The sequence below is a fragment of the Ambystoma mexicanum genome, chromosome 4p, assembly GCF_040938575.1.
Source record: "Ambystoma mexicanum isolate Mex_15411 chromosome 4p, UKY_AmexF1_1, whole genome shotgun sequence".
NCBI classification, from domain to species: Eukaryota; Metazoa; Chordata; class Amphibia; order Caudata; family Ambystomatidae; genus Ambystoma; species Ambystoma mexicanum.
This window is the reverse complement of record NC_090927.1, coordinates 1,081,034,544-1,081,106,632: the sequence shown is the minus strand read 5'-3', so window position 1 is coordinate 1,081,106,632 and position 72,089 is coordinate 1,081,034,544.

Sequence of the window (72,089 nt, the reverse complement as noted above, 5' to 3'; positions counted from 1 at the left end):
ATTGAAGTAGAACCCCCCAGGCGGACTACAACCCACTCTCGAGAAGTATCTTACTTATCACCAGACACAACATACATGAGATCCAGGGACGTACACCCTCCCTTTTTTGGAGGTAAGCAGCAAGTCTTGACTTAGATATGTTACAAAGTGATGGAGGCTAGAATCCGTTGATACTAAGGTCTTTTATTGTCTCACCCTTACATCACAGTACAAAATCTGGGCACTACAGTACAAAAGCTGGACACTAGGATTCCTGCCCCAGGACACCTAGATTATTGACTTCCTGAACTAGGATCAACCAAATGTGACTGAGAATCTCTTATGAAGCAGCCCACTGCATATCGAGAGGTATGTCGCTCATCCTCTGACGATTGTTCTTTTCAATGATATACTGAGTCCATGCATTCATGAACTTCTGGGACATTTACAGGTGTTGCACCATTGTAAAGATAGTAGACCGTGATCCTCAGACAGAATTAAAGTGGGGCACCCATGCCAGGTATGGTCATTTTTAGCTATTTAAGCTTACAAAGAAATCTACTAATGTATTAAATTCAGAGATACAATCTAAGATGATTATCATTTGTTTTAGAATCTGCAGACATCAGAATTCTGGATCAAAGAATTTTATGAATAGACCTACAAATAACCACTCCTGACGAAGGAAATTCTATTTCCGAAACGCGTTGAGTTTTTATTAGCAATTAACTCTGAATACAGGACATCAATATGAAACTAATATTGTAACCTTGGATTATCAAGTTGATTGTTTTCTTTTGCTCCTTATTATTGAATTGCATTAAAAGTATATTCTAATTTCAAATCTGTGTTTAATTGAATTGACCTAGAAGAGTTTGCTTGTGAGAAAAAAAGCCCTTTCATAGTTGATTGAGTTCTTTTATACCCACTACTTTTGATTTTTCAAATAAGAGTGTCAGAACATCTTATCATTAAAGTACTATTTATTTTCCACATAGGAATGCGATTTACCTGTTGTTTGTCATTGTACAATCTCCCGAGTGTGCAGGGGACGCGAGTGATTCACAGATCGCAGACACTTCCCTTTCTTTTGTTATTTTTTGACAAAGAACCATTTTCAATAATCTAATCAAGGAATCAGTGGGCACGCCCACTGGAAGTGGTGGTGGCAAAAACTTTGTTTCAAGAATTCGAATGCCGTCCTCTTGAGGGATATTCGTATATATTGCAGAGATGTCGCATGTGACCAGCAAACCCACTACAGGATGGAACTGTGTTCCTTCCACAAAATTAATGGTGGAGGTAGTATGCTTTAAATATGAGCGAGTCTCTAGAACCAATGGTTGCAACAACACATCCAGGAATTTCCCACGTGGCTCCAGAACGGACCCACACAGCCTCACAATTTGACTTCCTGGAGGATATGTAGGATCTTTGTGGATCTTAGGTAGGATGTACATTAGGGGGCTTCTGACATCCTGAGGGGTGATAAATATGGCTTCTTTGTCCATAAAGTAACCTGCCTCAGTGCCCTCTGTGCACAATTCTTGAAGTTGGGCCATTAAGGAGTCTGTAGGGTCTGTTCTAGTCTGTTGACAATAGTCGGTATTAACAATCAGTACCCTAACAATATTTTTGTAAAATTCTGTGTCCACCACAACAACACCTCCTCCTTTATCAGCTAGTTTGACTACCAGCGATGAATTCTTATAATGCTTGAAATTCTTGCTTGTTCATATTCGTGTGGAAATACTTTGAATCATTCATTCGCATTTCATATAGATCTTTAAGGATCCTTTTTTTTTCAAACACTATGATCTCTGGGGGAACTTCTTGATCGGTTGTAGTGCACGTGGATATAGGTTTGAAATGTGCTTGGGCATGATCTTTTAAGCCTTCCCTGTCCATAAAGAAAGCTGCCAGTCTGACTTTGCAAAATAAAACAGCGTAATTCTAATTCAGTTATGTCCAAGCTCACTTTTTGGGAGTGGAGAAAACTAAGTCCTTTAGAGAGAACACCAGTATGGGACTCAGTCAGGGCACAAGAGGACAAATTGAAAATAGGGAGATTGCTCACGGATACTTGCCCTGCCGTGTGTTCACTCTGTTCTGATCATCTCAGGGCAGTTGGTTCAGATGGACTCGGGAGGGGGGAGGCCGACCGCTCGATTGGCCTTGCTCTAAAAAAGGCCTAGTAGGAACTTCCTGCTTGTCTTGATTGATGGGATGTTCAGATTCTTCGTTGGATGAACTCAAAGTGACTGAAAAAGTCACCCACTTCTGGCGGGGACCCTCTTGATATCTTGATTGTTCACAAAAGTTGAAATTGAAAAGAGGTGGTTGGTAGCCTGGTACTAAGTAGGGGTACACCTTTTCCTTTGAAAAGTAGAAAATATACTCTTTGAGTTTGGTTAATTTCTTCCTCAGATAGAAATTCTTAAATGTATCAATTTCTTTATGAATTGCTTCTTAGTAGCACCCGCATTCGCTGGACTAGCTGCAAAAGAGCAACCCATTTGATGTGTTTTTCTAGTCGAACTGCTGTATTGATGGTATGGCGCATGAGGTCACGGCTGTATTTTTTTGCAATTTGGGAATAACCTACTTTGTACTCATCTGTAACCGCAAGGGAATGATGTTTGGTTTGAGGTATTCTTTTAAGAGGTGACCATGAAGCTCAGTTCTAAAGGATTTCCTTTTAATCCGCAGAAGTCGTTCTGCAGACATTGATGGTCCCAATTCACAAGTACTAGGTATAGTGTCAAAGATTGACGGGCCACTAATGGACTACAAAATCTGGACTTCAGTATACCTTAAAGGATAGTTCCGGGACTTTTTTTTTATTGTCCCTACGGTTCGGCCATGTGTTTTTAAGCATAAATCGGTAGATCGTAGAAAACTTTCCTATGGACCTTACCCGACTTTTCGTCCATTAACGCACTCGAAATCAGCCGCCATTTTCTGATAATCCTATCATTTCCCCCCATCGCCCTGGCTCACCTGCTTTTGCGGCACTAAATCAAATCCCCCGCCCCTGAAACAGACTTTATCAAAACATTCATATTCCCCGCCTCTATCCGTGACGTGACTGTGCTGCGTAGGCAAACGCGCCCAGGCGTCTTCTACGCGACTCCACACAGAACCCGGAAACCAACACAGATTAGCTCACAACACAGCGCGCCACAATTCGGAATATGAAACTGTACTTTTAAATCAAACCGCAAGATTGTAAATTTGGTAAAGTACATTTATTTGACATCAAATGTTTAGAGAATATTCAGCGATTTGCATTTTTATTTGCTCACGTTCCAAACAGTTCGTTTTGAGGCACGCAATGTTCCTTTGCTGTACACAGGGTCTTAGATCATCTCACAATGCAGCGCCACAATTCGGAATATGAAACTGTGGTTTAAAAGCAAACGGCAAGATTGTCCATTTGGCAAAGTACATTTATTGGACATCAAATGTTTCGAGAATATTCAGCGATTTGCATTTTTCTTTGCTCTCGATCCAAAATAGTTTGTCTTGAGGCAAGCGATGTTCGTGTGCAGTACACAGGGTGTTGGTTTACGATAAAATAAGCTCTTCGGTCGCACTGATAATCGCATGGCTGTTCCAACAACGAGGCACTAGGCCACCACAACGGTCTGTATGTTGCATCTAGCTGTTAGTACCGCGTAAGGGCATACTTGTACTTGGCGATCGTCCCATAAAATGGTCAGGGTGGTAACGTTGTTCACGCGGAGAAGCAACTGGCGGTTATAAAAGCCATCCGCCGGTGTCTGGTACTCGTGACACATACAATAATGAAGGATGTACCTGTTTTAAAAACATAAAAAATGAAATTAGTCTCACCATCAGATCTTTATTAAAATTATTCATTTTATATATTAGGTCGGGAAATTATTTCATAGCTAGGACAGTGCAACTGGGTATTATACGTCAATGGGGGGGCTGTAGGATACTGAGACAGTCCCCCAGTGCAGGGGTTGACAGGGAGGCAGTGCAGGTGGAGAGTGGAAGGGCCCAGGACCGAGGTCGCAGACAGTGGACCAGTTGTAGCAGGGGAGAGGGAGAGAGAAAGCAGAAGCAAAGAGGAAGGTTTTGAGGTGCTTCCGTAAAAGGAGATTGTTCTCCTCAAGATAGTGCGCGGTACAAAACAATATGCCACATAGAACGAACAAGTACAACTTAACCCGTCTTTAAAGCCACTGTATAGTAATTAAATTGCGGTATAAACTCATCTAAAGAGTTACTTACATTATATTTGCATTTTCCATTGTGTCTGTGCGTAGGGCAGCCCCGAAATACCACTCCTTCTATGCCGACGTTATTTCTTCTAATGAACGAACATTAAATGGCTTTCGTTTCTGAAATTATATTCATTATAGTTTCTTACGTTATTGCCCCACACCCCCAAAAAGAAGTCTTTCGGGATGGTCCCGGCCTGTCAAGGTCAAATAACAATAGAACCTTATACTGAGTCGTGGGCCATTCCGGCACCCGAGAAAAAAATCAAAGCAGCTGACCTTCACTTTGAACGAGCACACATTCCTAGTTAGCTACATTCAGTGTAAGGCCATCTCACAGGACTCACAGAGCAATCACTTTTATTTACACAATACATAGCTACACATATTCAATGGGCCTGCGACATGAGGAGACTCGAGAGAACAGACAATCAAATTACAATCATTTAAACCGTGATGTGTATTTCTCAATGAGCTCTTCTTTAGGTGGACATGGAACAGAGGCAATGTTGGGTGGCAATGCAGTTGTCCCCTGCACAGGTTAGTTCACAACTCCATGTATGTGCCTATCTAGGACATCAACAATAAGTCTCTCAATAAAGTCATATTGCATATCCTCAAACACTGGTTTGATAACCCATTGTTTACTTCTTTTAGTGAAGGCCTTATTGTAGCGAAGCGTCCCTAAAGTTCCGGTCGTCCTACTTTGTTGACGGCCAACATTATGGTTATGTGCCAAGACCGCTAGAAGAGTCCGATTTATCATGCCCTCCATGCCAAAATGCAATCGTTTTGGCCTGTACTTTAGGCACATATTGTGGAACACCTCCAAATCTCCTGTGTGGCAGAATTCCGTGAGTCCCCTCAAATCTCTTGTTATAGTTTTATCAAATACAATCTTTTCAATGGCTTTGTGAGTGGGTGATGAAGGAATCAACCACTTCTTCTTCCGTGCCTCCTCTGTGGACAAATGGCCATGTTCACAATTGTGGAAATGTTGGTTTGTGGTCCAGCAGTGAACGTTGCTACAGTGTAGCATTACTGACCGCCATTTTTCCAGTAGAATTTCCAACGACCCTCCACATGTTTTTGAGCTCCACCAAAGATGGTTGCTGATTGACTTGGACCACTGTGAAATACCTTGCATATCTTTTTTTTTACCTGCAGCCGACATTTTTTTATTGATTGTTTTTGCAAGATGCCAAACGTCAAATTGGTGATTTATATTTTTGTACTCTTCTCTCATTGTCTTGGCAATTGAAACGTGTCTGTCCGTGGCTATCAGGTCGATCACCATTCCCCGCGATTGTAGTTCTTGCAATGATGCTACAAAGCCAACTTTCTCCATGGCCACTGAGGATGTGCTTTGTGACACCTGCACGACCACCGAACTCACAATTTTCTTACTTTCCATGTCCTGAAAGTGGTAGGTGCAGTACTTGGCTGAAAATCCTGGGCTGTCGCACTGTCCATCACCGGCTAGCCTGAACCGTTTGCCCGCGAATGTACTATCAATAGACATTTTTTCCATTCTCCAAGCTTCGCTAATGGCTGGAAATAGATAATCGGTTTGGTATTTGTAGAACTGAGTTTTCGCAATGAAATGGATTCCCACAAACTGAAAGAAAGACTCTAACTTTTTAAAACTTGAACCACTAAAAAGTGCAGCCGCTGCACAAAGTAGATTGCCTGCTGGCAGTTGCCCCAGCATGGGTTGTGCAGACCATGAGAAAGGATGATATTTTGTACAGGTGGCATGTATTTTAAGGTTAGTGCCTCGAATTGCACGAGTCACATTAATCAATGGCTCCCCACATACTTCCCCACCAACCGAATGCCCACATTTCATCCGAATAATAATATCAATCAAACAACTATCGAATACAATGAATTTGGCCTCTTTCCTTATACTGTCACTCTGCATCCCAGCTGGTTCGGCCTGTAACGTTGAGGACATGTCACTCACATGAAAGGTAGAATCTCTGATATCGTCTTCCGCTATGTTCAGTGATATTGATGGTGTTTCATTGTCGTCCACTTCATTCTCTTCCATTGCAACATCTGTTCCTTCTCCGGCGATGGGTGAATAAAACAATTTCTTCAACTTTCTCGCGGTCTTAGTTTTTGCGGGTGTGGATTCTGTGAATTGATCTCCGACTGCATCCGAACTACCAGGAGGACATTCACTATCAATGGCTGGTGGTGGTATAGCTCTGTTGTCAATCACTTCATATTCTTCCCATTGGCACGATGCATCTCCAGTCTCAAGTCCCTGCCAAAAGGTTTGACAAGCAACATCTCTCGTTCGCTTCACTGTCTGTGTAGATCTAGTTCGTACACCCACTCGCAACTAGAGGACAGATTGGAAAAGGGATGTTCAGTTTAAACACAACTTACAGTATTGAACTATTAACAGTGAAAAACAACATAATATAGTGACCAGGACACTAACCTTCTTTTGCTTTCTTTTCTTTGAAACTTTCTTGCCTCGAACTTCAACATCGGGACGCTGTTGCTCCGACTCGTGTGTGCATGTCTCCACTTCCTCTTGCGCTGCAACGACTATATTTTCATGATAAGCACATCCATCACGCACTGACGCTCCATCGACTCACTGAAACATAGAACTTTCATTAGTATGTATAATAATATTGAAAACACAAAATGTACTTGGGGACCAATACCCACGTACATCTCAATAGCAAAACACGAATGAACGCTTTGTGTAGAACATTCAAACGACAATTATTCACGCATTGTTGATCTAGTTAGATGGAACTGTCAAGATCCATACCTCGGGCTCCTCATAGACTTCCATTGATGATATTATTGAAGATGATGCTTCAGTAACTCCCTGAAACACAGTAATTGCATTAGTATGGTTTTCTATTTTGTTAAAAAGAACATACACTTTGTGCAGGCGTCAACGGCTCATCTAAATAGACCTGCACAAATGATCAGTTAAATAATGGATATCTAAATATGATTCGATTTGCTCGATTGTTGGAAGTGTCACCACCCAGAGATCTGCATCAACTACTAGGGGTGATGTTCTTGTAGAAGAAGCTCCGTCATCTCCCTGAAACATAGTACTTGCGTTAATAAAGAAGGAAGTATAGCGGATGTAATCACGTCATATGATTTCGCTTGATCGAACTGTCAGTATCCATACCTCGAAATGCATAAGAACATCAAGGGACGATGTAACTGCGGTGCACACTTCTGCAAGCTGTTGCGCCGACCCGTAACTGCATGCTCCCCCTTCTTCTTGGACTAATGCTCCATCGACTCCCTGAAACATAGGACTTTCATCAGTAATGAACACAATATTGAAAAAAGAAGACACATAGGAGGGCGACGACAGAAGGACATATCAATGGCTAAAAAACGAAAGAAACATTGTGTGTAACAATCACGCTACAAGAATGCAAGATCTGATGATCTCCATCGATGGAACTGTCCGGAAACGTACCTCAAGCATCTGAGTGACATCAACGGTTGTCGTCAATGCATTGGACTCCTCAGCATCTCCCTGAAAGACAGTACTTGCATTATTTTGGATAACAATAATTATAACTGAAAACAAAGACTAGAGGACGAGTACAAGGGTGTACCATTAGGTAAAATAATCACACGATAAATTAAAACTATTGATTTACATGCCTAAAACAAGTCAGTGGCAGAATAGCTAAGTAAGATTACCCGATAGGCGCTTGAAGTGGCTGATGACTGCAATAACGACACGGATGGAGAATCTTCCGCCTTCATATTGAGTGGATACATAAATGGGGAAATTATTGTTAGCTAATGCTACACACTACCGCAAGGCCGAGAGATAAATACGTTAACTTGACTCACCAGTGGAGGGATGTGGACGAATAGAGTGGGAATAGCGGTTGAGAGCAATTTTCGCTTCGCTCGCGGTGTGTTCTTCTTTATTAGCAATGATGTGGAGTACATGTCAGAGGTAAAGTGCCTGCTGCAGATGCGGTATCGATCACCCCTCTTGTCCGCAAAGACTTCTAGGACTCTACTTTCAAGCTCAGACGGTGGATATCCGCAATATCGGACCCATTCTCTTATCTGATCTATTGTCTTAGGGAAAACATGCATTATAGTACCTTCAGATTTACTATGAGTCTTCGAAGGGCAACCGCCAATGGAACAGGCATGCATTGTGGAAAGTTCTGAAAAGTAAAGATCAACAATTCTCTATGAATACCAATGTGTTAAAAAATTAAATGACACATAAAAGGTTCAATGCAAGGTTCTTTTTGGTTCTTGGAACTATACACGTTATTCACATGCGGATAAGTATTTGAATAACTTTAAAAAAATAGAAAAATAATTTCACTAAACTCAGAACATGTGACTAGTTCCTTGCATGTACTGTCTTGAACGAAAAGAAATTGGACGCAAAATGATTATGGTACATGGCCTTACCTTGACGAACAAACAGTTAGATGCAGGGATCAGAGTAGTTTCTTGTCGTAGAACAGGGAGCAGTTCACAGGTTGCAAACTGACGAGTTTCCTCGAAGTGGTCACGGAAGTTCACAGAGACGAAGAGCAGATAACCAGCACCTTCACGGGTTGACTAGCAAAGCGCAAAGAAGTTCTCATTAGAAATATGAAGTGGGTTATAAAGAATTCGAAACAGGGGTGTGTTTGTGAATGAATGACGTGTATATGTCGTGGCATTATGCGGTTTGCAGGGGGCCGTCCAGCGTGAGGGGGGATGCTTGGCAGGAGACACGGGGTCTGGAGGTAGACATGGGAACAACAACCCATGCTATATAGACCACTTTGAAGTGTACATGGTCTTTGGCACCTCTTGGCCTTTATCGCTCCCTGACAGCTCCACTTGCCAGCACAAGTACCCCGGTGCGAACTGCCTTTGATAGGGCGGGGGGTGGATTGGGGCGGTGGTCGTGCAGACAAGACACAGGAAGACTCGTGAATGGAGACACACTTATGTGGTTTGCAGGGGGCCGTCCAGCGTGAGGGGGGATGCTTGGCAGGAGACACGGGGTCTGGAGGTAGACATGGGAACAACAACCCATGCTATATAGACCACTTTGAAGTGTACATGGTCTTTGGCACCTCTTGGCCTTTATCGCTCCCTGACAGCTCCACTTGCCAGCACAAGTACCCCGGTGCGAACTGCCTTTGATAGGGCGGGGGGTGGATTGGGGCGGTGGTCGTGCAGACAAGACACAGGAAGACTTGTGAATGGAGACACACTTATGTGGATTGCAGGGGGCCGTCCAGCGTGAGGGGGGATGCTTGGCAGGAGACACAGGGTCTGGAGGTAGACATGGGAACAACAACCCATGCTCTATAGACCACTTTGAAGTGTACATGGTCTTTGGCACCTCCTTGGCCTTTATCGCTCCCTGACAGCTACACTTGCCAGCGCAAGTACCCCGGTGCGAACTGCCTTTGATAGGGCGGGGGGTGGATTGGGGCGGTGGTCATGCAGACAAGACTCGTTTGCCGCAGGGCCTCACCAAGGAGAGGCCATCTAACTGCATGTAAGAGGCAGGCTGCAGGATCTAGTACATGGAAGGCAGGGGGGTGAGTTTATAAATACCTCACCCTCCCAGGAGAATATATGGGTGCAGTTCACCCTGGAGACCCTGGATGCCTAGGCAGTTAGTCAGCAGCAGGCTGGCCTGTGGTGGCAAGGCGGCACGGGCCAGAGGGGGTCATCTCTGTACCCGGTGCCCAAAAGGATGATTTATTATGATCAACCATATTGATTATTTACCTATAACCATGTTTTGTATCAATAAAATCCAACGGCCTTTTATTGCCAACGCTTGAACAAAGTGGTGTGGTAAGTATTTTTGGGGGAGGAGGCAAGGCCGGGAGGCTTGATGCCAACCCGCAAAATAACATATGTATGTCTGCTGCATATGGGTTCAACGGTTATGTGGATTGAAGGTGGGCGGCCAGCGTGAGGGAGGATGCTGGCCGGAGACATGTGGTGTGACAAGACAAGGCACAGGAAGACTATTCAATGGAGACACACTAGATTCATTTAAAAAATCCAAACAACCATTGTTAAAATATATGTTGGGTTTTATTTTAGATCTTAATTTCAATTGAACATAAATAATAAACATTACACATTGTAAAGTTCCGGTTGCAGCACATCCAGGGAAAATCCGCGGTATTGTCCACTGTCGCTGGGGAAATGTTGTCTAATGGCAAGTACCGCACAGGCAGGTATTACTCTCCGAACGCGGTGTCCGAGCCTCCTGTGAAGCCACCAAGTGAAGCAACGATAGGCCACCAGCCTGTACCACCTGTGAAAATGAAAGATGCAAACTGTATTAAAATGACAAAAATTTCTAATCACTGTCGATTCAGGTAAAAAATGTCATTCTGCTTTGAAAACAATTCTATCTAGAAAATGCACAATATGGAACCAATTTACATGCGTTCGAATGATATGTAGATGTAATTTTATATGTGGGAGACGACCATGAAATAGTAGTGGCATCACTGACATCACAACTAGAGTATACTTACTCGTTACTCGGATTACGCGGACGAACAGTGCCGCGAAGTTCGTGCATAAGCACCATCATCATCCTTAACACGGTCCGTGAGAGGCAGGCTTCCCTGAACTCTGGCAGCTCGGTGATGCATTGCGGACTTGGCTCGCCTTCCGAAATGTAGGACAAGCACCCGGAATTTTCACGGCAGCAGCAGTTCTCCTCCTCAGTTGGCATTAGCTCGCACCGATTGCACGTGCACCAGGTGGAGACGCCGTCCATGCGACATGGTCCAGGCTCTTCATTCGTTGACTGGTCCTCCCAACTGCCGTCCGAATCCCCATCGTTTTCGCGTGCTTGCCTTTCCAGTAGTTCTTCCTCGGTGTACTCGGGCTCGTACATATACGGCATTATTGTAGCCATTGTGTGGTAAAGAAAGTAAAATAATTTACAGAGATGGTACAGGTGTTCACAAGGCCTGGAAGCGGCGAAGGTAGCTGACCAGAGCACAGAAACGAGTCACAGAATACTCAAAGTAACACAGATAGAGTAATGGAATCGAAAATCTGCTGCTGTGTGTTGTGAAACGGTGTGTTTATACTTATTGAGGAAAGAGGCGTCCTGCCATTTCCATGGCAACACTTCATTAGCTGAGGCGCAGCGATTGTTGACACGAAACGTGCTTTGGCGTTGGGAAATGGGCGGTACGCGTCTGCTGATGTCAGGCTCAGGGGCGGGGGATTTGATTTAGTGCCGCAAAAGCAGGTGAGCCAGGGCGATGGGGGGAAATGATAGGATTATCAGAAAATGGCGGCTGATTTCGAGTGCGTTAATGGACGAAAAGTCGGGTAAGGTCCATAGGAAAGTTTTCTACGATCTACCGATTTATGCTTAAAAACACATGGCCGAACCGTAGGGACAATAAAAAAAAAGTCCCAGAACTATCCTTTAATATATCATGTTCCGCCATAGGGGAAGGGACACCGGGAGACACGAACAAGGGAAGGTGATCGTAGGAAGAAATTATTAAAGAGCAGTTTGTTAACACTTTTTTCAAGCACCTCTGCAGCCATGGGCTGGTCAAAGCATACAACAAAACAATGACAGGTAACCCACCAAAATTAATTAAAAGAGAGAGCCTACCAGTGGGATCAAGCACAAACTATACAAGAAAAAAGAACCCTCTTGGGTAAAAACGTTCTGAAATGCAATTGAGAAGTGAGTACATTGGGAAAAGGAGCCATTCGACACAATGGTTTAGAAAAAGAATTCTGCCTTAATTTAATAAATGTGAAAAACGTTTTGAACTTTTTGAACAGTCTGATCACGGATCACACGTAAACAAACATAAAGGAAATTTGGAAAAAGCTAAATGGAGCAGTAAACTTCCGAGTCTTACACACACTCTTGTGCAGGGCTGCCTGAGCGGGCATGGAAAGATTCAGAAGACTGTCAGCGTACGTGCCCGCACGCACAAATTTTTAAAAAGTCACTCACTGACACTGCTCTCCCTCCCTGCCCAAAGCCCCCACGGCAACCAAGCAGAGTGCTCTCCTGGCCAGGGGACAAAGGCTCACTGCTTGTGCTGGTGTGGCCGTGCGACGACAATATGAGTGTATGAAAATAAAAAGATTGATTGATTGAGGGGAGGAGGGGGCAGGGGAGGCCAGCCAGCACATGTTGTGTATGGCTCCGCACCTGCTGAACTGGTGCGGCCCTGCTTCCTCACAGAGCAACCAATCACGAAGCACCTTTCAACATGCAGTAAGCCAATCAGAACTTACTTTCTATTCTCTCTGCCTGGATCCCTTCAAGAGGAGAGTGGGTGTGATGTTGCCACATGAGGCTTTGAGCCATTGAGCCAAGCACGAGGGTCCTCATGCCTTGCTGCTTCGGAGTTCGAGTCCGAGTGCATGATCACAATTGTGTTGTCTGAAAACGCAGACCTATCTGGGCTGGACCATCCTCCTCGAAGTTTGTTCAAGGCCATGTTGTCTGCCCACCTCAAATTCATTGCTTTTGCTGGCCAGACTTTAGCCATTGTCAACATTTTAAAATGCAAGCCCTTTGTGTCATGGAGCTTGCAATTTCGCTTTTCCCATAAACATATTGGCCTGTATGTATGCCTCAGCATGCAAAGTTGTATGTAAAGGTAGCTCAGTCGGGTTGAGCGCTGCTGAGGTCTTTGTGCGATCTGCATGTCGCAGGTTCCAATTTTTTCAGGACCAATTCAGCCCTTCTTCTTTCCGAGCTCGATACATGAGTAGCAACTTCAGTTGCTAATCAATGTATGTAAATGTTCTATGTACAGAAGCGCTATATAAATACATTATTATTATGTTGGTTATAGATCCAGGACACCCTGAAGGTACCACCCATGTCGTGGGGCCAAGTCACTGGTCTATGTAAAATGTGCATGTGTGTAGCCAATCCTAGGGCCACGAGGGTGTTAATAGCTACCGAGTAACCTTTTCCTGGATGGTTCATGCTGTTCCTACTACCCTCTTCCTTTTTGAACAGCATTGCTATGGGTATTGCATAGAGGACTGACCTCTAAGAGCAGCGGAGAGCACTGATTGTAGCAGGAAGATCCTACACATAATGTTCTGCCCACCAAGCAGCCTGCTGGGTGAGCAGATCAAGGGGGGGCCGACATCTGGAGGTTCAATGCTGGGGTGAGGGGTGTAAGGTGTCAGCTGCCTCTCATGTGTGCAATTCAAAATATTATCGCCGTCGCTCTGACCCAACAGCGGCGCATTGGTCTCTGCGACCACATACCAAAAACATAGAAGACGTCGGCTCATTTCCATTTGGGGATCTTTGCTTGCAGTGTTTCACTAGCGGTGCACTGGGCACCCTACTGTGAAAGGTTTTTGTTCAGGTTTGTGGTAGTAAAAAGGTTATGTTACCCCCCCACCCCCACACGCCCTTAGGGAATAGTCTGGCAGTGGAAAGTGGTACCAAATGCAATGTGTCTTCTTGCTGTCCTGACCCCACTCTGTTTTTTCACCAAACTTCACACATTTGAGAACTATTTTGATGGTCGTATGCATCTCCCCAAGAAAGAAGTTTTTAACTAGAGAGGCTGGGCCTCATTGTCAAAGCGTTTTTCAATGGGAATATCCAATTCAGAACACACTTTGTGATTCAGGCCTCCATTTGTGTACCCCAAATGCTGAATTCAATTTCCCATTTATTATCGGTGCCAAAATAATTTGCACAGGTTCTAAGGACGTTCAAAAGTTTGTATGGGTTCTTTATGGGAGGTGCCAGAAGAGTAGGTAGTCAAGGGTCAGAGCAAGTGATTTTGCAATTGAAATATGTTGTGTTATTTTGGTACTTGTGGCAAACACTAGTAGCATGAAAGTAAACACTGACTGAAACGTTGTTTTTGTTTTTTGTTGTACAGACATTTATTTTTCAGTAGCTTTCTCAACTTGAAACGGGCTTTTGTTGTTTTCAGTGGGAGGTTGTTCCAGAGTGAAAAAGCATCTGTGACAAATGCTGTTCTGGCTGCTCTCATCTCCTTGAGTTTAGTGGGTTGCAAAAGTTGTTCCGATTATGATAGTAAAATTGGGCAGCAACATTTGAATTTGTTGCCGGTACATTTTGAACGGGGGCCCTAAATGGCCCAGTGTGTGATGCACAATGCTTGACAAATAATTATTTTTCGAACTGGTCAGCAGTACAAAGAAGCAGCCCCTATTGTTTAGCGTTTGATGCGGGGATGGGAAGCGGGTGGGGGGAGTTTCTTCACTTTAGAGGGTGTCAATGGCCTGGAAGGACCGGACAGTGCCTTCTGCGTCACGGCTTACTTTGCTGGCTTGGCAGGCAAAAGCTTAAGAAACGCAGGTTTTAAGGGCTTTTTGTCTTCTTTTAAAATGTACGTATCTTGGCTTTAGCAGTCAGTAAATTGAGCCATTATTCTTCTGTCCTATAATGTGACCAGGCCGAGCTGGCCGGGACAAGCTCAGTTGTACGCCAGGCTTCCAGACGTTTCTCCCTCACTACAGGCACACTGCCGTGCCATGGCGCATGCGTGATTTCCCAAGGTCGGTGCTAATGTGTGTCTATGTACTTTGCTGCTGCAGCAGCTTAACTTTGGAGACACTGAACTGAATGTTGGCATGTAAATGTTTGAGGTGACAGGCTTTCTTTTGTGTTAGTCGTATACCTTGAAGTCGGTTGATTAGAAAAATATTTGTTAACATAATTCTTTTTCTTTCGTAGGCATTGAAACACAGCCAACAAACCATGCTGCCATTTATTCAAAGAAAGGGAACAAAGCCTGTAGAACGGATAGGGAGGGGGGCATGAATTTCGGGCAGGGAGGAAATAGGTTTTTAGGAGAGGTGAGAAATAGGTTTCGGGAGGTCAGGGCGACATGTGTTTCAAGGGGGGGCGGGGCGGAGGTTAAGGCTGTCTGTGCCCCGGCCCCCAAAAACTGCTAAAATGGCCCTGAGCTTAAGCGTTTCGCCTTTATTTTATAACTGTTCTTTATCTGAGGAAGCACCATTTGTGCGTCTGCACTGAGGAGACAGCTCATTGACCACCGCGGAAGTGCATTATATGGTAAGTGGGGCTTTCTTAGCAACAGAAACAGAAAGTCATAGTTTCCAAAGATAAAAAAAAGCATTTGTGAAAGTCATTCCTGAAATGGACAGATTTACGTGGTCATTGCGCCCAGTTTACAGCGGCGGCCGGAAATGTAGACTTTTTTGTACCCCCTTTTCACAGCAAATTTATGCAGAGGGTGACCCCCACAACCCTCCATGCTCCCCCGGCATTAATTATTTACTGTACCCCCCCCCCACGTATATATGTGCTGAGAAATGGGGGTAACAAAAAAAGTCAGCATTTTGGGCCAGCACATTAATTGTATGATGCCAAATGGACCCATAGTCCACCGGCGATTCCCTCGCGAGCCTAGTGTAAAGCGCACTGCATTTGCATAAAATTTAGAAAATAAACAAATATTTGTAATTTCTTAATTAGCTTATCTCTTGGTGTCATATGTCTTACACATGGCAAAATAAAATATATTTATGGAGTAGTTCTTCCGTTCAAAACAAGGCAGGGCTTCATAGTTCTGTCCTGCTTTTCTAAATCTCCTTCTCCTTCTCCGAACTAGAGACCCCGTCATGTTTCTAGCGGGGAAATCTGGTTAGAAGCAAATGACAAGTACGTTTGGAAAGATAACGGTAACTTTGCCACTAAAGCACACTCTTATATTTGGTGTGAAAGCATCAATTTGCCGTCCATTAAAGAATATTTGATTTAACGTTTGCAATCATTGTATGTCTAGTTAATTCACCTGCTGAAAGGTGGTGCTCACGAAGCACTACAGGAAAGACATGTATCACCGAAAGCTTTGGCAAAGATTTAGGTCAAACTGACATTTCTTTACTTGAACATACTAACAGTCAGGGTCATCCTTCCTTAGTAAAATTAACTCTTCATTTGTCATTACAGTAATCACTTGCACCCCTCCCCCTCCCGGGGATGATGGTTCATTCCTGGGTGAAGTATTTCAACTGGCAGAACCTCTACAAATAAAATCCTAAACAAATCTGTATTACATGTGGATTTGGAGAACAGGCCAACCACCACGGATAGTTTGAAACTTAAGCCCTAACTGCATCAGTCTAACAGTAAGCGGCCCCTTACACAAAGCTATCTGCAACCTTCAACTCCTCAAGTGTTTTGGACTACAACTTCCATCGACTCTATACAGAAAAGTCAATGGTGAGGGATTATGGGAGCCTTAGTCCACAACAACTGGAGAGTCACAGATTGCAGGCCCATGCCCTGGATGTAGTGTCCACAAAGAGCATCGAAGCAGCCAGCCTAGCAATGAAAATGCCTGTGTGGTCAATGTGGCATTTGTGGACACAAGCATAGATGGATATCAGCAGAAATAGGTATCTCTTGTGCCATAGCCCACTGAACATAGAATTCAATCCACATTTCACTTTAATTTCAGACCCCTTCGTTTTTCTCTGTGGGTAGCAGAAATTACATGCATGACAGACATCTGCCTGCATCACTGCAACAATGCAGATATCAAACACAACTAAACTAAGGACAGCACACGATTGTAGTTCTGCTACTTCTTTCTTTTTCAAACTGACAAAGGTGAAGAGGAATAATGTGAACTCTGGCAGGGAATGCACACCAAGGAAAACAAGCACTGGCAAAGCTAAATGTTTTGGCTTTGTGTAGACATGGCATAGCCATTTGCTAGCCACTGCCATAATAGCACTACCTGGCCATAAAATGGCAACAGCTGGAAAACTGTGTGATTAAGTTATCGTATGATTGCACTGCTGGCAAATGCCTATCGATACCTATACACAAGCCAACATGTTTGGTGGTGTTAGTGCTTGTTTTCAACAAGATTTCAGTGTAAGCAATCAATATAAATGAAGTGCTTGAAGGCACACTCAAGAGACACATTTATGCTGCACCAATAGGACATTTACAACTGCAACTAATCCATGAACTCTCAGTAGACTGCTGCATCGAGATAAGGTACTGTACAGAACTCAACAAATGCAGAAATGTGGCGACTGCAAAGTGCAAAACAGCATTGCAGTTAATCAATAATAATGCCATTATGTAAGAAAAACTGAGAGAAAAAATGTGAGAAAGGACAATTTGCAGTTTCTATATATTGTGCCAGAAATGCGACCAAATATACAAGAAAACCCAGCATCAGCTCCTACATTACCTGGAAAATATTGTCACAATTTCAACAAAGCTTAATGTGTTCACCTGTAATTTTATAAACCGACATGTTGGTATTTGCTAAGGCATCTCATTGCATGACCTTTTAATTTCATTATAGGTTTCAAAAGGAGCATCATATAGTACCATGCATGCAAGTCAGCTTGCAGCGCATTTCATTCAGAATATGTTAATCATATTAAATGTCAAATAATGCCTTTGTAAGTGCAAATGGAAGCCTATTATAAGTACACTAAGTGGTATAGTTACATGTCAGAATACTCTTTATTAATAATTGATCAAATTATAAATAGAAATAATCCCCTCAAAAATAGTACCACTAATTCATGTCCCACAAACCTGCTTTTGTCAGGGCCATGGAAACACAGTGTGCAGCCACCACCCTCTCACATATTCACAAATATGATCAACCTATGAAAACTAAGGGGTGTATTTTCGGGAAGGGTTTGCCAGATTAGCAAGCCAATGGAAATACTTGACCAATCAAAAAGTGTGAGGTCACCATAACATAGTGTAGGGATATATCACATTTTATAACTAGAAACACACAAGGAGTTGGGAGAGCTACCATTGAGATGGCAGCAGAGAAGGGAGACCTTGTCCATGAGGAGAACTTAAGCACATTTACCTAATTTCCGAGAGAGAGAGAGCGAGAGAGGGAGAGAGAGAGAGAGAGAGAGAGAGAGAGAGAGAGAACGAGAGAGAGAGAGAGAGAGAGCTGAAGGGGCCAGCCCACTGGAAATTTAGTGGAAATACTTGATGGTCCTTGCTGACTTTATGTCTCAAATAAGTCTTCAAAAGTGAATATGAAAAGCCCTTATGTAATTAGACAAAGGCCATTTAGAACCATTTCTCTTTTAAAACCAAGGAAACTGTGGGTGGACTGGGAGGAACTAGGGCAGCTCATGCCACATAGGATCCTTTAGTGTGTAAAGTGGGAACTGGAGTTTTATTTCTTACTGTTTTCAAAACCAGTGTTTTCATTTGCTATGATAAGGAGTTGAAAACACTGGCCTGTATGTAAGAAATTACATTCTCCTATTAGAATTAGATTCAGAAATATATTTAATTGTTTTATTGTGGAACTAACGGTGTGCACAGTTTCTTACTGAAATATTAGCAGGCAGTCCAACCAATCCAATTTGTGGTGACTTCTCCAGCATAAAGTTAGAGGACCACCTTTCAAGTGATCTTATTTGAATAAAACAAAATGTTAACTCAAAATACGGTCTGTTTCTTGTCCCAAAGTTTTGGAGTGGGATTGTATACTGGAGGTATTACATTTGGTAATGCGCCTTAGCGATATCTACAATTGAGTCCACAAAATATCCAACATATGCTATGCACACTGCATCTGGAATAAGTTGACAATGTATATAAAAATTGCCCCCTCAATCCCGCACTTCAGGAATGTCCTAAAGACTGTACTCTTCAAAGAACAACTCACCAATAAATGATCATTCCACTCAACCCTTATTTTCGCCCTCTGATCACCTTGCCTTGTTCCCTCTACTGGTTCCTGTTCCTCTGTTACCCCCACAAGCTTATTTGTAACCCCTACTGGGCACTCCCTGAATTTTTATTGTTTTCATTTGTGAAGCGCACATAAACCCTCAGGCATCAGGGCGCTGGAAAAGCCAGTTACATGCAACCCAGAGGCAAAGGATCACACATGATAACACACAGAGATTTTTACTTTCAATTTGTACTGCACATCATATATCAAATGGGGTTAGGTGGTCACAAATGGTGACAATCAGACGTGATTACTTTCAACTAGTACATTTGATGCTGGAAATGCATCGGAGGGACAGGGCCTCTGTATCCTTGTCCTTTATTGCTTTATAATATATGTTCTGTCTTGTTTTCCACGCATGAGTGCATGTCGACTCCTGGTGGTGCGGCTCTTCCTCTTTTTGGTTTGGTGAACAATCCTTATGGCACCCATGGGTGGGAGTATGACCCTGTTCTCCTAGTCTATTTTTTTGGGCACCTTTGTGTGGCCACAGAGAAGGGTATGGGCTGGTGGCAGCTCCATGCTGAATTTGACAGGGTGCTCTGAGTGTCCTCCATTTTGGGATACTCAGGACCTTCCATTGGAATCAGTTGATTGCTGATAGGAAACAAGATGGCCCCTGTTGCCTCTTGCTTTCTTTTTCCTTTTACCTAGTATTCCCAAAGTCCTGGGAAGCCCTGACTGTGTCCCTTCCCCCTGAGCGGCTGTTGGGTGGAAGTTCCATATATGATAGTGTGAGCAAGTCTGGGCAAGACTGGCTGCAGCCTTCCCAATCACTGTATGTTGTGGGTACACCCGTGGAGTGGGACCTGGGCGAATGGAGTGTGTGACGAATATGCATTTCATGTTATGGGTGTCTAGTATCTGGTGTTTGACACAATGACTGAGACAGCCATGCCTGAAACTGGTGTGAATGCAGTGTGCAGTGCTGAATGGCAGAGTGCTTGTCCGAATCCACATTCCATGTTGTGCGTGTCTGGATGGAGAAGAATGGCCTGATGCACTGTGGGCCTGATTGGCTGCCTGACTGCATGAATGCCCTTCTGAGTGATTGGTTGCCTAAGTGTGACCCAGCAGAATGAGAGACTAAACAGTATATTTGGGGAACTCTCACTGATGGAAATCGTTCAGAAGCTGAAGTCGGTACTTGATGCTTAACTTTGAAGCCCACTGGAAGAAGAAGAATTGCTGCTGCTGTCCTTCGCTAATCTGAAAGCTGTGTGACTGCCAAGGAACTGATCCAAGAGAGGACCTAGCTGGGAGACCTCTACCCAAGCAACAAGAGACCATCGTGCACCAGTTGATCTTTGCCAAAGCTCCCTGGACATCAGACCCTCGAAAGGTTGCCCACCGAAGAAGGGGACTGCTGTGGAATCACGAAGCGAAGCGCCCAAACATTGAAGTCCATCCCCGTTGATGACTGCCATCGCCGACCAGAGCCGCAGAGCACCTTTGCCTAAGACATTTGATTCAAGGACTCCCTTTGACGGATCAAAGACCGGAATTAAGGCATCCAACCATATACTAATGACACGCCAGTCACGAGGATCCAAAGTCAAATATATTTATTCAATATTAGCATTTGATCAAATGGATATCAGCGCCCCACGATTTGTGTAAGAAGGCGGACACCGTGAGGAGAGAGAGAGCGAGAGAGCCAAAGTATAACAGGCACATATATAGCAAACTTCCCAGCATTAGAAGGCATTGCCTGGCCCCCTTTGTCCAGACATCATCAGGCAAAGGTTCAAGGGGTTACTGCGTAATTCATTGTACTCAAACATTCTGCACTCTTGCTGCCAGTGCCAAGACAATTTACTATCTGAGAGCCGGGTGCATCTGGATGGAGGAAAACATATCATGTTCCCTTTAATGAGATGACATTCCTTGTCTTACCAGCCAATGTTATCTCTCTGTGCTAAGGTCAGAAAGTTCTGAAGCAGAAATGAATAACAACTCCTGTGCGGGAGCACATACAGCCATGTATAATTATTTCTAGCTGCATGCTATAATGGCCTAACTAGACAGAAAGGCCCCTGGGTTTGCAGATTACTTGTGCTTATGTTCAACTTCAAGGTTCGCTCATTATAAGACAAAACAAATCATGTGGCAGCCTGGCATTCCTAACTATGTAAGCAACTCAAAGTTCGAGCAGCGGTCGGTTACTGTGCTCAAACTGAAAACCAGAATATATATATATGCAATGAGCAGAGAGCAGAACAAAAACTCAAAATGGCCTCCTTACATAAAATGGCTTCTCAAGCAAGGATTTCAGGTTCACATGTTGCAACATTGTTTTGTGATGTGAAAGTGATACGAGTGGCTTAGGCCAATCTATAATCAGACGGCATAGTTGCATTTACATTTCTACACCTTGCTCATCACCATCAACCACTTTCATCCTGCTGTAGAAAGTCAAGGTCATCGACGACTGAGGAGAATCTGACGGTGGGATTCCCGCCACCTGAAGACCTCAGAGATGCTGATAAAGCTACTGAAGCCAGCCGTGGTCGAGTCTCGTTCGCCGACACCAGACGCCGACAACCCAACACCCTTGCAGGGCCAAAGTGCTTCATTGACTCCTTACAGCAACTAACTATCATCGTCGAGGTCCACTGCACGCCTAATCTTGCAGGACGTTGTCGACCGATCATCAAGGAGCACCGCAAGAACCGAAGCTACTGCCTCAACGACAGTGTTCACCTTTTCTACACCGAATCTCGATGACCCGTGGCTCCTGCCTTAAAGGGAGTGCACTCAAGAAGAGCCTGTCGACGGCTCATCAAAGAACTCTATGAAATCAGGTACTTTGGCATTGTGGAACCTTATAGAAAGGACTCGAGACTATATTGAGCATGATTGGACTGGGCTTGTCAAATACACTTTATTTACAGGTTACCCAGGTGGGGGGATCCTCGCACAGAACTGTCTCATGGTAGTGGGATAGACTGTTCTGCCATTGCTTGAATTAACTTGCTTTCTTTCTGTGGTCTATCAATGATTCATCTTATAATCTGATTGATTCATATGCTATTTGGGGCTGTTAGCCCGGGACTTGTTTTAAAGGAATCAATAGAAAGAGTGGTACCATGCAGATCTGTATATATTTGCCATTATAGTATTGCCAGAGTGCAAAGTATGTTATTGTGATTGTGTATATAACTTTGAACCTTATGTATATAAAGACTGTGTTTACACTAACATATTGTGTGGACATTCCTTTGTGTGTGCTTGGGGACTGCACTGTACTTAAGATCCAGCCCGCATCACCCCCTTAGAGCTAAGCCTTGAATGCTCGTCCATTGCTACCAACAATAGAGAATCTTGGCTGGGGTGCTCTGTGCCTCTACTCTGCCATATTGAGAGCAGGAGTACAGATACCACCCTCCAGTCTTTACAGTACACACATAGGACTGCATATCATGTGAAGATAAGAATAAGTTATCAGGTCATAAAGAGTGGGTTAGTCAAACAGCCAAGTTTGGAGTGCCCTGCGGAAGGCCGAGTGGCATTTCTGCATTCTTAATGCATACAGGAGGGAGTTCCATTGCTTCGCAGCAATGACTGGGAAGCTGGTACCACCTGCTTTTGCTTGTTTAAACTTAGGCTAAACCAGCATATGGGTGTACAGGGTTCTAGTGGACCTAGTCTATTAGGTTTTGGCAATTCTCTGCACCAGGCAAGGCAGGGCAGAATTGGAGATACATCGGTGTGTGATTGTGAGAGTTTTAAAGTATATTCTTTCTCAGATGTGGAGCCAATGTATGGCTCTTTGGGCAGATGATAAATGTTCTCATCTGGGGATGTTCAGTGCTGCTCGTAGAGCGTTGTTTTGTATAGTCTGAAGTTTCAATAGGTTATGGGCAGATGTTCCGGCAAAGAGAACATTACAATAGTCCAGCCTAGAGCCCACCACTGCCCGGGAAATCGTCAGACAACTCTCTGTAGAGAGGAAGGGTCTGGCAGCATTTAGGAGTTTAGTTGAGTAGGGCCCTGAGGAGGATATAACATTTACTTGGCCGGTTAGGGAGAGTGTAGCGTCCAAGTGTACTCCAAGGGTTTTTACCACTGGAGAGACTGGGATCACAGTGCTGTTGATGTTAAAGCTGAGTACTCGGGGTCTAGTTTTGTATGCATGGTGGAGGGCCCAACAATGAGTAGTTCAGTTTTCTCATCATTGAGGCAGAGACCATGGATGGCCATCCTGGCTAAAAGCTCAGCGTATCGTTATCGTCAGAGTAGGTGCCATCGAGAGGGAGGAGAACTTGTGTGACGTCAGTGTATTTGGTGTATGCTATCCCATGGGAGTCTAAGAGGTTGACGAGGGGCTTGGTAAATATATTATGCAGGGTCGGTGCGATACAGGGCCCTTGGGGAACCCGCATTTGATAGGGGTAGACCCAGAACAGGCATTCCCAGAGAATAATTTCATTACTCTGTGTTCCAGGAATGAGGTAAGCCAGGAAGCAGCTTCCGGGGGAAAAAGAGGCAGCAGAGATGAGGTGCTGGCAGAGTATGTTATGGTCAACTAACTCGAAGGCTGTGGACAGATCTAGGAGGAGCAGTAGGGCAGGTTTTCCTTCATCTTTATTCTCATCCATCTGGTTTTTCAGGCCAAGGAGAGCAGAATCAGTGCTGTACTCTGGACGGAAGCTGGATTGTTGTACTCGAAGGTTGTGGTTGGTTTCTAGGTGTCGTTGAATTTGGATATAGGCTGCTCTGTTGATTATTTTTAGTAGAAAGGGGACTGTTGTGATGGGTCGGTAGTTGTTGGTTGAGGCTCGGTCAAGTGAAGGTTTTTTTTAAGAGAGGCAGGACCCATGCTTCTTTGAGACTGGAGGGAACTTTACGTGTTGAAAATGAGGAGTTTATGACAGCAGTGATACACTGTGCCAGTGCTTCAGAGGGGGCTTGGCAGATATCTCCTTTGCATCTTGAGGGCTTTAAACGTTTTAGGATGTGTAGTGTTTCTTGGGAGGTGATTTTATTGAAACTGAACAATGGGGTTCCAGGGTAGATGGCGATGACATTAGGGGTGGCCATTAGGAGTGGCTTTGGTGTCCTGGTGGGAGTGCATGAGGAAATCCTGTTTCGTGATTATTTTTTTCTGGAGCGTTTCAATTTTTAACAGCATGGTGTTCTGTATGCTATCACAACAAGCTGTGTTATTGGTCAGATTGGATATTGAAGGGATTGGGGCTTCCAGTTCCCTGAGGATGGTAAATAGTTCTCTAGTGTCAGAGATAGCGTAAGCAATTCTGTTGTTGTAGGTGGAGGCTTTGGCTCGGATCACAGCTTTTTTGTATTGATTGGCAAGACTTGTGAATTTCTGTTTCAGGGCAGTAGAGGAGTTCTTTTTCCAGCACATTTTTGCAAGTCTTTTATCTTCTCTGAGAGCCGTGAGGTCCTGGGCGAACCAGGAATTGATGTGTGGTACGGGTTTAGCTTTTTAGGAATTAAAAGGGCAATGGTATTAATTGCACTGGTCGTGATTTTGGTGTAGTGATCCACTAGGATCTCTGGGACGAAAATATCCAGGAGCTCTGGTTTGAAGGCCTCAAAGAAAGGGCAGAGGTTGTCTTTAGTGAGGTTGTGGGAGTTACAGGCCAGAGAAGGGAGTAGTAGTCTGGTGAGTGGTTTGGTTGGTGGACCCAGGGGGATAGTGAAGGTGATGATGTGGTGGTCTGACCACGGGCAGGGCATGTTGGCTTTGACCGAGATGTGGCAGTTGAGGCCCGTTAGCCAGTCCAGAGAGTGCCCTTTGATGTGCGTGGCATTGTGGATACATTGAATAAAGCCTAAGGCAGTTAGGGAGTTTTTTAATGAGGTGGCTGGTAGGTCAGTGTGGTCATTGAGACCTAGATTGAGATCCCCTAAGAGAATGACTTGTGAGGACGGCTTAATGTTGGCTCCTAGGGTATGGAGTAGGTCTTCTTCAAATGTTAGAGAGGGGCCAGGATAATGCTAAACCAGATAAGCGGTAATAGTGTTGGTAGGGCAAAAGGAGTTTGAAGGACCTGATGCCGCAATTGTTATTGAACGAGGTGTTCAGTTTTCTGATGTGTATGTGATTTATAGCAGGGAGGGCAACTCCTCCTCCTCTGGAATTTAGTCTGTTGCTCCTAAAGATGGTGGAATCGGGTGGCGTAGCGAGCGATAGTGCTGGGCCTGAGGCTGCATGCAACCAGGTTTCCATGATGGCGAGGCCATCAAGGCTTTTGTCAGTCAATAGATCCTGAATGTCGTGGGCATGAGCTGGCAGTGAATGGGCATTAATCAGTGCTACGTTGGGGTAGGCCTGAGAGGTTGACTAGTACCAGTTGGGGCAATAGTGGCAGTATAGACCAGAGGTGTACTGCTAACAGGCACTATACCTGGGATGATGGTGCTAATGGCAGTGTGTGGTTCCACTAGGATGTCCACAGGTACAGTGGAGGGGGCAAATGGTGAGCAGAGGTTCACTGTGGCCTCTGTGACATGGAGAGATTTTGTACAGTTCAAAGCCATTTTGGGGGAGAGGTGGATAGCTTTCTCGGGGAGGGACTCAGTATTGTTTGCCTTATTTGCAGCAGCACCACATGTGTGCGAAGTCATGGGTGGGTTCACCTCAGACAAGGTATTCACTATTGCAGTTTTCATCACAATGGTGTTATAAGTGGGGGCAATGCCAGGACCAGTGGGCAATACATTAACAATAGTAGGCGTGCTCACCTCAGACAAGGTATTGGCAAATAGAATGTTCAATACAGTGGTATTACATGTGGGGGCATCATCATGACCAGTGGGAAATACATTAACAACAATATGAAACGTTCGCCTCAGACAACGGTATTGGCAAATGCAGTGTTCAGTACAGTATTGCAAGTGGAGGCAGTATCGGTACATATGGACACAACGTTAGAGAGTAGTGGAATGGTGTTCCCTGATGGTAGGTTGGCAGTGCTTGTGATACGAGCAGTGGCAATGTGGATGGGCACCATATTATCCACAGGTAACATGTTTGCTCTACCAAGTTGTGCATCAGAAGACAGGTCAGGTTTACCAAGATTAATACTGCCGGCATCAAGTGAGCTCCAGGAAATGTTCCTTGAGACTGTATTTATGAGGCTGAGGGGGAGGGGGATGGAGCCATTTTTTGTGCCTCATGCAAAGAGGCTCTGTGTGTTTGTAAACATAGCCATCTGGGCTGTGCACAACCCGTTTCAGGAGTGTTGAAGTGCTCGGGCGTGAGAGGCTCGTTCTTCGATGCAAGTTCCTGTTTCTAGTGCTCGTCGATGGGATGATTGTGCTGTGGGTGGTCATGTGACTCGATAATTTCTGTCTCTTTTACAGCTGGTCGTGGATGAGCCTTAGAAGCCGCAATACTATGTCACTTGTAGGGTGTATCGAGCAGGTTAAAGGAGAAATTGGGTGGTCCGGGGGGAAGGCAAAGCAAGCTGGCCTGCGCATAGAGCGCCCTCCGGGGTATTTAAGGGGACAGGGAAGGTTCTGGAGCAGGCGACGGTTGGAACGTGAGTTTGACCAGGTTGCCTGCTCCCGAGCCTTCCCTGCATGGGGCCTAGTAGCATAGCTTGTAGGAGGTGAGGACGTTTTCTAGTGGGCAGGAGTAACTTAGTGGGGGGTGGGTAGGTATAGCTTTGAATTATAAAACATAGCCGGGGGTGCCAGAGATAAGGTACCCCCAAACCTTCCAGCCATCACCTTTTCGTTTTGCTAAAGTCACCCCGAGTGGGACGGGTATGCCCAGACATGGGTCCCGAGTCTGCCGGGCCTAGAGACCCAAGCTACTCCTCACTGATGACGCCCAACAAGGCTGAAACATGTCTGGGGATGCTTGTGGCCTCGTGCAGAAGGGATATGACCTAGCAGTTCGGGCTGGACTGCCCCTTTTGGGGTAGGACCAAGCCTGACTTGCATATGGTTTTTCCCCTTCTGTAATGGCTTGGCAGACTAAAAAACGATGGTCTGGAGTGTTGCCCAGAGCTTTGCCTGTGGTTATGATTTATTCAAAACCTTCCAGTCATCACCTTTTCGTTTTGCTGGAACGTGAGTTTGCCCAGGTCGCCTGCTCCTGAGCCTTCCCTGCATGGTGCCTTGTAGCGTAGCTTTTAGGAGGTGAGGACGTTTTCTAGTGGGCAGGAGTACTTAGTGGGGGGTGGGTAGGTATAGCTTTGAATTATAAAACATAACCGGGGGTGCCATAGATAAGGTACCTCCATCTTTACCTCTGGGTGGGGGGCTCCGTGGTGTCTGGTGGGTGAGCGTTGGGGTTTGGCATCATCTGGTTGGCATCTGGTTGGGGTCCTTTGGGTTTCCCAGTTGCGGGGCGGAGCTGGTCAGGTGCAGGGGCCGCCATCTCCTGCGTGTAGGCTGTGGGGCAGAGGGCCCAGCAGGTCGTCCGCGGCTGCATGGGTGTTTGTGGGCAAGGCAGGTGCTTCGCTCGCTGAGCGCGCAGTTCGGGTGGTGTCCAGGGCAATTGCCGGTTTCCCTCGCGGGTTGCTGGTCTGTGGGGCACAGCCTTGTGGCTGCATCCTAGCACACAGTGTCGCTCCGGGCCGCTAGAGGGCAGCGCAGATCCGTTAAAGGAGAAGCACTCCTTTTAGTGTGGCTTCGAGGTTTGAGTCTTCATGTGAGGAGCCCCGGATTGCTCAGAGTGGGTGGGGCCCAGGAGAATAAAAAAAAAATAGAAAGGTAGGATCTATAATTTGAAGTTTCTCTATATTAGAGTAGGGTTAGGGATTTTAAGGACTCATTTATTGGGCAGGGGACAGGTCACTGTTTTTCTGCCCCTGGTTATATTAAACAGGGCGCAGGAAAAAAAAAAGAAGAAATACATAAATAAATTAAATTATACAAGTGGGCAAATAACCTTATAGAGGGCCAGGTAATTGTTCAGCCGCCCTGTTTCAAGTGTTATACTTGGGTCATAATTTCGGGGGATCAATTTCAGTTTATTGTTTAATAGTTCTCTGATGAGTTTCTAATTGAAGCTTACATGGTCCCAGCGCTTTAAAGGGGGGAAAGGCTCGTTAGACAGGTGGGTCAGTGGGGCATTGCGCAAGTGCGCAGTAGCGCTACTTAGCAGGATGGGGTTCAAGGGACAATGAAGAAGGGGATGGTGGATGCTAAGGCCCTGAGGGAAGCATTAGAGATTATTAGCAGGGCATCCAAAGCCCAGCTGGAAGGGACTGTGGTTGAGGTTACGGGTGAAGGGGAGGACGGCGGAGGAAGACCGCAGTGGAGAGCAGTAGCAGATGGAGCTGTCATGGCAGTGGTGGCTTGTCGCCCTGCGGCAGGCAGAGGGGAGGTCTGGGAATACAGGGGTAGGAAGATGAGGAGGGGGATTGACAGGAGAGCGTCCAGGGGGGAGTGCAGTTGGGAGAGGGGGTAGAAAGGGGCTTGGGGGATAATGAATGGGTGGATGAAGGGGACGTAAGGAGTGTCCAAAAAGATGTAGGTCGGGTGGGGCATGAAGGTGAAGGTGTCGGGGTGCAGAGAGGGGTGACAGGGCAGAGGGGCAAGGGTGGAAAATACCTGCAGAAGAGTGCAGGTGGGAGAAGGAGAGAGCGGTCCCCATCAATAAGTGAGGTTAGGGACGGGTGCGTAACAGCCCCCCTGGTTAGGATGATTTCAGGCGGAGGGCACAGAGCAGCCCCTGCCGTTGCAGAGGATGAATATGGAGAGGGTTTAGGAATGGCCCCTCCTCGAACTGCGCGACAGTCTAGAGGGCACAGCACGGCCCCTAGCGAGGATGACCACAGGGTGGAGGAGAGCACACCTCGCCCAAGAGAAGAGGACCAGGAAGGGGTTTCTGTGGCCCCGCTGAGAAGATGCCAAAGGAGTGGCGGGGCAGACGCCCCAGGCTCACAAGAAGAGGATCTACTCAACCCGAGCATGTGCTTGCAGCAGCAATGGTATTGCAGGCATGATGAAGATGGGATGGAGAAATATGTGGGGCAGTGGGAGGATGAAGGATATAGGGCGGTAAGGAGGAGGGGGAGGGCGAGAAGGGGCTTTAGGTGGGATTGTGAAAGACAGGAGCAAGGGAATTCAGGGGCAAGAGGTCGGGGGAATAATTGGCTGGGTGAGACTGCTGACATGTTTTGTCCCCGCAGCAGGAGCCCAGTAAGGAAGGAGATGAGGAGCATCGGTGTGGAGGCCAGGCCGCAGACGGGTGATGGCAGGGCGGAAAGAGGTGAGCGGGAAGGGGACTGGTCAACTGCATGGCAGAGGGGGGACACGAGAACGGGGACAAGAAGTGAAGGGTCTGGTTTGCAAGGGGTAAGGAGAGAGATTGGTGTACAGGCTATTGGAGGCTTGGTGGGAGATAAGAAAAATTGCTCTGTACAAACAGACAAGGTGATTGAGCCATTGGTGCTCGAGGTACAGGTTTCAAAAGAAAAAGAGGTTGAGGAGAAGGGCAAGGAGAAAAAGCTACCATACATGGGCATCACGAAACCTTTGGGGGCACATTTAATGACAACAACTAAAGATAAGATACAGGCAGGGGAATTTGTGGGCGTGTTTAAAATGCTTCATAGGGAAGTGAGAGCAAAAGAGGGTTCTAAAGAGGAGGAGAGGTAGCTGGCCTCACGGCCAAGGGTACCAGTGACGATCGAAAATTGGACGTCAGCATTTATTATCCTTGCGAGTGTCTACTGCGAGAAAGTTCCTGAGAGATGTGTGGCCCTGCTAAAATATATGGATGTAATTAGAAAACATTTACAAGTTTTGGGGGCTTTGCATGGGTGCGTTACGATGAAGAGTTTAGGGCAAGGATGGCAGAGGATAGCTAGGCAGTCTGGGGTGAAATAGATATGGATCTCTGGCTGCAGTGGATGGCACTGACAAGGCCTGCCCCGACATTGGCCACAGCAAGTGGTTTGCCTGTGCCTCTCCGGCCCTTTCTTGGTCGCCCCACCCTTGAAGGGATGGGGGTAGGCGGCAGTGGTTAGCCCTCAGCAGCATGTTGGGCTTTCAATAAAGAAGGCTGCACGAGGATGATGTGCAAATCTAAACACGAGTGCAGCAGGTGTGCGGGTTGGCATCCGATTACATATTGTTTTCAGGCGGGGGACAGTGGGACAGGGCGAGGAGCAGGGCAAGGAGATGGGGGGAAGGACCGCATGCCAGTTAAAGTGGGGGGTTCCGGTAGGGTGGGCATCAGTTTATCAGAAAAGGAGGAGGGGCGCAAAGTTTGGGAAGAGGTTTTGGGGGCGATCACAAACGGTAGGAGAGGGGTGAGGAGGAAGACGTTTAGGTAGGGCAGGGGAGGGCCGTGGGGGGACGTAACTGTGGAAAATGTTAAGGGGTGGTGGCTGTCGTTTGGAGGGCGTGGAAGACGGTTACGAAGCCCTCACGCTGCCGCACGACAAGTTGCACAAACAGAGTAAATACAGAGAGACTGACAGAGGTTAAGAGGATATCACAACTTTGAGCATACGGTAGTAGCCCCGGTTCGCAGGAGGGGCAGGAGACAGGGCACAGGGTAGGCGGGCATTGAGTATGCACAGCACGGGAGGAACATGGCTCATGTGAACTTTGGTGCATTGGGGGAATGAAGAGAAGTGACTGCGTGGACGGGGTTGCAGGAGCGACCCTGGTGCAGCAGGGGGAAGTGATGAGATGGGACTGCATAGACTGGGGTGCACTAGGGCCCCTGGTGCAGGTAGGAAAAAGGGGGCAATGGACGCAAGGTGCTAGAAGAGTAAATTATATAGATTGGACTGCATGGACGGGGGTGCAGGTTTGGCCCCTGGTGCAGTGGTGGAGAGGAATAATGAAGAAAAGGGCCGGCATGGACGGTTGTGCACTAGGGTCCCTGGTGCAGGTGGGAAACAGGGGGTAATGGACGCAAGGAGCTGGAAGGGTAAGTTATGTGGAGTGGATTGCATGGAAGGGGGCACAGGTTTGGCCCCTGGTGCAGTGGTGGAGAGGAGTAATGAGGAAAGGGGCCTGCATGGACGGTGGTGCACGTGGGCCCCCAGTGCAGGGTGGGCAACACAGGGCCATAGTAGGAAGGTGAGGGAGGGTGGGGGGCAAGGGTGAGCAAGAGGGTAATAGGATAGAGGAGAAAGAGGGCCTAAGTGGGAGTAGGTGCATCGTTTAAAGGATGGGCGTTAAAGGTGCGAAGTATAGGGGGACAGGTAGGAGAGGACCGGGGGTGTTTCCGTAGAGGGAATAAGGAGATTGCCAGATGAGGATGGGTTGCCTGAGGAAGGTGTTAGTAGCGGTGGGGGAAAGGTGGAGGAGTGTGGAAATCATTGATTTAGGATGGGTCAGGCATCTGAAGTTAGCTGGTTGGGCTTATCAGTTGATAAGGTGAAGACTTTAGGATGGTGGAGGTCTGGGAAGTACAAAGGGTATATTAGGGCTTGGGTATAGGGGCAGTTTGAAATATGTTCAGGGGTCTATGGGAGGGTGCAATGTGGTGGGGTGGTCGTGACTGGAAAGTGACATTGTAATTTCTTTTTCAAATGCTGCGCGGAGGCCTGGGGAGATGCAGCAGTTTTGGTTTGTGGGCGCCACTCTATTATTAAGTGGGCAGGGAAGGAGGCGGAGAGACAGGTTTTTGGCAAGCTATTGAGGTGCAGCTACAAAGTGGCTCATGGTAAGGTGGTCAGGTTTAGGGGGTTTCGTTGGGATCTGCTGCTGCCTAGGTTGGCAGGGCTGAAGGAACGCTATGGGTATCCAGAGGGGGCGATTATTGATGCAGGGGATAACGACCTAGTAAGAGACACTGGTGCGCTCTGCTGAGAAAATGAAAAGGGATTTGGTATGGGTCCAGGAAATGTGGCCCCAATCATGTGTAGTTTGATCTAAGTTGTTGCCGCGGAGAGTTTGGAGGGGAGCGAGAAGCGAGGGAGCAATAGAGCAGGCAAGGAAAAGGATAAACAGAGAGATAGAAAAATGTTGTGCCTCGGCGGCGGTGAAGGTTTTGGAACACAAAGAAATAGTTTATGAAGGTTTCAAGATCTTCAGAGAGGATGGTGTCCACTCTTCAGTTTACATGTAGTTATTATCTGGCGGATTTGACCTGCAGGTGGAAGAGATAGTAAGGAGTTGGAAGTGGAAAGAAGTGGTAGGGGTGGGGCAGAAAGAACACCTCGGTGGTGGCTTTTTCTGTTGCCGGGGGCTTGGCCCCTTTAGATGTGGGGGGAGTGAAGCACAATGGGGGAATAGCGTGGTAAAGGATGGGGGTGGGGCTGTTTGCACAAACGGGCTACCGCTGGGGAACAGGTATTGAACCTGGAGGGGCATGGCCCCGGGGAGAAAGCGGGAAGCCTTGAGAAGATGGTAAAGAGATGGTAGGGACCAAGGGATAGTTAGGGAGGAAGTGGAACTATTTAATTATTTATTTGTTGAGGAAAAAGGAAAGTGTTGAATTATTATTAAATTGGTTGTTTAATAAAATTTTGTTAGTCTGTAAGGCCATGGGAGCCAGGTCAGCGGTTATTTGTGAGCTTTGGCCTGTCCCAATAAAGTGACCTTTTCCACTACAAGTGAGTCTGGGTCTTTTGTGCAGTAAGCCAAAAATTAGTGGTTCCGCTAACGGCATGTGACCCGGTGTTGTTACTTGAAGGTGCTGTATTACAACGTTCTGGATAAAACTAGTCCCTGGTCTCTGAGCTGTGTTGAATGGCATGAGAAAGGGGGTTGTGGCTGGCAAAGGGATAAGGAAAGAGGCAGAGAGGCAGATGACTGCCACATGCGTAGCGTTTCAGAATGGGCTTATCCAAATCTCCGGGCATTACAGCATGAAGTGTATGAGCCTTACCTGCATTGGGTAGTTTTTTCTTTCCAACAGGGAACTGGATCGGTGATCCAAGTCGAGGCACGCGGAGGCAGAAAACAGCCTTATGTGGTGGCCTTGGGTGTCAGTCGGCTGCATCTCCTGGCTGGGGGGTTCCTCTGCCCTTGAGGCAGGGTGCAGCCAATGGGATGGCAGGGACACTGGAGCTTGTTGTTGCTTCTGTTTCTATTCGAAAACAGCATTGGCCATCTTAGCCTCCCCAGGCACATCAATGTGCTTATGGGGTAGGCTTTGTTGCTGGGGGTCTGGGTCTAGCGGGGGGCTTCTCCTGATGAAATGGCATGCTGAGACAGAAAAAAGCGTTATGTGGTGGCCTTGGGTGTCAGTCGGCTGCGCCTCCCGGCTGGGGAGTTCCTCTGTCCTTGAAGCAGGAAGCAGCCAATTGGCTGGAAGGGACACTGGAGCTTGCTGGTGCTTCTGTTTCTGCGCGAAAATGGCATCAGCCATGTTAGCCTCCCCAGGCAGATCCATATGCTTATGGGGCAGGCTTTGTTCCTGGGGGTCTTGGTCTCCTGGGGGCTCCTCCTGATGAAATGATAGGCTTGTTGTTTTGGGCTTCTGTGCTCATCATCTCTGTCAGTCCTTTGTGTTGGACATTATGTGGCAGATTAATCAACATGCACTGTGCAGGATGGTGACTTTCCTCTGTGGTTTTCTAATGATTACAGTGCTCCGTTGCTTCCCAGCAAGGTTTGCCCGTTATACATCCTAGACATACATCCAATTCATAGGACTTTGTCTCAAAGTCTATCCCGTTAACCTCTGAACCTGATACAACCCTGAAGCTTGGTGGATGTAATGTTCTGAATGAATCTTAACCACTGGCACTTGCTCTGGGCAACCCTACACGCCATCCTTGCTCAGCCTTCCATGCCGTTACAGAAGGGACAGACCATATGTAAATCAGGGTTAGCCCCACCCCAACAGGACAATCCAGCCGGAATTGCTAGGTCACACCCCTATTGCATGAAACCACAGGCAAGCAGGGAATGTTTTGTCCTCATAGGCTGTCATATGTGATGTGCAACATGAGTCTCTAGGCACCGCCATCTTGGGACCCACATCTGAACATACCTTTCTCACTGCGGAGTGACAAATGCAACACTGGAAGTTAATCGCTGGAAGGTTATACATTAATCGTAACCACTAGCAGTTGTTCTGTGCAAATCTCCAGACCATCACTTTGAGCCTTCCATGCCAACACAAAAGGGAAAATCCAGCTTTCTCCCACTCCAAAAGGGGAAGTCCAGCCCAAACCTCTACGTAACATCCCTTTTGTACAAGACCACAAGCAATCCCAGAAGAGTTTTGCCACTTTGGACATCATCAGTGAGAGTAGCATGGGTCTCTAGGCACACCATGCTTGGGCCACACGTCTGGGAATATACATTCCCACTCCTTGTGACAAATGCAACACTGAAGGTTGATGGCTGGAAGGTTATGGATGAATCTTAACCACTGGCAATAGCTGTGAGCAACCCTCCAAAGCATTGCTTTTTATCCCGCTGTGTCATTACAGAAGAGAACATTCCATGTGCAAATCAGTCTAGTCACACAAAAAAGTGCAGGCCAGCCTGAACTGCTAGCTTTCGGTGTAGAGGGCACATGGCCTTACAGTTAGGGCTCATCTGTTCCCAATGGTGGCATTTCCAAAACTGATTTACGTAGGACTGATCCCTATGTGCGGTGGTGCAGTTGGGCTTAAAAATGGCTCCCTGCAGTGGTTAAGATTAATTCAAAACCTTCCACCCATATAATTTGTTGGTTATAGTTTGTCTCCCCAAGGGAGAGATGTTGCGCCTTTATCCATGTGGATCCATTGCTTGCTGCACTGTAGTAAATGTCTAGCTCTACCTCACTGATGCGGTCTAACAGTGCCGAAACATGTCTGGGGTTGCTTGTGTTTCTATGCATAGGGGACGTGGCCTAGCAGTTCGGGCTGGCCTGCTTTGATTTGTGGCAGTTCCCAAACTGATTTGCATATGCCTGGTCCTTTTCTACAATGGTGCAGTTGGGTTAAAAACAGTGGTGTGGAAGGTTGCCCAGAGAAATGTCAGTGGATAAGAATAATTAAAATCCTTTTTCGGTCACTTTGTCGGGATATAGTTTGTCAACTCTTGAGTCAGTTGGTGGCAGAAGGGAAGAATCTCTGATGTTTCCCAGGATGCCTTTTTCACTGAAGCCCCCTTTTCCCGAACCTGGTTTTGGTACAGTGGAGAACATAGTTTCTCTCCGCTCCCTCTCCCTGCACTTCTCCAATGTGGGGGACCTCGCCACAACTCCTATTCTCTCTTGCACTCTCCTCCCCCTGCCCCTTGCCCTGTGTTCTACAGTGACACCCCCACAAGCGCCAGTCTTGTGGTTCACTACTTTTCCTGTTCCGTTTCCCCCCTCCGCCACCCCAACCCCCCACACACACACACACACACACACACACACACACACATATCTCTCCATGGACCCCTTCGCACCTGGAACACCATCAGCCGCCACTTCCTGGTTCTCTCCTCCTGTATGCATGGTAATTGCATGCGCTGATACCCGACAGGTGGCCATTTGGCGAAGGTGGACTGTCAGGGAAATATTTTCAGGAAACGTAGCAAGAAAATAGGAAGGGTGGACTGCTTGATGTTTAATTTGGATACACTACACTGGAGGCCTTGGATAACCTTGCTAACTCTACTCTTGATGCAGTTGTTCTACTGAAAGCTTCATTGGCCCATACTTAAACAAGGTGAGCACCTCTTGCTCTGAATCTCCAGGGCCCCCCTTAACAACATGCTGCTGGAAAGTTGCTATCTTGACTTTGAAGCGTGGGCTGATAAATGTCTCCAGGAGGTATCTTTTTGGTGTGCAGGCCCCCCCAAGGGTATAAGCAGTTTCCCCATCACTGGAACTGCTTCTGTCTCACTTCCAGTTACAACAGGCTCACAATGGGTAGCGCTTTCCTGTGGGATGAGCTTAAGAGGGTAACACTGACTGGCCTTCTCAAAAGGAAAGGCTAGAGAACAGGACAGGCATTGTTCAACTTCTACCACTGAATACGCATACTTTGTGCGCCATCCATTTCCCAGCTGCAACTGGTTCAGTCGTCAGTCATTGGTTTGCTATGCTTCCGTAAATATCCCAGCATGTGTATAGTCAGATTCCCCTGGGTTGGCACAGCTGTCTCAGGCTGGTGGCTCACCTACACTTTTCCCGGTGCATTTCACGCTCAGGAGGATCAGCTGAAGTGAGAGCTGTTTTTCTCTGCCACACCAGTAAGGTCATCTAGAGACTTGCTGTCCAAGATGGAGGACATGGGTGGCACACTGAGCAGATATTACCAGATCCCTTTTTAAAGATGTAGGAACTTTTGAAGCTGGTCTGAGTTGCCACAAAGTCCCCTTTTCAATCTTGGGAGGTTAGTAATCCTGCCTCTGTCTTCTCCATGAGGTAAACTCATCCATGGGGTTCGCCATCAAACAATTCCATGCACAAAGAAGCATGTTGGTAAGTGGCATACACTTGCTTCTGCTCTAGGGATTTCGGAATGTTGGTAGAAGCTGGGACATTGACCCAGTGTGCAGTAATAAACATGTATCCAGTGCTTTGATCACCGGCCCCTATGTCCAAGCTGGAGTCAATGTTATTCCGCTCAAACTGGTCAAGTGCAATCCTGACTGCAACAATAATGTAACCCTCGTAAATGTGCCCTTGAAAAATAATGGGGGCTGGAATTTCCCAGAAGGTATCGGTCTTTCAACAAACTAATATGGCAAAAACTCTGGAGCCAACATCACCGCCAGATGAGCATTTAGCACAATGCCTCACTCTAATGCCTCAGAGACAGTGTGCTGATGCTTTGGGGAGTTTGTTGTAGTCTGCGTGATAGGGATCACCATTGGGTGTCAGGATCTTACAGGGTAATGGATTGGGGCAGTATAATATCAATATTGTGGCCCGATGCTATTGGTCAGAGAGTGTCTGCTGTTTATTCCCTGGATCTTTTCCGCAAACACTCGGATGGTGTTACCTCATTTGGTGCCACAGTGAAAAGGTTACCAAATTGGACAATATGTGTCTTTTGTTTGTTCATTGTGAGGAAACAGCGCACAGTGGACTTCTGCTGTAGGCTGAGCCAAGCTCCTGGCTCATCTGGATGTTCAGGTCACCTTTGGGAAGGGTGAATTCACAATGCCAGTATGTATAATTTGTCATTGGAGCACTGAAATGCTAAACAAATCTCTGAACAAGAGTGCCAACAGCAACCCCAGAAAAGTGTTTCGGCCTAGCGGAAGAAATTCCATAGAAGAGGGTATTTGACTCATGTTCGTTCTCAGTAGAGGGGCTCCCACACTCCTCTGTAACTTTGTAAAACTGGGGGTTTCACCCTAAGTAACCAAGGGTAATCCAGATGTGGACCCCTTGCTCACTGTGTCTTAGGGACGTTCAGCTTCACCTCACTGATGAGGCCTGATAAGGCCGAAACACGTGTCTGGGGTTGCTGATGGTACTCTTGTTCACAGGAGATTTGTCTAGCATTTTGGTGCTGGACTGCCCTTGTGGGTGGGACAAAGACCGATATGCAAATGGATATGTCTCCTCTGTGAAGGGTGCAGTGAACTAAAATGTGATTGTAGACTCTCCTGAGTGGAAGGAATTCTACAGAACAGTGTATTTGACCCAAGTTTGTTCTCAGTAGAGGGGCTCCCACACTCCTATGTAACTATATTTTCAGTTAGTCCAAGAAAAGTTATCAAAACATTGATTTTGAGGGAAGGTTACAATTTGAACTGCATCACTACAATCAATTACACATTTCCCCAGTGCCTACTGTTTGTCAAACTCTACAATAGAACGTTCACCCAGAGCTTCCTAATCATCTACTGACCCCCTGGCTACGAAAGACAATTCTCAAACAACCTCTGCGACTCTATTGCCACCCTCCAGATACACCATCCCACCCTCACCCTACTAGGAGACTTCAACATATGGTTTGACATCCCCACCAACCCTATGAGCCACTCTCTGGTTGACGGCCTAGACGCAATTAACCTCCATACCCACATAAACGGGCCGATTCACTATGAAGGACACACACTTGATGCCATCTTCAGCTCCGACAACCTGATACATCTAAACCTTTCCACCCCTATCATCTGGTCCGACCACTTCATTGTTTCTTTCACCATTTGCTCACCCAAACCGCTCCCCTTACCCGAACCAGACCCTCAGAATCTACGCAAATGCTGGAAGAAACTAAAATTTCTTCCCAACCTAGCCGATGCACTCCTTCAAGCTCCTCCCCCTACCCAATGGACTCCTAACCTCCGACGCCTTTGACTCATGGCTCAACGCCTCACTAATCCCGCTCAATGCCTCTTGCAAACCATCAGCTCGCCATGGCCTTTTTCCTGGATGGTTCACACCAGAACTGAAGACCACTAAACAGCTATATAAATCCCTAGAACGCAAATGGAGGAAAGACAAAACAGCCCTGAGCAGATCCACCTTGGCCCGGCACCATCGCCACTACAAGGTCGAAATCCAGAAAGCAAAAAAAGCCCATTACAACTCCTGAATCCTAAAGTGTAAAAACCCCAGCAAAGAACTTCACAAAATCATTGCGGAATTCACCAAACCATCATGTACCACCACACTTCCCACCCCCTCACAATAACTGTGAGACTCTCTCTCTACACTTTTACACCACAGCTCTCAAAAGAACAAACTCTCTGACCAACAAACTAGCTCTCTTACATCCACCAGGCAATCCACCCACCCTACCGGCCATCCCACTGCCTGCGACCGCTACCCAACCGACTTTTGACTCCTTCATTCCAATATGAACTGACCAATTTCTCAAACTTCTCTCTGCCCACAAACCATCCGGCTCCCCGTTGGACTCCTGCCCAGCCACAACCCTCAAAGAAATGTTTGCATCTACCTGCACAGGAGAACACGCAAGAACCATCGTAAATGACTCCCTCTTCTCGGGAATTTTTCCCGACGCGTTCAAAACTGTTCATGTCAAGCCTCTTCTAAAAAAAACTTCCCTCCACCCTCTCGAGCCCAAAACTACCGCCACATCTCAAACACCAGGTTCCTTGCCAAACTCACTGACCGAACTGCCTACTCCCAACTAAATGCCTTTGTCGAAGCCAAAAATCTCCAAGTGTCAGGAATTGGAGGCTGTGGAAGCGCTGGAAGCTTTGATCACGCTCCAGTCCTCACCCAAGATGGCCGCCGATCGATCACTCTCCAGTCCTCACCCAAGATGGCCGCCGATCTCACCCAAGATGGCCGCCGATCGATCACTCTCCAGTCCTCACCCAAGATGGCCGCCGATCTCACCCAAGATGGCCGCCGATCGATCACGCTCCAGTCCTCACCCAATATGGCCGCCGACCCTTTATAGGCTGACTCCTCCCACAAACCGACGCGTTGTATCTGTTTACCAGCGCTCGGTTCGTGTGGAGATTCTCTCGTGAAATTCATCCGTTCCGGCTTCCTATTTTCGCCTACTGAGTGATTCCCTTCTGTATTCCTCAGCCCAAATTCTACTGCACTATACGCGGTATCGGCTTGCTTTGGGCCGTGCCGTGCTTACTTACTCTTGCCTTTATTCTTTGAGCACTTTTGGTCTTTTCATTTCTTGTAGGTACCGGGGGTATATTGCTACCGGTGCCGTCACTCTGTTTTTGCGAGCTAGCCTTGCTCACTGGGACCTTAAGGAGCATTTCTAAACTGGTGAGTGGGTTTCTTTCTATACTTCTTCCTTCTTCCTAATGGTTCGTCTTCGCGGTCTGCTTTGTATGGGTTCTTTCATTCTTTACCTACTTATCCTTTCTAATACTTTTCTCTGTCATTCTGTTTAGTCTTAACCACTGGTTCTAGTAGCTTCTTATATCTCCTGTTCTATTATTCCACTTCTCCTGGATACACTGAGCATTCATCAGCGGGGGAGTTTGTTCTCAAGTCTAACGGACTTCCTTGCCTGCTGCAAATGGAACTTTCATAATTGGAAGAGAGGAGTTCTAATTGCCACCCAGCAGAACCCAATTGGGAACAGGGTTTTTTCTGCCTTAGTGCTTTTTCCCTGAATCTAGGACTGGCCCCCTGGGGATCCCCGCGGTCAGGGATTATCTCTGCCAAGGTGGCCTCCGGAGGGGACAGACCCTATCTGTACGATAAAAAGGCCCGAGCACCAAAGGACAAGACTCCCACAAGGAAGAGGGATCAGAAGAGATCAGAGGCTACCCTTACAGAACCCATTCCGGAAGAAACAGGTGAGGAGTTGGGGGAGGAAGCCTCGGTATCTGACAGAATACAACGCCCAAGATCCTTCATGGCGTCACTCGAGCAGTATCAGGAGCTGGTGGCTGCTCTGCAGAACCTTACTATGGAGGTGCAGGCCCTGCGAACAGAGAACGTAGCCCTCCGACAGCAAGTGGTGTTACATCGGGATGATCGCGGGGACCTGCCTACGATGCCCTTTTCCTTTGGCAAATACAACGGACATCCAGGAGATCTGAAGGAATTCCTTGACGCTTGCAGGGTGTATTTCGCCTTCCGACCTCACGCCTTTGAGACAGCCAGATCTAAGGTTGGGTTCATTATAGCCAATCTTACCGGAAATGCTCTTTCATGGGCTACACCCATTGTCACCCGAAACGATCCCCTTCTGAGTGATTATGACCGTTTTACGGAACTTTTCAGTGAAAGGTTTGATAGGCCAGAAATATTCTATTCATCCTTGGAAGCAATCCTAGACATCAAACAAGGAAATACAGACGTCCAAACCTATCTAACTCGCTTCCAGAGGCTAGCAGCCAAGGCAGATTGGCCTGATTCCGCCCAGCAAACCATCTACAGAAGAGGTCTCCAGGACGAGATCAAAGATGAACTAGCCAGAGTAGCCCGTCCTGCATCTTTTCAGGAGCTAGTGACATTGTCCCTTCAGATTGAATCTCGTCTGCAAGAAAGAAGATCTGAGAGAAGAAGAAACCGAAGCTTCTCACAACCTAACCCTACTCCTCCACCTAGAGCCAACCCTGCTACAGATGAGCCTATGCAGATTGGAGCTGCCCGTGGTCCTCTGACGCCAGAAGAAAGAAGAAGGAGGAGAGAGGCAGGTCTATGCATGTACTGTGGCTCTTCGACACATTTGTTGAGAGAATGCACTGAAGTCCCTCCTCGTCGACAGGGAAACTTCCGCCCCCGATCTATAGCAAGGGAAGTCTCGGGGGAGGTAACAAGCACCCTTGCAGCTACACAAGAGCAGTGAATACCCCGGAAGATAACAGTTTAATGGTGTTCAGAGTGGACCTATGGTTAACAGAAGAAGCTCCCACAGAGGTGTTCGCCATGTTGGATTGTGGAGCAGCGGGAAACTTCATCGACTCCAAGTGGGCTACAGAGCACTTGGTACCCGCCAAAACCAAGATCACCCCGATTCCGGTAGAAGGGGTTGATGGTAGACCCTTGTCTTCCGGACCCATCACATTGGAAACTGTTCCATTAAGGGTGAGGTTAGGTCAACATGAAGAGTTCCTGGTGTTTGATCAGATCCGAGCTGCTCATTTTCCATTGGTATTAGGGATTCCTTGGTTAAGAAGACACAACCCTCACATAGATTGGACTGCAAACCGAGTTTCTTTCAATTCTAAGTTCTGTGAAAAACACTGTATGACCTTGTGTAACGCTCCCCACACCATAGACCGCAGGAGAAGTATCCAGAAGCCAGTCACAGTGGCCTCAGTACCCTTACATTACCAGGACTTTTCAGAGGTATTCATGGACATAATTCCTAGACAACTACCACCCCATAGAACAGAGGATTGCTGTATCGATCTAATACCGGAAGCAGTAGTACCGTTCGGAAGAATGTACCCTTTGTCACTACCGGAAAGGAAGGCGTTAAGAGAGTATCTAGATGCAAATTTGCAGAATGGACTCATTCAAGAATCCAAATCTTCATGTGGGGCCTCCCTTTTCTTCATTCCAAAAAAGGACTCGACAGAACTTCGTCCTTGTATAGACTACAGGGGTCTCAACAAGGTCACTGTCCGGGATAGATATCCCATGCCCTTGATTCGGGACGTCTTGGAGGCTGTACAAGGGGCTGAGTACTTCACGAAGCTTGACCTGAGAGGCGCCTATCACCTCTTGCGAATCAGACAAGGAGACGAGTGGAAGACGGCTTTTCGCACCCCATTCGGGCTCTATGAATATTGTGTGATGCCCTTTGGCCTAGTAAACGCACCAGCCGTCTTCCAAAGGTACATGGACAAGGTTTTCGCTGACATGCTGTTTGTGTCGGTAGTGGTGTACCTGGACGACATCCTGATCTACTCCAAGTCCTTGTCTGAGCACAGATCATTGGTCCGACTAGTTTTACAACGTTTGCAGTCTCACTATCTGCTAGTAAAACCAGAGAAGTGTTCATTTGAATCCAAGAGGGTGTCCTACTTGGGTTTCGTATTGTCCAAGGAAGGCGTTGAAATGGATGCTAATAAGGTAAAGGCCATAAGAAACTGGAAAGATCCTACCAACATCAAGGAACTGCAAGGGTTTCTAGGATTGGCAAATTTTTATAGGAGGTTCATTCCCAATTATTCCAAAAAAGTACTCCCTCTGACCTCCTTGTTGAAGAAGGGTGTTAGATTTGCTTTTGACGGTGAACCTCGAAAAGCATTCGACTTTTTAAAGGATTGCTTTTCTACAGCACCCATCTTGGTTCAACCAGATCAGACTAAGCCCTTTATTCTGGAAACTGATGCTTCTACGGGGGCAGTAGGGGCAGTATTACTTCAAGAGGCAGAAGACAGCTATGAACATCCGATCGCATACTATTCCAAGACTTTAACTAGTAGTGAGCGAAACTACTCGGTTATCGAAAAGGAACTTTTGGCAATAAAGCTGGCCTGCCAAGAATGGAGACACCTCCTGCAAGGAGCCACACATCCTTTCACTATTCGAACTGACCACCGCAACCTACGGGTCTTACAACAATTGGAATGTTCCAACGCCAGACATGCCAGATGGGCGTATTTTTTCCTACAATACGACTTCATGATGACTTACATACCAGGCACAGAAAACAAGAAGGCAGACGCCTTATCTAGAAGCCTAGGAGATCCATCCGGATCCTATATAGGACATGAACTGGTTTTACCACATCTCACTGTGTTGGCTTCTACGGTTTCGTTTCTTCAAGATCTAATCCCTCATTATCAGACGTGTGCGGAATTTCCGCTATCTACTAAACAGGAAAAGGACGGGTTGTTTTATCATGAAGGAGCCCTCTATATCCCCACAAAGAAGCTGCAAGAACAGATACTTTCTTGGTGTCATGACACCCCCCTGACAGGGCATTCTGGTATTAGGAAGACTTTTGATTTGGTCCGGAGAGGATTCTGGTGGCCTACCCTACGAAGGGACGTAGGTCAGTATGTCTCTACTTGTTCAATATGTGCTTCCAACAAACATCAAACAGGAAAACCTCTGGGGTTATTACACCAACACTCCTTACCGGATCGCCCATGGGAACACTTATCCACTGACTTTATTGTGGATCTGCCTCCTTCATACGGAATGACCACGATCATGGTGACGGTCGATTCCTTTAGCAAGCTGGCACATTTCTCCGCCTTCAAGCAAGTGCCTTCGGCCTCAGAGATGGCTGCAACATTTCTCCAAGACATAGTCCGTCTACATGGTCTACCTAAGACCATAGTTTCGGACAGAGGACCACAATTTACCTCAAAATTTTGGTCTTCCCTCTGCCAGGTTCTCGGGATTCATAAGGCTCTTTCCTCAGGATACCATCCTCAAAGCAACGGCCAAACTGAGAGACTCAATGCCAATCTAGAGCAGTATCTCAGGTGTTTTTGTAGTCCCCAGCAGGAAGAATGGTATCGCTTTCTCCCGCAAGCGGAATTCGCCTACAACAACTCACTTCACACCTCGATCCAGATGAGTCCTTTCTATTGTACCTATGGCTACCATCCTCAACACCTGCCCGGGCTCAGTCCGCCTTCAACCAAGATTCCAACTCTGGATACGATTCTACAGGACTTGCAAGAAGCTCACAAACTCGCTAAGGAGGCACACCAAGCAAGTCAACTTTCACAAAAGAGATGGGCCGACAAAGGTCGGAGAGCCCATCCCAGCTGGAAGGTGGGACAATTAGTCTGGTTATCCACCAGATTCCTACCCAAGTGGGTTCATAGGGGGAAGTTCTCCTCTCGTTTCCTTAGGCCATTTTCCATCATACAACAAATCAATCCAGTTGCTTATAAACTCAGGATGCCAGAATACCTCAGAAGGATACATCCTGTCTTTCATGTCTCCCTTCTCAAAGAACATAAGGAGGATCCTTTCAAGAGACCTGTAATCCGTACACGAGCCCGAGTGAAACCAACACCTGAAGAATACGAGGTGTCTCATCTGGTGGATTCTAAGTACCGCAAAGGGCGGTTGTACTATCTGGTCCATTGGAAGAACTATCCAGTAGCAGAGAGGACGTGGGAACCTGTAGGTCATTTACACGCCCCGCGTCTGGTGCAGAAGTTCCATCAACTCCATCCGGGCAAACCCGGGGGCGCCCCGAGAAAGAGGGGGTATACTGTCAGGAATTGGAGGCTGTGGAAGCGCTGGAAGCTTTGATCACGCTCCAGTCCTCACCCAAGATGGCCGCCGATCGATCACTCTCCAGTCCTCACCCAAGATGGCCGCCGATCTCACCCAAGATGGCCGCCGATCGATCACTCTCCAGTCCTCACCCAAGATGGCCGCCGATCTCACCCAAGATGGCCGCCGATCGATCACGCTCCAGTCCTCACCCAATATGGCCGCCGACCCTTTATAGGCTGACTCCTCCCACAAACCGACGCGTTGTATCTGTTTACCAGCGCTCGGTTCGTGTGGAGATTCTCTCGTGAAATTCATCCGTTCCGGCTTCCTATTTTCGCCTACTGAGTGATTCCCTTCTGTATTCCTCAGCCCAAATTCTACTGCACTATACGCGGTATCGGCTTGCTTTGGGCCGTGCCGTGCTTACTTACTCTTGCCTTTATTCTTTGAGCACTTTTGGTCTTTTCATTTCTTGTAGGTACCGGGGGTATATTGCTACCGGTGCCGTCACTCTGTTTTTGCGAGCTAGCCTTGCTCACTGGGACCTTAAGGAGCATTTCTAAACTGGTGAGTGGGTTTCTTTCTATACTTCTTCCTTCTTCCTAATGGTTCGTCTTCGCGGTCTGCTTTGTATGGGTTCTTTCATTCTTTACCTACTTATCCTTTCTAATACTTTTCTCTGTCATTCTGTTTAGTCTTAACCACTGGTTCTAGTAGCTTCTTATATCTCCTGTTCTATTATTCCACTTCTCCTGGATACACTGAGCATTCATCAGCGGGGGAGTTTGTTCTCAAGTCTAACGGACTTCCTTGCCTGCTGCAAATGGAACTTTCATAATTGGAAGAGAGGAGTTCTAATTGCCACCCAGCAGAACCCAATTGGGAACAGGGTTTTTTCTGCCTTAGTGCTTTTTCCCTGAATCTAGGACTGGCCCCCTGGGGATCCCCGCGGTCAGGGATTATCTCTGCCAAGGTGGCCTCCGGAGGGGACAGACCCTATCTGTACGATAAAAAGGCCCGAGCACCAAAGGACAAGACTCCCACAAGGAAGAGGGATCAGAAGAGATCAGAGGCTACCCTTACAGAACCCATTCCGGAAGAAACAGGTGAGGAGTTGGGGGAGGAAGCCTCGGTATCTGACACCAAGACCCCGCTAAATCAGATTTCAGAGCCCGACACGGAACTGAAACCACCACAACCTCAATCTGGGATGACCTAAAAAACACTGCTGATGCTGCAGGATGCGCCGCACTAATCCTTCTTGACCTATCCGCCGCCTTCGACACAATCAACCACTCAATCCTCCTTGTCCGCCTCCACTCTCTGGGAATCCGTGGAAACGCTCTCAAATGGATAGCATCCTTCCTCGACAATAGGAAGCAAATAACCCTACGCTCCACCTCAACACTGGAGTTCCACAAAGAGCATGCCTATCAGCCCTCCTGTTTAACCTCTATATGTCCACCCTCCCACGAATAATCCGCTCGCACAATATCCTGTGCTACAACTACGCTGATGACACACAAATAATCCTAAAACTCCTGTATTCAAAACCAAACTGCCAAACGACCTCGCTTCCTGCCTCCTCGATATAGATCACTGGATGACCACAAACCACTTGTTGCTAAACCCCTCCAAAACTGAAATCATGATATGTGGCAACACCGAAATTCTTCCGCACCTGCTAACCTGGCCATCTGCCATGGGCAATTCCCCAACACCCTCAAATTCAGTAAAAAACCTTGGATGTACCCTAGAATCAGACCTAACCCTCTCGCTCCAAGTCAACAACGTCTCCAAGTCCTGCCACTACCACCTTAAAACCCTTAGGTGCATTTTTCCATACCTCTCCTTTCCCAACAGACTTTCCATGTGTCACAAGTCTCTCCCCTTCTCACCTGTTTTTCTTGTTTGCTTGTGACCTTCTTTGGTGACTTCTTTCGCACGGTCAGGGATTTATATAAGCCTGGGTGCTGGTCTTTGGATTCCAGCATGAGAAAGATGTTTCAACTCCAGGATACGTTCAGAAGTCCAGGACAGAACCAGGAAGGAATAGTGTCTGGGCTCGGAGGCACGGAACGCCGTGACTCGAGCGCGGGCGAAAATTCAGGAAGTTCAGAGGTAAGTTAGAGGGAAGAAAGGAAGAAGGAGGATTCAAGGAACTGGGAAACAGGAGTGAGGAAAAAGCTCTGAGCGAACTCCGGCAACACACGTCCAACTACAGCGAGCGGTAGCGTTGAGACGCGGAGCATTGCCGGGGCGTGTCTGCTTAGTAGTGTGCAAAGCGTGGAGCGCAAAGACTGGCAGGCTGTGTTCTGTATCAGCCGGCCATGTTGGGAGGATTACTGCATTCAGTCCTCTATGGGTCAGGGACCACGAAGTCCAGAATGGCCGCATGCGAAGGTTCATGACAGTATGCCTCCTCTGAAGCCCAGCTCCTCCGGGTTTGCCTGGATGGATAAGATGGTATCTTCGAATCAGCCTGGGGACATTCATGTTTGACATGGGTTCCCAGGTGCGTTAACTAGGAGGATACCCTTTCCATTTGACCAAATATTGTAGTTTACCACGTCGGTACCTAGAGTCACAAATTCTGGAGACCTCATATTCGAGTTGGTCATTGACAATCATTGGGGTGGATCTTGGAGCAGTTCGAGAGGGCTGAACATATGGTTTCAACAGAGAAGTGTGGAAGACTGGATGGATCCTCTTCCATGATTCTGGTAGTCGGAGTCGAAAGGCCACTGGATTGACGATTTCTTTTATAGAAAAGGGTCCGTAAAACCTGGGAGCCAATTTATTTGGCCATAAGTGACGTGGTAGGAGTTTTGAGGATAACCAGATCTTACCGCCTATTGAATAGGAAGGTCCTGGTCTTCTTTTGGAGTCAGCATAATATTTAACGTCTCTTCGAGCCTTTTCTACGTGTTCTTTAGCTTCCTTGTGCACATTGATTAATGTCTCAATCCAGGAATCAACTGCGGGAACTCGGGTAGGGTGAGGAAGAATGAACGGCAGTACTGAAGGATGAAATCCTTGACTACAGAAGAAAGGACTAGTCTTGATAGCTGAATGATCCGAATTGTTGTATGCAAACTCGGCCACAGGTATTAGGAGTGACCAATCATCCTGGTCCTTGGTGGCGAAGCAACGAAGATATTGCTCCAGGGTTTGGTTTACTCGTTCAGTAACTCCATTGGTCTGTGGATGATAACCCGAAGACAAGGCACGTTGGATTCCCAGTATACGACATAACTGTTTCCAGAACTGGGATATGTAATGGTGTCCTCGGTCAGAAATTATCTTGGAAGGTAGTCCATGAAGCCGGAATATGTGTTCTAGGAAAATTCCAGCAAGCTCGGATGAGGATGGTAGCTTGTTTAAAGGCGCAAAGTGAGCCATATGTGTGAACAAATCAATGGTAACCATAATGGTTGTGTAGCCTCTCGAAGACGGTAGTTCCACAATGAAATCTGTGGCGATGATTTCCCAGGGTCTCGTTGGTATTGCCGGTTGGAGCATGAGACCTGCTGGTCTTTTATTGTCGTGTTTGTTCTGGTTGCAGACTGCACAAGTTGGACGTGGATCTTGATATCGTCCTTCATCCTTGGCCACGAAAACTGTCTTTGTATTAGATGAAGGGTGTTGGTGATGCCACAATGTCCTGAATGGAAGGTATCATGACATAAGCTTGTGATCTTTTGCCTCAATCCAGGAGTAGGGATAACCAATCGATTGTCCTTGAATAGATATCCGTCTTTTGTTTTGAGTTTCCATCGGTTGTTTCTCCTAAACTCCTTCCAAGGTTCTGAGGACTGAGTTTGGATTTGGATATCCTCCAGGAGAGTAATTGCTTGAGCAACAAATATAGTGTTGGGAAACATCTTAGGAAAGGTCCGGTCTTCAAGTGTTTCATAATCAGGACGTCTGGACAAGGCATCGGCTATAATGTTATGTGTTCCAGGTAAATGGTGGATTTGAAATTGGTATTGTGCAAAAAGAAAGCCCAACGGGCTTGACGACTGTTTCTGCATTCTAGGGATTGTAGGACTTGAAGGCTCCGATGGTCCGTGCGGACTTGTACCGGATGTTTGGCTCCTAGAAGGAGATGACGCCAATCAGTGAAGGCCTGACGGATGGTTAACAATTCCTTCTCCAAGACGGAATAATGAGTTTCACTGGGAGTCAAGCTACAGGAAAGATAGGCGATGGAGTGTTCTAACTTGTCAGCAAGTTCCTGTTTCAGGACTGCACCAATGGCGTAGTTGGAGGCATCAGTTTCAACAATGAATGGTCGGTCAGTGTCAGGTTGAGCAAGGATGGGAGCTTGTGTGAACTCCGACTTCAACTGTTGAACGCCAAATCTTGGGCTGAGGTCCACTGAAAAGGAGTGTCTTTCTTTAGTAATGTAACTATAGGATGCACGATCTCAGAAAAAGTTGGAATGAATTTTCTGTAGAAGTTAGCAAGCCCCAGGAAGGATTGAATTTGCTTTACAGTAGTGGGAACAGGCCAAGAAAGAATGGAATCAACCTTCGAAGAGTCCATTCCAATCCCATTTTGGCTAAGAACGAATCCGAGGTAGTGAACAGTAGATACATGGAAAAGGCACTTCTCGGGTTTGGCCAGGAGTTTGTGTTCACGTAGACGTTGTAAGACTGCCCTTACATGCTCTTCATGTTTTGTATGGTCCTTGGAGTAGATTAATATGTCGTCTAGATATACAATGACGAAGAGGAACAGCATGTCAGAAAATACCCGATCCATAAAACATTGGAAGACTGCTGGGGCATTAGCAAGTCCAAAGGGTATAACCAGGTATTCAAAATGGCTGAAGGGTGTTCTAAAGGCTGTTTTCCATTCATCACACTCCTTTATACGAATAAGATGGTAGGTGCCCCTGAGATCTAATTTTGTGAAGATGACTGCACCCCTGCTGCTTCCAGGATGTCGGAGATGAGAGGCAATGGATAACGGTCCTTGAGAGTGCATTGGTTAAGGCCGCGGTAATCCAGACATGGCCTAAGCTCCTTGGAATCCTTCTTGGGAACAAACAACAGAGAAGCGCCCGCCGGGGATTTGGATGGGTGAATAGTTCCATTTTCCAAATTGGTATCCAGGTATTCCCGGAGGGCCCTTTTTTTTCAGGTTCTGACAAAATAAACATTCTTCTGAAAGGAATAACTACCGAAGGTTCAGTATCAATGGCACAATCCTCATGTCTGTGGGGTGGTAAGGCTTGAACAATGGCTGTGGAGAACACATCTGTGTAAGCCTGGTAGGCCCTGGGAATCTGGATGACGTTAGAGATGGTGACTGGTGCTTGCTGTGTTTCTTGGAAGTTATCGGAGGGCTTTCGTAAGGTGTTTAGGGACAAACAATGGGACATGCAATGTTCCGAACCAAGAAACAAAGAGCCTGCTGCCCAATTGATGTAGGGGTTGTGCTTCTGTAACCAGGGCATGCTTAGAACCATAGGATAGTGGGAAGATCTTATAATATCAAATTTAATCCTCTCTTGGTGGTGGTTAATGGAAAGAAGAAGCTCCTTGGTTTGAAGGGTTATGGGTCCTGAAGACAGGGGTCTCCCATCGATAGTTTCGACAGGCTGCATAGTCTCTCGTGTTTCATATGGAATGTGATGAGTAGTGACCCAATCATGATCTATGAATATGCCCATGGCTCCACAATCCACTAATGCCATGATGGGGTAGGATTCTTTCTTGGAAGGCGATAGGAATGCCTGTAGAATCACAAGGCTGTTTTGTATAGGAGAGTTCAAGGAATGAATTGATGTGAAGCAGACACCACTCTCCCGAAACTGTGCCCCATCTAGGACCGGGAGCTGGTGTTTCCCGAACGCAGTGGGGGAGCGATAGGGCACTCTCTCACAAGATGTTTATCGGAGGCGCAATGCATGCAGAGACCAATGTGAATACGGCACATCCTTTCTTGTGGGGTAATGGGTCCACGGAAGGCCCCCAGTTGCATGGGTTCTGGATCCGAGGTCGGAGAGACTGAGGGCTCTGGACTGGAGGGATGGTCTATGGCAGTTTTTTGGAATGAATATTTAGACTTCTTTTTCTCCACCCTTCTTTCCTGGATTCGAAAGTCGATTTGCAGGGAAAGGTCCAAAAGGGCCTGGAAAGAATTTGGGCGAGCTACCCTGGCTAACTCGTCGTTTATTTCTTCATTCAGGCCTCTTCGAAAGAGGGTGAAGCTGGCCTCTTGGGACCAATCAGCTTCCTTCATAAGTTGTTTGAAACGAGTCACATAGGTAAGCATATCCTGGGATCCTTGTCGAAAGTCAAGTAAACGTTCTTGAGCGCTAAAAACCTGTTCAGGGCGGTCAAACATGGCTTTTAGGGGTTCCACAAACCCATTGTAATCATCCAGGAGGGCATCGCCCGAATTGACTAGGAGGTTGCCCAGGTCAAGGCGTTACCAGAGAGGTGTGATATCATAAACCCCACTTTTGCTCTCGGGATGGAAAAGTAGTAGGGCTTGAAGGTGAAATGTACCAAACATGAATCAAGGAAGGCACGAAGGGTCTTTGGAGAACCATCATATTTGTCCACTACTCCACCCAACAACACACTTTCCTTAGTAGCAGAATCACGAGACAGGACTAGCTGCTTTAAAGCAGCATTCTCTGCCTTAAGATTTTGAACTTCTGTGGTGAGTTCCTGCATACCTCACATGAGATCTTGGACCACGGCTTCCATCTCTGTATCTGTATAGTTCTTTAGGTGTCTCAATCTGTCACTAGTCTCTCCCCTTCTCACCTGTTTTTCTTGTTTGCTTGTGACCTTCTTTGGTGACTTCTTTTGCACGGTCAGGGATTTATATAAGCCTGTGTGCTGGTCTTCGGATTCCAGCGTGAGAAAGATGTTTCAACTCCAGAATACGTTCAGAAGTCTAGGACAGAACCAGGAAGGAATAGTGTCCGGGCTCGGAGGCACGGAACGCTGTGACTCGAGCGCGGGCGAAAATCCAGGAAGTTCGGAGGTAAGTTAGAGGGAAGAAAGGAAGAAGGAGGATTCAAGGAACTGGGAAACAGGAGTGAGGAAAAAGCCCCGAGCGAACTCCGACAACATACCTCCAACTACAGCGAGCGATAGTGTTGAGACGCGGAGCGCCGCGGGAGCGTGTCTGGTTAGTAGTGTGCAAAGCGTGGAGCGCAAAGACTGGCAGGCTGCGTTCCGTATCAGGCGGCCATGTTGGGAGGATTACTGCATTCAGTCCTCTATGGGTCAGGGACCACGAAGTCCAGAATGGATGCAGGCAAAGGTTCATGACACCGTGGTCCAATTAATTGTTATGTCAAGATTGGACTATGCTAACCTTCTCTACCTCGGAATCCACGCGTACAAACTGACTAAACTACAAAGAGCACAAAACGCTGCAGCCAAGCTGCTACTAGCACTTAGCCCAAGAGATCACATCTCCCCAGCCCTCAAAACTCTGCACTGGCTTCCGGTTGCCCGAAGGGTGACTTTCAAAACCTTATGCTTCTCCCACCGAGCAATGCATAAAACCGGACCTCAATGTCTTCAAGACAAGCTAAAACCCTACCATCCTCCACGCACTCTAAGATCAAGCTCTGCCGGCCTCCTAGTCATACCAAAAACCAACTCAGTCAGGTTAGGTGGATCATCTTTTTCAGCCCTCGCCCCCACTCTGTGGAACGCACTTCCACCCCACATCCGACTCACCGAGGACCTCATGTCTTTCCGCAAATTACCCCCCTACAATCGACTCTTAACTCAAACTAGATAACAGCAATCAATAACGTTGGCCCAAAACTGCTTTATCGTAAATAACAATCCAGCAGCATGATCCGAGCGAGAAATCGAAAACTAATAACCGCTAATGTAAATTAAAACGGATAAACTGAATAGAATGAGTGAAGTGGATGAAAGTAGTGAAGTGGATGAAAGGAATAAAATGGATGAAAGCAGCAAAGTGGATGAAATTAAGGCAATGGATGAAATAAATGAAATGGACGAGAGGAACGAATTGGACGAGTGGAATAAAGTGGATGAGAGGATGGAAAGGAGGAGTACATGATACGGATGGAGTGCACGGAATACATAGAGTGCATGGAACGGATAGACGGCATAAAATGACAAAGTGCATGGAACGAAAGGAACAAATGGAATAGATGAATCAAGTGCATGACATGGATGGAGTACATGGCACGGATGAGTGTGGGACGGATGGAGTGCATGGGACGGATGGGGTGCATGGGACAGATGGGTGCATGGGACGGATGGGGTGCATGGGACGGATGGGGTGCATGGGATGGAAGGAGTGCATGGGATGGAAGGAGTGCATGGGACGGATGGAGTGCATAGGACGGATGGAGTGCGTGTGACGGATGACGTAGGCAGAACGGATGAAGTGGGTGGAACGGATGAAGTGAGTAGAACAGATGAAGAGTGTAGAGTGGATGAAGAGTGTAGAGCGGAGGAGGAGTGAAGAGCGGATGAAGAGTGTAGAGTGGATGAAGAGTGTGGAGCAGATAAAGAGTGTGCAGCGGATGAAGAGTGTGGAGCGGTTGAAGAGTGTGGCACGGATGAAGAGTGTGGCATGGATGAAGAGTGTGGTGCGGATGTCGTGTGTGGCGCGGATGTCGTGTGTGGAGCGGATGCCATGTGTGGAGCGGAAGCTGCGTGTATAGCGGATGCCGTGTGTGCGGAAAGGATGATGTATGCGCAAAGTATGACGTATGTGGAAAAGATGACATGTGTGGAAAGGATGACATGTGTGGAAAGGAGGACGTGTGTGGAAGGATAAAGTGTGTAGAAAGGATGAAATATGCGGAGCGGATGAAGTGTGCAGAACGGATGAAGTGTGCGAAACGGATGAAGTGTGCGGAACGAATGAACGGTTGAGTACATGGAACGGTTGTAGTGCATGGAACGGTTGTAGTGCATGGAATGTTTGGAGTGCATGGATGGTTGGAGTGCATGAAACGGTTGGAGTACGTGGAACGGTTGCAGTGTGTGGAGCGGATGAAGTGTGTGGAGCCGATGAAATGTGGGGAGCCGATGAAGTGTGCGGAGCGGATGAAGCATACAGAGCGGATGAAGCGTGCGAAGCGGATGAAGTGTGAGGAAAAGATTAAGTGGGCGGAAAGGATGAGGTGGGCGGAAAGGTTGAAATGTGTGGAAAGGATGAAGTGTCCGGAAAGGAGGATGAAGTGTGCGGAAAGGATGAAGTATGCAGAAAAGATGAAGTGTGTGGAAAGGATGAAGTATGTGGAATTATGAAGTGTGCAGAAAGGTTGAAGTGTGCGGAAAGGATGAAGTGTATGGAAAGGATGAAGTGTGTGGAAAGGATGAAGTGTGTGGAAAGGATGGAGTGTGTGCAGAGCGGATAGATTGTACAGAGCAGACGAAGTCTGCGGAGCGGATGAAGTGTGCAGAGCGGATAAAGTGTGTGGAGCGGATGAAGTGTGCGGAACAGATGAAGTGTGCGAAACGGATGAAGTGTGCAGAACGAATGAACGGTTGGAGTGCATGGAAGGGTTGGAGCGGATGAAGTGTGTGGAGCAGATGAAGTGTGCGGAACGGATGACGTGTGCGGTGTGGATGACGTATACAGAGCGGATAAAGTGTGCAGAGCGGATGAAGTGTGTGGAAAAAAGGATGAAGTTTGCAGAAAAATGGATGAAGTGTGCGGAAAGGATGAAGTGTGCGGATAGGATGACATGTGCGGAAAGGATGAAGTGTGCAGAAAGGACGAAGTGTGCTGAAAGAACGAAGTGTGTGGAAAGGACAAAGTGTGTGAATGGACGAAGTATGTGGAAGGATGAAGCCGATAGAACAGATGAAGTTGGTGGAACAAATGAAGTGGGTGGAACAGATGAAGTGGGTGGAACGGATGAAGTGGGTGGAGCGGATGAAGTGGGTGGAACGGATGAAGTGGGTGGAACGGATGAAGTAGGTGGAACGGATGAAGTGCATGGATCAGAAGAATGCATGGAACTGATTGAACAGATGGAGTGCATAAATCTGAGGGAGTACATGCGATGGATGGAATGCATGGAACAGATAGAGGGCATGGAATGGACATTGTGCAAGAATGGTTGGAGTGCATGGAACAGTCGGAGTACATAGAACGGTTGGAGTGAATGGAACGGTTGGAGTGCATGGAGCAATTGGAGTACGTGGAATGGTTGGAGCGCATGAAACAGTTGGAGTGCATGGAACTGTTGGAGTGCATGGAACGGTTGGAGTGCATGGAACGGTTAGAATGCACGGAACGGTTGGAATGCATGGAACGGTTGGAGTGTGCGGAATGGTTGGCGTGCACAGAACGGTTGGATTGCATGGAACGTTGGAGGGCATGAATCGGTTGTAGTTCATGGAACAGTTGAAGAGCATGGAACGGTTAGAGTGCATGGAAGAGTTGAAGAGCATCGAACGATTGGAGTGCATGGAATGATTGGAGTGCATGGGATGCACGGAGCATTGTGGCGCTCAATCTCAAGCACCTACTGAAAACCACCATATCACATCCCACGCTTAATCTCTTCTATACACCACCACTCAACTAGAACACAGCGATACTATGACACATTCTGTATAGCTGTTCTCATACCAACACCTTCCACATACTCCCCATCATCCTAACTAAACACAGCTGGTTCCTCACCCGCCAGCCTAGGTTTTCTCCTCAGGCCTAACGCAGCCAGAACAAACACATACTCCTGATCTCCCAACCACCACATCTACCGCTAAAATGCAGCTACCATATGAGTGCCACACCTGCTGCTCACAAATCCGGTGCACACACGCACCTTATGACTCTCTCTCTCTACTGACTTGAACTATGGTTCTAGAGGGCGTTCAACCTACCAGCGCCTTGAGAGCATACCAATGGTACATAAGGCGCTACATAAATGCAAAGTAACATAACATAACATAATGACATAGTGATAATCCTGAAATGATTAGGGATGTAGATGTAAGTGGAAGTAGGTGTGAAATTAGTGAGTTCAAAGAGATTCCTGGTAGCAAAGTTAATGATCTTGTCAAGAGGACTGAAATCATACTTGGGGAGACCAAAGCGGATGCTTGCATGGTAGCCAAGAGTGGATAAGAGATGCTTGGCAGTGTTGAAAGGAAGGCAGTGCCTGATTTTCCTGCCATTTAAGAGGTTGAGGCAAGCCGCCATTTCAGTTTTGGAGATGAAAGTAGAGAAGGTGTGAGAAGAGTCATACATGATGCTTAGGTTTCTAGCTGATGAGGAGTATGGGAGAGTTTCAGTTGAGAACTGGATAGGCAGGGGAAGAGATGAGAGGGAGTATAATGTGTACGTCCATTTATAACACTCACAGTAGGTGTCAGAGCTCAGAGCTATCTTTCGCAGGAGAGAGGAATTAGCCACCTGAGTTCTTATGCATCTTCTCTATGCCATAGTCATGCATGCCTGACAATATATAGTAACATGCCCAACCAACCTAACATGATGGGCTAGCTAGTAACTCCAGGAAAAGTCACTCCCTTTACATGAACATTACATGGTGTTAAAATGAGCATAAGCGATAAAACAGCACAGACACAGCAACAATCTCAGCCCTGCATGGCCGCTAATTTTCATTAATTGGCAGCTGCAAAATTGATTGATATCGTATTTGAAAGTATTCACAAATGGATTTAAGCATGCTGGAAATCTTTCATTTCATTTCACAAGAACTACTTGATACCTCACAGTATGGCTGGCAACTACAGGTGGTTCTGTGTCAGGAAATACAATTTTGTATTTGATTTATAAGAGAACTGAAGAGTTCTTCACTTCTCCCCCTCCTTCCAAATGGTCTTGGCTATAATAGTCGAGGAACAGCAACTACTCCATCACACTATGCAGGAGCCACACTGGATCACCTGAAGGGCGTCTATTCCTCCAAATACAAATCATGATCCATGGAAACTGTAGGGCTCCTGTATTGATTGTGATGTAAAATGGGCCCTCACATTTCCACACCAAAGTCTCCCCCTCTATAAAGAAAAAAATCACAAGGGAAACGGCTGAAATACTGAACCCAGTAAATGGTGGTTAGCACAAAGAGGCGGCTGGCACTACAGGAATGAGAGGTGTCATGATCTCCTGGCGGTCCTAGGCCACTCCCTTTATCTTTCTTCTCCTCACATACACCCTCTCTAGAAGTAGGGCCTTGGGGGCTTTACTCACCACTGATTATTGATAGAGCTAATAATTAAGGCCTGGGCACCTTATATGGGGTTTGAGGCATTACGGCGTGTGGCACCCTCTCCCTCGAAAAAAAGATCCACATGGGATTGGGTGTGTGGGTGAATGGATTTCCACTCACCCAGTATGATCTCACATGTTATCTTGAGCGGTGGCAGGGCTATCAAACCCTCACACTCTTATCTGATGATACAAATGGATTTTTGACCTTCACTTTCAGGAAACAAATTAGTTCTTCAACCAGATTCAAGATGCTAAGGGTCTGAGGGTCCCTCATCCTCTTTGCTGATGCTATACACTTCTACCTTCCATAGGCGTAGACAGGATAGGGCCTGAGCAGGTAAGGTACATACAAAATCTGTAAATTGCCACTCAGCAGCACTGTGTAGGCATTTACAGGTATTAATGTCACAGCAGTGGGCTCAGCTACCTTAGCTTCAGGCCCCACTTGTTAGACAATCCTGGCTACGCCTCTGCTACCTCCACCCTCCTACCAGGCAATGGCCCTCTTTGGGAGTGAGCTGGTCTGGAAAAAAGTGCCAGTAACAACGGTTAATGGCACCTTTTCCAGACCGGCTCACTCCGTGTCTGCCCGTGGGGTCTGTGAGCTACCAGCAGGCCTGATCTGGTAGTAGTTCAGGCCATTACCGGAAGAAAAATCACTGAAGCTTGCTTCAGTGTTCACATTCCCGTGGGACTCCACGGGAATGGGAATTTACCGTTCCTCCGCCGCCTGTAATATCCCAGTATTACCAGGATATCGGGTGGCATGAATGTTAAGCCGAGGTTGCCCGGTAGGCCTCCAGTACTACCAGCAGCCTACCAGCAACCTCATAATGAGGGCCGTTGTGTGTATCTCAAGCCCACACTCTCTGGCATCAAAGTCTTGCCATGGGATCTTCCTTGGCTAATTAACAGGTAGTCTTTCTGTTGGCTGGCTTACATCATAGAACTGTGAGCCACTCAATTCAACTAGATAATGGGGTGTGTTGGCGCCCCATTATCATCTTTGGGAAGGAAGGTCCAGGAACATCCGAAATGGGAAAGCCCTAGACCTGTCACATGTTTTAAAATGGTCCCTTACCTGAATCCAATTTTCTTTCTTCCATCTCCATTTGCCTCCTTCCTCAGGAAATTAATGGTCAAACCTCAACTCCCAATCATATGTCTGCCCTTGTCATTGGTTCTTTCAGCTGCCAGTCCCCAATCTCCTAGCAATGGGTCACCTCCTGTTGTACAACCACTAGACACCACACTGCCCCATAAAGTGAAGATAAAGTGAAGAGTCTATCAGCACAGTCCTGTAACCCTTGTAACTTAGTCCACAGCTACCCTATGGAAAAAATCAAATTGTAAGGCACAATAAATAGCGACGAAGGCTCACCCCAAAATTACAATGGGGTTAGACCTGTATTTACATGCAAGGGTAGACAGACTGAGGCTATCAACACAGCTAAGTTACAAAAACAATGTACAATTCCATGTAGCCCCACTAGTAGGTATTATTCAGGTAACTGCCTTTTTGGTGTCAGAGAGCGGTTATTAGCCAGTGTTACAGTGTACTCTGTAGAGGCTTTGTTACATTTTGCAATGTAATGTGCTCATAAGGATATGCATTTCTGCTGCGGTGTCTGGGTTCTTCACAGTGTACACCATGTGAGCCCATTCTGAAGCACTCTGATGGGTAATAGCCGGATTGCTATTGACTAAAGCGCTTCAGTGGAAACATATCCCTTGGCAGGACATGGCGTATAGATCTTTTTGTAACGATTAAAGGTGACGCAGTAGTTAACAGCATTGAGCGGTGTTTGGGAAATAGCAGCAATAAAAAATGATCGAGCGCTCTGACCCTTTGCATACAATCATAAAAACGTTGAGAACAAATAGATTGCCAAAAATACCGCTTCGGTAAAGCAGCTACAGTGACATGTATTTCATTGTTGCTGTTACATACATTTAAAGGAATGTAGGCGTATCCCGTGCTGGACTCTCTGTGGTCACTGCTATTAAATGTCTTGATTTTAAAATTAAAGCCTGCGCAAAATCCACGTAAAAGAGAAGCAATTCAGTGATACAGAAGAAAGACTATACAACTGACTATCACATCCGTATCAATCAGTTTAGGTTTTGGCTGATAAGCAGTGATTTTTTCACTTCAAAGGAGCTAATAATTTCCACTATTAAGTGTGAGCGACCGACCATAAGGATAATTGTGGGGTTCTCCCCTTGAGAAAGTATTTAAAATAATGAGTTCAAACGTGCATTGTGAAGAGTTTGGTAAAAAGCCAAACAAGTTACAATCGTTTCTTTAGGGTAATGTATGAAAAAAACACTAGATGTTCACAGGAGCATTTTCCAATACATTTCCATGATGTTTATTTATTTGCATTTATATAGCACGACGAATAGTCAGGCAGCTGAGCACTGCTCATTACCCACAGTGTGTGGTGCTCATTTGTGGACCTCAGAAGAATGAAAGGCTGAGTTTGGCCCTGCCGGGATTTGAACCTGTGTTGGCAGTCTATGATGAGATGTCAAAGCAAGCACTCTATGACAATGTTATGTTAAAGGTTCTTATACCGCGCACTGTCACCACCTGGGTGGTCCCCTGGAGCTCTGGCGGATCTGTAAGGCAAGGAGGTAAGAGGGTGTAAGTTAGTAGGACTGAGGGGGGAAAGATCAAGGGAGCTGTGAAGTGCTGTAGGCAGCTTCAGTTCAGTTTACACCATTCGCTGAGCATAGGTGTGTTTTTCTGTTGGTAGGCAACACGTGCTGTTGTGCCAGGCTATGTGTGGTTTGTTTCGTTGTTGCAGTGTGGTGAAGTGCAATGGTTTGTTGTGCTGTAGAAATGTGGTTGTGCTTAGTTCAGAGTTTGAGAGGTGTATGCAGAAGGGTGAGTTTTTTTAGTAGGTTTGGTTAGTGTTGGTACCCTATCGTACCCCAACTGTTTTGATTGACTGCGACGCATATCCCTTCCCCTGTCATATTTTGTGATGTGCTACAATTAGCACTCCTATGTTGGGTGCAGAACAGTGGGTCCTCAATGTGCTATTTAGTAGCGCTACCTTTCCATCCCCAGCCTCAGACCAAGTTCTGCCCATCTCTCTTTCCTCTTAGTTCACCCTGGTTCACAGCAACCACCACCCCCATAGGTTCCTCCAGTGGGGTGTGCTCCGTGTGCCTCGCGGTCCATCATTTCCGAGGTTGGGATGCCTCTCTCACCACATTTATTCCTCCAAGGCTCTCTGTCAGTGGTCCAACTAGGTCGGACGCATCTCTATCCCAGTTTCCCATTTGACCCTCTATAGGGAAGGGTACACCTAAGTCTCCCTCCCATTCAGACAGCTCTAATCTTCTCTACACTCCACTCCGGTCTGAGCTTCCTTTGGAACGTGCATATGACAATGGATGGGATTACACCAGAATAATTCTGAGTCCAAATAACCAGACAAACACAAGAAGATGGCAATTACTGTTTAGTAACAATTGTCTAAAACAGGAAGGTTACAACAAACATCAACGGACGTACACTCAGTCTCTCAATGATCTCCACAAAAAATACAATTCTTATACTCAATAATTCAGAGTGACATCATACTATGTCATAATAGGGAAGAACCTATCAAGGGACGGGGTTGGTTAAAGGAAACATCTAGATATATACTTATATAGGAGATATGATTGTTAATGGTAGTCCGATACCAGGTGGACATCTTATGCCTACCTCTTAAAACATGTAATTTCAGAAACATTAGATACACAGTTTCTCATTGGTCTTACAAGCTATAAGGTCCTTCGTTATACAGACTAATACAATTGGTTGACATGCTTGTGCCATTTCTGGAACATTTGGTTAATTTAGCAGCATGTAAGCCCAGACCCAGGTGCAGAGAGATAGGACATGAAGCTACCTCACCACCCAATTAGCCTAGCATCTCTCATCACTCATGGCTTCTGCCATGAAATTGTCTTTGTACTTGGCCCTGCCGAGTATTCTCGTCTTTGGGAATGCACTGGAGTGAGGGCACTCGCTATCATGTCTGGAACTCCAAGTTCAAACTCTATTTCCATCCTTGGCTCACGTGACAGGAGACCACGTTCTGGTCTATTTTGCAGCTTTTAAATGCTCTAAATGAATACAAACTTGGCATCCTTTGTGTTCTTTCTTGCATCTTAATGTGAGAAGATTCCTCCTCTGCACTCTCGTTCTTCTATAGAGTAGATAGCTGACCTCGATTTCTAGGATCTTGATTTCAGGCAAGATAGCCTCGCCACGCAGCTCATTGAGCCTAATATTCTGCTGCGATACTATTTTTCCATTCTTGCTTCATGGTTCATGATACCAATGTCCAGTTTGTGTACAACGGCAGCTTTGTCTGCATTCTATTCACTACTAATAGCTAGCTTCTATGATGATTTGATCTACCTTGCGTTTCAGTGTCTGTTCATTCATTGAACTTTTGTTTTCTGCAGGACTTTGTTAAAGTGAAATCTTCTCTTACACGTAAGAGTTCACAGGATCCCTTACTTCGTCATTTCTCCTTTAGGATCCATACATTGTCATCAGTCAATATCTCAGGACATCGTACACACTGTCTTATAATGTCATCCGTTCATTTACTTAGCTCCTTTTCAAATTCCTTCTGGGAGTTCTTCCTGCAGGTTGTCTTCACTTCGGGGGTACATTTGATAAGGTCGTCTCAATGGGTATCTCCTTCCAAAATCTTGCTGCGGTATTGGTACGATAGCTGCTGTCAAGCAAGGCACAGTCCCATGTCTCCAATACAGGGGAGGTAGGGGGGCAGGATCTCATGTAGATGTATACATCTGCTCAACTACAGATCTGTCTTACTCCCCAGTCCTTCTTATGGGATGAACAGCTGCATTTGGACCTAAGTAGCTAATGCAGCGACCCCTAGATTTGAGACACAGCAGCAAATGATAGAACACCTACATTTGAGGCACCTCAATATATGGAGAACTGCCCAAATTGGAACTCAACAGTGAATGCAGTGATACCTAGATTTGAGATACAGCAATGGGTAATAAGACGCCCAATGAATGGGAAGGCAACTTTCAGGTGAAAGAAAAGGTCTGGAAGCGTTAATCAGTTTCATCGTGTAGGCAGCAGATGACGCAATGGTGTTCACTTGTCGGGTCAGGGAAAGAGTGGTCTCTAGATAGACTCCCAATGTTTTCACTGAAGGGGAGACAGGGATCGAGATACCATCAATGTTGAAGGAGGCATAGCAAGGGTTCAACTTTGTGATCAACAAAGGTGGCCCTACAAGAAGGATCTCCATCTGTTTGTCATTCAGAAAGAGGTGTTGTGTAGCCATCCAGGCTTGGATGGTAAGGTAAGCAGTGTTTAGGGTGTCAGAGATGTCTTGGCAATTGACAGGGGAAGGAGGATTTGAGTGTCATCGGCATAATTGATATATGATATACCGATGGAGTCTAGAAGGTCAAAGAGAGGTTTGGCGAAGATGTTATAGAGTGTGAGGGATACACAAGATCCTTGACGCACCCCACAGGAGATAGGTGCTGTCGGGACACATGCATTGTCAGAAAACACTTTGACTGTTCTTTCTTCCAGAAACAAGTCAATCCAGGTTGTGGCCTCGGATTAGAAACTGGCTGCAGAGTTACGGTGATTCCAGAGGATTTCATGGTCATCCAGATCGAAAGCTGCTGAGAGATCTAGGTGAAGGAGGAGGGATGGCTTTCCCTCGTCCCTGATGTCAACAAGCCAGTTCTTCAAGTCAAGCAGGGCTGATTCTGTTCTGTGCCCTGGTCGGAACCCAGACTGGTAGATTCCCAGGATGTGGTTGGCTTCCAGGCAATGATGGATTTTAATGTAAACCGCCCTGTCCAAGATTTTGAGGAGGAAAGCGACGATAGTGATGGGTCAATAGTTGTTTGGGACAGTCAGGTCTAATGTAGGTTTTTAAGACGTTGGTGTATCCAGGCTTCCTTGAGGCTGGTAGGGACTAGGCCAGTGGTAAAGGAGGTATTAATGAAAGTTGCGATGAAGGGGGCCAAGGCCTCAGAGCAGTCCTTGATAATGGAGGCTCGATTTAAGCCCTTTAAGAGAGTGATAACTTCAGTCGCAGTGACAATCTTGAAGTGAAACAAGGGAAAAACTCGACGGATGGTAAGCAGTCGGGCAGAAGTCAAGGGCTCTTGAAGTGTTTTGAAAGCAGCTTGTTTGAGGAGGATTTCGTAACGAAGGGTGTCAATTCTGTTGAGGAAGGCCTTTTATATGTTAGTGCTCCATGTGATGTTTAGTGATGTTGGAAGGAGGGATGGAGGGGGGGTTCCAGCTCTCTGAGGATAGAGAAAATCTCTTGAGTATTATACTTGGCGTTCTCGATTCGAGTATTGTAGGTTGAAGATTTGGCTCGTAGGATGGCTTTTTTATATAGATTGGCTGCAGGATTGAACAGCAATTTCTGTGCATCGGAGGGTGATGTTTTTATTTTGACTAAGCATCACATTTTTTGATGCAGCGCAACTGAAGGTTTGCTGTGAACCACAAGTTAATGTGTACAGAAGGCTTAATTATTGTAGGTGCTACAGAGGCAATAGTGTGTGGCTATTGTCAGTGTCTTTGAGTAGAGGTTGGCTAGCAAACTTGGTTCATGGTTCAGTGATATATAGGTCCTCCAACTGGAGAGTGTTAAGCAAGGTTAAGATTCGATCTTAGGTAAGTTTTCGGTAGCTGCAGGCCAACATGGGTGGCAGGGAAGGTGTATAGCATACGGGTTGGCAGATAGGCGCATTGGTAAAGGTCACAACGTGGTGGTCTGACCATGGGCAAGGGGTGTTGGAGCAGACAGAAATTTGCCAGTTAAGTTCTGCAATCCATTCTAGGGTGCGCCCTTTAGCGTGAGTTGGAGCTGTGATGCAGTATTTAAATCCTGGTGTGCGGAGTGAATTGACAACAGAGGTTCCATTTAGGTCATCCAAGGTTAAGGTTGCCTAAGTGGATGGTTTTGGAGCTTGGTTTAGTATTGGTGCCCAAGGTCTGTTGGAGATCCTCTTCAAATGAATGGGCTGGGCCTAGTGGGCGATCAATGATGTGGAAAATTATAGGGCCTTATTACGAGTGTGGCGGTGAGGGGTTAATGGCACTGGTAAGGATGCCGGTGCCGTTAACCCCTTACCGCCGCATTCCGAGGTCTCTTAGCAGATCCCACTAAGGCCGGATGGTAAAACCAACCGTCCTTAGCGGGAGCCGCTAAGGGACCAGGGGGCTAATAACGGGCCCGCAATTTGCAGGCCCGTTATTAGCTCCCTCCCCATTCCCATTGAGCCCTAAGGGGGCTCGAATGGGAATGGGGACTGGTTTTCTGAATGGGGACTTACCGGGTCCTCCAAGGTTGGAATGAGCCGGTAAGTCCCCATTCAGAGAACCCAGACACGAGTTTGGAGTCAGCCATGGCGCTAATAGCCCCATGGGTGCCTCCAAACTCGTAATGACCCCCATAGTTTCTGTATGCGAGATGGGTAGTTTGTTTGAGAGGTGATCACAGCTCTTTTTCAAGGTAGTACTGAACTGCCTGATGGGTAGGGTGTCTATGGCTATCAATGTAAAAGCACACTTTATGATGCCTAACCCCACAATATATACCAGTATATTGCTAATCTCCAACACTCTGGATATACTTGTCCCTGTCATGAGGATCCGCCTGAAGCCTGCCTCCAAGTGCAACTGCTGGTGTGACTCCGATCTGGCCACTCTGAAACACAAGTGCAGAGCTGCTGAGCAGAAGTGGCAGGCTTCGAGCACATGCTCTGACAAACTGGCCTGATGCTTGCCCCAAAGGCAATACAGACTTTCCAACTGCTTGAAGAAGAGGGACTATATCCAAGCCTGCATCGCTGCTGCAACTAACAATACGGCTGAACTTTTCAAAAATCTGCAAGGAACTAGCCAAGCCTCCTGCATTCTCCACTTCTCATCTGCCTTCCCTGGCCCTTTGCACTTCTCTGGCTTCTCACTTCATTTCTAAAACCCAGGACATCTTGTCTTCCCGCTTCTCTACCCCACACCCTTCTCCCTCACCCACTCCTAGGCCTCCCTTGGTCCCCTTTTCCCCTCCCCTCATACTCTCTTCCTTCTCTCCCATAACACCTGGTAAGGTTCTAGACAAGTCTGCTCTAAGAAAGTCTCATCCAAACAGGTGCACCCCTGCCCCTCCAGAACTATAAAGGACAGAATTGTCTTACTTGCCCCAGCCTTGACTGATTTCTGAAATCACTCCTTTGGCACTGGGTCTTTTCTCTCACTCCTCAAGCACTCCCTTGTGCACCCGCTCCTCAAAAAGTCTTCCGCCGACCCTTCTTTTCTGGCAAACTATCACCCTAGCCTAAGTACCCCCTTTTTGGGAAAACTCTTGGAGAAGCTGGCCATCTCCCAGCTTATTCACCACACTGAATCTGTTGTTTGTCTCCATGAGCACCAGTCTGGCATCAGAGCTGCCAGAAGCATGGAAACTGCTCTCCAGAACACCAGTGAAGACTTGCTCTTTAATCTCGATTCCAGCTCCCCCTTCGTTCCGTTCGCAACCTTCTTGACCTTTCCTCTTCCTTTGATAAGGTCAATCATGCCACCCTGATAAATCAGCCCTGTGATACCCTTGGCATCACGGACCTGTCTCTGGATTGGCACTTCCTTCCTCTCTGACCGTCCGTCCCAAGTCAATTGGGCCCTTTCCTCTCCTCCATCTCAATCTGTTCATGTGTGGTGTCCCTCAGGGTTCTATCCTTTCACCCTGACTCTTCAATATCTACCTGCCCACCTTGCCCAGCCGATTGCCACCTTCTCTCTTTACTTTCAGTGTTATGCTGATGACACGCAGCTTTCTTTCAGACTTCCCTCCTCCTCTCTCATTCCTGACTGCCTGTCTGCTATTCAGGCATGGTGCACCACTAACGATCTCTGCCTTAATGCCAGGAAGGCTGAGATCCTTCCCATTGGGACGCCTGCTCCCTCGTACACTCTGGCCACCCCCCCTTTGACCCTATCCCCTCAACCCCGTCTGAAGCAAAAAACCTCAGTGTCATCTTCGACTCCTCCCTCTCCTACTCTACCCATATTATGGACCTGGCCAAGAAGGCCCATTTTCAGCTTCACCTCCACAAAGGCTTTCTCCACCTTCCTCATGTTCCCCCAGAAACTCAATGTCTCCAGAGCTCTGGTTCTCTCCAAGCTGGACTACTGCAACAGCCTCTTCTGCAATCTTCCTAACTCTTCCCTTCGCCCCATTCAACTAATTCAGAATAGGACTGCAAGACTTATTCTCAGCTTCAAGCTCAGGGACTGCATCTCTCCAGCCCTTACATCTCTCCACTGGCTCCAGGTTGCTGCGAGGATCAAATGTAAGACCCTTTGCATAATCCACAAGGCTTTCTGGGGCCTGGGACCATGCTATATCCAACTCTCTCTCCCTAAATACCTCCCCTCTAGAGCCCTTTACTCTTTTAGCTCTGCACTTATATTCCCACCCCTGCCCCCACAACACTTATCCTGCACTTGCCCTCAGAGTCCCACCTTAGCTGATCAGCTTTCACCCTTGTAGCCCTCCAGCCACTTTACTTGCACTTAGGTTGTGGACCCCCTTCCTTCTCTTCTTCGCCCTGGCCCTGTCCACCTGCCCTCCCTGGCACTCTCCTTCTCATGGGCCCTTCTACTCAGCTCCTGCACTTCCCCACCTCCCTTCCCCTTGCATTTCTTACTTCCCGCTATTGCACTTGCACAATCTGAATGTCGCAAGGTCTCTTAGGTTCGCTACTCTCCACCTTCCTTCACGGCTCTTCCTTGCTGCACCTCAACACACTTGTGTATAGGTGCATAATAAATTAACAATAAATAAATAAAATAAATAATGTATCCTCTGTATGAGTGAGGATGGAGTGATTGACAGGTCCGTTTGGGGCTGAGTGGAATCTTGAGACGATGGTCTGGGTGATTGTTCTGTGAGAGTAAGTCAGTGGCTGGAAGCTGGATGACAAATTGGCCATAGTTACATAAGAAACCAGTGTTCACTTTTACACAAAATGAAATAGGCCTTTCCCTATAAATGCTGTCATTTTATTTGCTGAAATTAAGTCTCTTTGTTCCTGAAAACCCAGTCTTTCATTCTATTTTAGTTCTTAAATGTAAGGCATCTTTCCTCCTTTTTAGCTTCCAAATGCACAGTATTTCAAATGTATTTATTTCCTCCATTGTGCACTTCTGCAGCCTTAAATCTGTCACATGTCTTTTTGGAATCTGTTGGACAATGTTAATAATAATACAATTCTGAGCCACACTTTTCTTCATCTGAGTGCCTGTACATTCTGACAAAATGGAGGGAGGCCCATTCTGGCTCATTCACTAGGCCTTATGTCGAAATCACTGTTTTGTACTGGCTTTTATATTTCAATGGAACTCCACGTTTAGCCAGCTTCACTCCCACAATGGGGCCTAGCATGGCCTCTCCCTCTCTGGCACTATGGGGCTGTCTTTTTACCCCACAGCTTTTTCATTTTTTTACTGAGCATCTTTAATAAAGCAAGGATGGTAAGTGTTAGTGCCTGGCTAGACTGGAATTTTGGTGCAGCCAATTTGGACATGTTTTCTTGTTGTGGCATGGCTTTTTTAATGGCAAAGCAAAGAGAAGTATATTCTTACTTGGGGATAGTGCCATATATTGGCAGAGACAGCCTGGGCATATTTTCTTAAAGTATCATTACTAGCATTATACGCAAAGCAAACATGAGTTTTTTGTTCTATGGGAATACTGGCCTATATTGGTACAACCATCATGGACATGTGTGGGCAGAGCCACCTTGAAAATGTTTTTATACCGGCATGTATTTTGGGCAAAGGCATCATGAACATTCATTGGAAAATGCTCCTGTGAACTGTCAGAATGTATGTGGTATTTGGATTTGAGTTGCTGAAGAAAAACAATTGCAAACTGGCGTTTTACCCAATTTTTTCACAAGAAGTGTGCTGTATAATGCACCATTTTAATCATTGTTCAAAGAAATTTCTCTGGGTGTGTGGGTGGCCCCCAAACCCACATGGTTGGTTCAGGCTCCCTTGCTATGCTCTGTCGGTCTGGCATATTGTTGGAAATGATTACACGCCTCCAATAACAGAATTCACCAGCCGTCATTAGGTAAGTGGCTGATGGTGAATGAATATGAAAGTGTGCGTGAAAGGCTGGGGCCCATGTAAGGGCTATTGGAGCATTGATGTTTTCTTAGATGTTTTACTGTTATTTTCGGGCAAATCCAACTTAAGTTTCTATGCCAGGTGAAAGATGTAAGGGTTGATTAAAATACATACATATATCTTTCAACTAGTGCAGTGCGCGGAGTGCCCCTGCAGCAGGATGATCATGACGCGCATTGTGCATGTGTGGTGGTCCAGGCAGACATGGAGTGCGGCGTGGCCTCTGCTTTGTTGACAAGCTTGTAGGTGGAGGGTGCTCAGCATGGCTCCCAGGGGGCCCCCACATTTTTGCGTTACGCCAATGCTAGGGTTACAGAGCTTACACACGGGATAAGAGCGCAGCACACTCAATATTGTATAAAATTGCCTTTTATATCCAAAGAGGTTTGGCTAGATTGTCAAAACATTTTTTGGCACAGACTGTGGAATGCACTAGCACATCCCTCCTCCCTTTCGCCCAAAAAAGTGGCGCACAATTCACCAAGGGAAGCTGAAAGAGCGCGTGAAACATGTGCACATTCTTAGGCCCTTTTTGCAATTCCACACAGCAGGCAGTGTTTCTGCACACTGCAGAGTGCATCCCAAATGTACACATGGGGTGTGGGAAAAAGAAACACATTCCCGCTACCGGGGTGTGCTCAGTGCATAAGAGGGATCATTTCATTCATCTTTTAAGTTCTGAGAGCAGCCTTTTGAACCCCTCCTGGCACACCTGCATTTTTATGCACAAAATAGGTGTGCTAGTCAGACACAGGAGACGGACAAGGAATCCTGTTGTTTTACTGTGTCAGTTGTATTAAAGGAAAGAATGCCTCTCCTGTCCCTCCTGCTTCCATGATGGTTTCCCTAATCTGAAAAGAAATGACCAAACTGATACACGTCAGGATGTTTTACACAAAAATCAGGCCTGTATCCAAACCTACTCTAACCTAATGTCTGTCCCTTACACACAACTAATGGTTACCAATAGGTAACATAAACCTGGCCTAGGAAATGTGTTTCCCCTTTTAGTTGTCTGGTGGTGCTTGATTTCTTACCCCACCCAAGTAGTTCTTGGCTCTCTTCCAGACCACAGGTCTCTTGTGGTTTCTCCTGCCTTAGGCTCTTGAGGACGCCGGAATGACGCTCCTGAGGCGGCTTCGACTCCCTTCTCCTCAGCGGCTCTGGGTTGGATTCTTCAGACAGGACTACAGATGTTTTTTTTTTTTTAAGTTTTCACAATGCCAGCCCAAGCAGTGTCAAGGGGCATGCTACCAACACTAATGTATGCAATGAGGCTGGCCAGGGCATCATTTGTACTGCCTCATAATCCCCATGTAAAGTGCAGGTTCCCTTTATGCATAAGGTGACCTGAGTATTGCCAAACATTGGTAACTAAAAAAGTGCATCCGTTTGCATTTTTACATACTGATTTTCTGTACATTTACTTTTATACTGTATTTGAAACATGCTAAAAGCACATTTGGATTCAAATATTGACTGCAAGAATACAACTTCATGGACAATGTCCAAACACTACCTAGATACAGACCACATGCTAGGAGGTGGGAGATTGGGATGGCATGGCCTTGCTGCCCCCTCCTTTGACCAGTCCACTTCAACATGATAACATGTTTGAAGCTGTGGCAGGTACACTGCCGCTCCCCACAAACGCATGCCATTGCATTGGCTGGATGGGGTGGGGGAAGATGCCCGCATCAGAGTTCTGATGAAAAGAGTGAGAGATGGACACAGAGAAGGAGAGAAAGAGAGTAGAGAAAGGGGATGTAGGAGAGGAGCAGAGGCGTTGATAGGGGGGGCTAAGGGGGCTATAGCCCCTGATCTTTTGGTTGTAGCCCCGGATAGAATCTCAGGAGCTACAGCCAAAAGACTAGCTAGCCCCCAGTTCGGAGAGTTCCGACATTAGCATAGCCCCGGATCTTTTCCAGACCTAGCAACACCCCTGGAGAGGAGAGAAAGGAGCTCAGAGAGAGAAACAGACAGAGGGAGAACACATGCAGATGTAGACTGTGTCTATATGGTGCTGGATTGCACCTCTTTCAAATACGTACCTCTTAACCAAAATCATGTCCAGATTTTTTTTTATTTAGGGAAATTGCTCCATAGGGCTGGAGACTATCCTCTGTCTTAACTGAAAATTCTTCAATATTCAATGGTGACTTGGGGGGTGGGCGAGGTGGAGACATAAACTCTTCTTTCCTTGCTTGCTTACAGCTTCAACATGCCGCCCTGCAACCACATATGAAGACACTGGCAAGGCAAGTGAAAGAGGCTCAGGCTTGGCATTCAACCCCTGTTATGAGGGTGTCTCGATTGATGACATTTCTGGTCCAGCTGTCCGGAAAAGGCAGTGATTCACGTGACGCTTTGGCCATGCTTGGTGACCCCTCATGGCTGGCACCTTCTACGTATGGGGTCTTCCCAAATATTTGTCTAGTCAGGTCAGCAATTGCGATCTGAAATATGTGGCACGGGTGCTGGCATTTCATCAAACCTCCAGTGCTTAATTTGTGCCGGTGTTTGCCGGTGCCCAGCCCTTGAACATATTTTGTAGGTGACGCTGAACACAGGGACTTATTTTGTAATTTGGGCTGGGGGAACGTGTGGTTTTCGAAACTATGCTGCAGCTGCCTGGGTCCTTGAGGCAATGGACACTGCAACAGGCTCATCACTACGTGAAAAACAATACTTATTGAGCGTGCTGTTAGTGCTTTTAATGGTGGCCTGTGCAGGTAGAGTCAAGGCCAAATCACAGACCAAAGGTAGTGCTTTTTATTTATTTGGAAAGGACGCGTGTTTCCCGGGGCTGTCAAGAGAAAAACAATATTAATGGATGAGATTCAAGTTGTCTCTGAGGCCCTGCCCCCTGTTGGCCCACCCACTACGCAGGTCATCCTATCAGGGGACAAAGCACAATTTATAAACGTGTTATCCAATTAGAGGGCAAAGCAACATTTTAAAACTTGAGAGGCAGCAACAGCGCACTTGCTGCAGACTACAGCAGCCAATTAGCGTCGTTTCCGACGTCACTATAGGCAGGACATGCCATTCAGAAAAGCAGGCCTAGCTGCGCCCAGTTCTTCTGGCCTTCCCTTGCTGCTTTGAGCCCGTGCGACTTCCTGCTGCGCGTATAGGCCAGTAAGTAAAAAACCCAGTGGTGAATAAAAGTTCACATTATAATTTGAGAAAATCTTGTTTAAGTGCCTTCTCCGCAAAGTAGAACACACAGCTTGTATGTCGCCAACCCCTCCATGCGCACACTGTTGGGCACAGTACACAGCCCAGTTAAAAATAGACTATGCAATGCCATAAAACATCCTTTTCACTGTACGTCATTCACTGTCCTTAGATTAGGCATCGCATTGTGTATTATTTGGAAACACATTTGTGCAGTTTGGTGGTAAATGGTGTGCTTCGTCACATAAAATGTATACAGTCACTCTAACCCTTTCAATAGTTTTAGGGTCCCCTTCTATCAATATTTGTGTGCACCTTGAGCCTAATATTCTTTCGTTCTCCATATTCACCCCCCATTAGATATCTGACTTTCAGAGGTTATACTGTGAATGTGGTCGTAGCATGCAGAGGGCTGGCGGTGGCATTATTTTGTATTGGAATTGGGCAGGCGCAGGCAGGATAATTGGCATCACCCACTGTGGAATTGGGTAACGCCTGGTCCGCCAACCATGAAACTGGACGGCACTCATGGTGATAGTGGGGGGAACATTCACAATCCACATTTTGAGCCCTGGCACCTATTTATATTTATTTATGTATTGCTGGTAATATAGCTCAGTGGGTTGAGCACTCGCTGCTGCGATCTGAGTGTGACCTGCAGGTCGCAGGTTTGAATTCCGGCAAGGCCAACTCAGCCTTTCATCCTTCCGAGGTCGATAAATGAGTATCAATTTTGGTGGGTGATGTTGTATGGAAATATTTGCTCTGTTAAGCGCTTTGGATTAAGGTGCTATATAAATAACTTATTATCATTATTTTTTTTACAAATTAAGCACTGCTCCCAGGTATGTCGAACGTATGGCCATTATTTGATTTTGCATTGCCTTGAGCTCTGTACAGAAGTCACCACACTCAAGGCACGAAGCAGAAGTCCCAGGGCCTGATTTACAAAGCCTTTTTCAATGTGATTGCACCACTGTAAAATGCTTTTGTGAATCAGGCCTACAGTGTCATAGGGAAACAGACTACAGGATTAAATT